Below are 59,306 nucleotides of genomic sequence, written 5' to 3' on the forward strand. Positions count from 1 at the left end.
AAGTTTAATTTCACATTCTAATGTTCTTAATTTTTCATGTTATTCTGTTTTTAGGGTATTTTTGTAGCAAGCATTGATTGGGTTTTGTCCACCAAGAAGGCAGTGGAATTCAGTGCTAAGTCAAGGAAGACATGCTTAGGATAGTGTCCTTAAGTAATATAAAGAAGTCTGTCTTTGAAACAGAGATGTGTTTTACAGTGAGAAGCTATGCAAATTGAAATAGAGTGATAATAGCATTTCATAGCCTTGTGCCTGGTTACATTGAAGTTGCATTTATCTTTCTCTAGGGAGCTGGTTTTACAGCTCAGTACACTTGAGCAAACTGATGTAATTTTCCTAAGTGGCTTTTTCTGCTACAGACATTGGCAGTTCATGTGCTTTGGGTACAAGATGGACTTTCATCTAATGCCCAAAACCAAGTCATTGGATATTTTTGTGTATCAAGGTATCGTGTCCATCCTTCACTCCTCTGTTTGAAGGGGTTAAGTTATGTGAATCAGTAACTGTAGAGTATTGAGCGTTTCTGGATGGGTCGTACTACAGAATACAAAAGCTCTAAAGGACAAGGCACCTGGCCTTTGTACCTCATGAAAATAAAGGTTTTATTAGAAGGTGAATTCTTTCATTGGTAAGCCGTGCCAGACAGTGGCATTTTGATACCCAGTCATCATGGCAATCGCAGCCAGAAGCCTCATCAGAGCCAACTTTATTAAGACGTGTATGTTAAACATTTCACTTTGGGAAGGCAGAGTGGGGTTGGCCATGCACACAGGCTGAGAAATATCTCTGTGTCTGCAATTTCTCGGGTTTTTTCAGTGCCCATAGATTCTCAGCTGGTTACGCATGGTTGGCATTCTTTGTTTCGGGCTTCCACTGAGGCTACATTCCAGCTCAGTTAAAGTATACAGTATATATATAAAGTATATAGTTTGTACCAAAATTCATGCACTGTGCAAAGCTTTTTCCTTGTGCAAGGGTGGCAGTCGTGTGTTGTCCCAGGGGACTGGGTAGACTCTAGTCGTTCCTTAATCATTTGTTAACTGATCATCCCACAGCTTAGCGTCATTATTTAGAGTTACAGGACACAATACACAGCATTTGATTCTGGTTTTTAATGTTCCCTTGGACTTTAATTTGGCAAGAGGCCCAGAAAGCAATCTTTAGAAATAATGGTGAAGGCTGATTGCCTTTATGGCTTTCTTGATGCCTTTTTGGCACCGAGCCTGGAGACCACAGGGCACAGTGCTTTCTGCTCCAGGCTGTGTGCAAAGCATGGAAAGCCAACTGCTCTATACATGGCTTCCAGGATGGACCATTGGGTAAACGGAGAGGTTGAAGCTCGGCTATAGAATCATAGAATGGTTTGGGTTGAAAAGGACCTTAAGATCATCCAGTTCCAACCCCCTGCCATGGGCAGGGACACCTCACACTAGACCATGCCACCCAAGGCTCTGTCCAACCCGGCCTTGAACGCTGCCAGAGGTGGAGCATTCACTATTCGTTGGGCAACCTGTGCCGGTGCCTCACCACCCTCCCAGTGAAGAACTTCTTTATCTCTAACCTGAACTTCCCCTGTTTCAGTTTAAACCCATAAAGTTAAGACATCACGATACTTTCCCCAATATATTCTCTTCAACCTCAACTTCATTTGAAGAGCATGGTTTAATTGAACTGTAGTTATGTGGCTTCCTTTATTTTTGTTTTAAACTGTGGCTTATTTTTAAGAGCAGGGCATGCCAAAAAGTGGTATTCCAGCTTAGTTGGAATTAGTGTCACCTTCCTAGGATGAAAAAGAGATAGGTAGTCAGAATTTGCCAGCACAAAAGAAGCTTTGGTGGTGTACAGCATGGGTAGACTTGCTCCTTGAAAGCATACTGTATTAGAGAAGTGTTTCAAGCTATGTAAGTTAAATTGGCCTCTCTAATGAACTGAGGTGTGTTGAGAAAGAACAGGAGTGGGGATGTAGCTTTATCTTTGTAAGGGTTTTGCTAGCACAGCTGTGCTCCTCTGAAGGGTGTGTTTAATTCTCAACTGACATGATGTTAAGTACTACTTTTAAGTGCTTTTTAGAGTGTCCCCTCCATTCAAATGTGCCTGCACATACGATTATTCAGGAATAGCTTCAAGTCTGGGCCAATATTAGTATGAATTAAAGTGTATAGAGGCCATGAGTTAACTGGTAAAAGGGCAAAGAAAATCAAACAAGCTATTGGAGCAATTTTTCCCGTATAATTGAATCGGTTAAATTGCTGTAGGGCACATGGGTATAACCTCCCTAAGCATCTGAGAGCTCTTGGGCTTTCTCATGCAGTGAGCTACTGCCAGGCTTTCTATAAATCTCTTCTTTAAGGAATATTCCCATATTTAACTGACTGTGTGATCCAGTCCACTTAAAATTGTTCTTTTAAAACTGTTAGTCAAGTATTTCTGATATTGTGGCCTATTTGAAGCAGATTGACAACTCAGTGAAAAGTCTCTGTGTTTTTAAAGCCCAGGTACTCTTACAGCAGTACTCCATACGTCCATGAGAGCAATACTTTGGTAAGCAGGAAGGTTCCAGTGGCTTTACAGCATTTATTTGAAGCCACCATGAGGCACAGTGTGATTCAGTGGGTGAACATTGGTTCCTTCATCCACTGCTACATGTGAATGTCGAAGGGGTTGATGTTTCATATGAGCAATATATCTTGTCCTAAAAATTGGCTGATTTTTGTCTTTTGCTGTTTCCATTTAGAGGACATTTTAGATGAAGCAACAAGGAGAGACCTTTTCACCGACACTTACTGTAAGGTTTGCAGGGCAGGGCTGCAGTTTGAGTCTGAAAGGATATCACACTACAAGGTAGGCTGGGTAGGATTTCTCCTAGCACTGGGGCTTTGGTTTGTTTGGGGTTTCTGTGTAGTGTTACAGAAGTCTTTTTATAGTGTGTTTTCCAAGGCTTATGCTTGGCTTTAGACATTAACCAGACTTGAATGTTGTGCAGATTGTGGGTTCAGTGATAGTGAAGGGCAATCAGCTGCATATTGTAGCATGACTTCAGAAGGAAGTGAGCAAATTTAGGCCATGCTGTATATGGAATTGAAGCAGTTCTGTACCACATGACGCAGGACGCATGTACAGTACAGGGCAGTGCTATGGAGGACCAAGGTCATGCTCCTGTCTTTTCACCCAACAGTACATGTGCTGCTCTGTACACCATTAAGCAGCAATTGTGCTGTTAGGACTTGGCAGGGTTCAGACCCTCAGTTTGATGCTCTGTTTCTTGGATCTAAATCCAGCTGAGGATGATGGATGCAATTGTAAACTTACCTGATTCACCATTATAGATCAAAGTGATGCAAATAAGTAACTTTTTCTTTTCCTCGCTTGTATTAACTAGCCAGGCATGATAGGACCCCTTCCTGTTTGATAATATTGTTATAATGTCTTGCACTACTCCTCAGAATCCTTAAAAGACATCTGAAAAGCATCACATCAGAGAAGGCAATTCTTTTGCTTTGTAGGTTCCCACTGTATAGGTTATCATGAGGGTGTGTTACAAGTGAGAGAGCATCTAAGAATTAAAAAGTAATTGCCTCTGAGGGAAGTATACATTAACACCCAATGTTAGTTACCTGGACTGTTGTATCCTCAGTAGAATGGTGCAGGAATCTCTGCAGGCTGACTCCAAGCTGGAGATAACTTTAACTCAGCTTTCCAGGGAAACTTGTTTCTCTCCACTGACTCTCTGGGGAGGCTAGACTTCTCAGGTAAGTCATTGCCTGTCATTCTTCTGTGTCAGGACAGGGGACAGCCTTGATATCAAGCCCCCAGGCTCAGTGGTAAAGCAGCACAGTAGACTGGCTTTGTGGCATGGCGGCGTTCCTTTCCTATTTTAGCATCCCTATTTGTAAGGGGACATGTCAGCATTTTTGATTCCCCAAAGAGTTGAATGTAAATGACTCCAAAGGCTGCTGAGGCAAAATGCTCTGAGTAAACCTAAGTACTACATTATTGATTAAAGTATAGTATTGTGCCATGAACTGGGATTTGTCCACTTGTGGCTCTGCTTTATACAAACGCAGTTTGGCAAATGTTGAAAGTAGGTTTTGATGACTAGAGTCCCCGTCACTGGATATATCACTTGTGTGGATCCTTATTACTGAAACAGGAGTAATTCTTCTCTTCCCAGGGCAAAAAACATGCTCAGAAAGTTCATATTTACATCCAAATGCATGGAGATAAGAGACAGAAGAAAACAGATGGTGTTGATTTTCAGGTGACTGTTCCTCTTCATTGCTAAATAAAGCTTTTCCTTGTATACTTCAGTGAATGCTTCTAACTGAGCTTGCCCTTGTCTGCTTTCAGATGGATGAGGGTGAGGCAGTGAGCAAATACAAGTACTGCAGTCTCTGCAACGTGTTGTTTACTTCCCCAGTCGATGCTTTGTCTCACTACTTGGGAAAGACCCATGCTAAAAACGTGAAGCAGTTCTCCAAGGAAGCCCACATGCCAGCACAGGACATGCAGATTGGTCCTGGTAAGGAATAAAGAGTTTGCTTTGCATGTGTTTTCCTGTCACTCTCTGAAACAAATACAGAGAAGTATCTTCCTACACTTGCCATGTCTCTATGCTTTTCAATGCTGCCAAAGTTGTGGAGCTGTCTTGCAGTAACTACATAGGTGAATAAACAGTGATGTTCCCCTGCACAGCTCTGAAGCCATGGAACCTTGCTTTCAAATTCCCTTTCATTGACTGAAACGAAAGGCAAATATTACTCATTTTTTATTAATGAAAGGTGATCATTGTTCTGAGAATTCACTGCAGTGCCAACAAGTTGTTCCACTCATAATGAATATGATAAAAAATTAAAACAACAGTCCATGAGCAACACTGAACCGGTGTTAGTCTTGTAAAAGTTGCTGAACTGTAAGGGTGAAGCATAGTTTATATGCTCTGAATCACCCTCTGCAAGGGTTCATCTCTTGGACTGTATAAGGACCTTAGAGTGACCAGTCATCAAACACAGCTGATTTTCAAGTATCTAATGGTGGGGATTCTGAATATTCCAGGGTTATATTCCTTATCTGTCTGTACATTCATATCAAGAACTGAGATACTTTATAGTCTATTAAAAGTAGTTCAGCACCCAGCAGATTGCTCTGTAGTCTATTTTGTTCCTTGGAATTGTTTTAGCCTTCCCTGTGCTGTCTCTGCTTCCATGTCTCCAGCTTTACAACAGCCACTGGGTGAGAAGCCCTTGCAGCCTTCAGGAGCTGAAGAGTCTTCATCATCCTCCAACACAGGATTGATGTCCAGTGATCCAAACAGGTTTTGCAGGCTCTGCTGTGCTTCCTTTAATAAACCAGTTATAGCCCAGCAGCATTACAGTGGTAAGAAACACAGAAGAAATGAAGCACGTAAAAAGCTAATGGAGGAGCTGGGAGACAAAGCTGTCCCTGCAGAATCCAGCACAAGTGGTAAGCAGAATGTGAACAAGTGTTGCAGTCTCTGAGTGTAGCTTGGGTTCTCACTTCTGATTTGTGCAAGGAACTACTCTGATGTGTGCAAGGAAATTATAGGCTTCTCCTATGCTAGAGAAAAAGTTCATTTTTTCCTTTCTGTTTGGTCTGTGAGCTGTTAAAGTTCTCTGTAATCAAATTCAGAGGGTTACAGACAATACCCCAGTCCCCTAAATCCAAGGTCAGGATCAGTTTTGCCTGTGTCATTCTTAAGATGTTCATCCACCTTGTTCTTAAAAACCATTTATGCTGAAAACTACACAGCCTCCATAAGGAACGTGTCCCAGGTCTTCTTCTCGATGTTAAAACTTCCTACTGACATTGAACTCAGCTTTCTCTGACCACAGTGTATTTCTTCACTATGCACAGAACAAGAAGCAGGCACAAGAATTGAATCATTTGTTTCTTTTTTTGTCTCATTCTTTAAATAATTGAAAACTGGTGTCATGTCTTCCCTTAATCTTTTATTCATGGAACTGCTTGTCAGATGTATTTCTGTCTTCACACATAAGGAAATCTATTTCCTAAACATTTATTGTTCCCCAGCCTCCCATTAGGACTGCCTGCAGCTCAAGAACTGTGTCCAAAGCCAGGGCCCTGTTGCTGTCCATTACTTCTGAGAGGGCATCATCTGGTCCTGTGCAACAGAACTGTCAATGCTTTCTTTAGTAAGGAATTAAAATGCCTACCTGATAGTCAAAAGTCATTGTTAACAGTTCTCATTAAGTCATGCTATAATTTGAATAATATACTTTGATGTAAAGCAATATCCTGATGGAATTAATGCTGCTAATGGATGAAGCTCTTGGGTTTGCATGGGGAAAAGGGTTGCTCTCTGATTTCAGAATACATAGGTCTATGGATGGCAAAGCCTGTAGGAGAAAATGATAACCTAGAAAGCACAAGGTGTTTCCTCGTCTGATCTTATATTTGCCTGAGGCTCCATGTACCATATTCATACTGTACTGTACGGACAATTCCCTCTTCTCAGGTTTGAACCAAAGCTGCATGAACATTTGAACAGGTAGTGTTTAAACTGATCTCATTTTAGTTAATTCTGGACTGACTGGGCTGGTATCTGTTGGTACTTGCTTTGGGTCAGGTATATACAATAGTATTGAATTTTTCAGTACAGTTCGTTCTCATCAGCATTTGACAACAGTTAATGGCATTATGTTGGATCACTTCAGTCATCAAAAATATAATCTTTGGTAGTGTTTAAACCATGGTTACATTGCAGCTGGACACCTTACCAGCTCCCTTCAGAAGTATTATTCTAGTGTAAAACTGCAGCAGAGACTCTTATCTGTCCATAAACACTGTTTATGTCATCATGTTAGGACTCTTGCATGGGATGGGATTGTGATGTGCTTTGGATTTTGCTTTTCAGTTGCAGTCTCTCAAACTTACATTTTCCTTCTTTGCAGCAATTGGAGTTGGTTATTACATTTGCCCTGTATGTGATGTCACACTTACATCTATAGAAACATGGCAGTCCCACCTGCAAGGAAAGAAGCACAGGATTAAGTAAGTCAGTCAAACTATACTAGAAGTTTTTAGTTTCAAACTTTTTCCACTAGTCCTGTTGTTTGCTGTTAAGTGACTTTGATTAGCCTGGGGGGGTTTTGTTGCTTTTGGGATTGGTCAGTTTACTGGTTTTAAGGTGCACTGTCCATTTAAGCATCATACTTGTGACTGAAATTCAGTGTTAAGAGTTCTCACAGTTACATCTTCAGTGACAACCCACAGGAAAAGTCCTGAAACCTGTACAGTTTCCCCACTTGTTTTGCTGTCTGGGGATAGCAGCACCTATTTTGGTACAGCATCTTCAGTGCTCAGTCTAAAACGAAATGATCTGATCTTAAAGATTCCTATTGGCAGGGCAAAGAAGACCATAATCCTGAAAAGCACCAAGTCTCCATCAGTTGTGTTGTTTTCAGAATTCATCAACACGTGTCTTACATTTGGCATAAGATAATTTATGGGATAGATTATAGCTCTTGTGTTTTCCCTTTTACCCAGAAGAGGGCTTGTAGACTGTTAATTGCAGAATGGATGTTGTGGTGAATTAAGAGCTGTGTTTGTAGGCTAAATATCAAAACTACTTATAAGATAAATGTTTTGGTAAGACATGTTTTAAGTGAAGGCACAATAATAATATAATCACAAGACACTGATATAGAAGTGATATTACTTCAAACATTTGCTTAGTGAACAGGATTAGAGTCTCCAAAGACAGGAGTATAGGAAACTGCTACAGGGCTACAGTTTAACAAAATGAATGTATAAAGCTGGTGAATTAAGGCAGAACAAGATACATTTAAGGTATGGGTCTTTGGAGCTGCCCTTCAGGGAGTATCTTTGTCATCTAACACTTTATCTTCCAGCCTGAGGAAAGAGAGGATAGAATATAAACTGACAAGTAGTTTTGCCTTTGGGACCACATTTACCTTGTTAGGGTTTTAGCCATCTGGGTTGGTTGTTTCTGTGGAGTCACACAGCTTGCCTGTGTCCTGCAATAGTTCAATAGAATGGATCTCATAAAGAAATGAGTAACTTCATTACTTGACGGTATTTAATGTAATTGCTTCTTATCTGCAGCTAACTGGAGATTAGTTCATAAGAGAGAATATTAAATTTGGGCGTTTAGGGGTACTTTTAAAATGTATGCAGTCGTTTGAAAAGCAGCTTATTCCTGCAGCATCTCAGCTCACAAGAAACTCATTTGATGTGCAGGAAGTTATTCTGGATCTTTAGTTTTCACAAAGAGTAGAATTTGTACCCTGGAACTTCAGCTTTACAGATACAATTGAGTGTAACAGGGTCCACACTTGGAGTATGTTCTTTTTCTATCTCTGGAAATGTGACCTGTTTATTTTAACTCAACAGATGCCAGTGAAATCAGTCAGTATTAATAACTAAGACTTTCTGTCCAGTTTACGCAGAGAAACAAAGCTGGCTAATGTCATGAAGAAACCAAACAAAACCCCTGACTCCTTGCAAGATGAATTAATGGATTGCATTGAAGTTCAGGAGGCTAAAGGGCAAGAGCCAAGGGAGTGTTTAGTGAAAGTAGAAGAGGAATGGATTCAAGATACAAACATTGAAGATGAAGGTGACCTTGGTGAGGTTGTATCTTCAAACTCTGTGTGTCAACAAGGACATTCCAGCCTTATCTCAAACACCGAGTCACCTGCAAATACTGGGGAAAAGAGATCACTAAGTTGGCCATCAGCATGTGAGCACACACTAGAAATGACACCTAATTGTTGCTATAACAAGGGATACTGTAAAGAAGAGCAATCTGAGGTAGCCATCATCAGTGATAAGAGCTTCAGCCTGTTGGCTGCAGAGCGTATAGACTGCTACAGTCTTACAGTTCCTGAAACTTCTACCAATTCCTACAGGAAAGAACAGAAATCTCAGATAAAATGTTTCAAGGAGGAGGAAGAATCCATCAATGAAGAGGTGAAGTATGAGAAAGAAGCCCCAAAGTGGAAAAGAAAGAAAAGTAGTGAAGGTGCAGATGTTGGAAAAGAAAAGGAGAAGTTGAATGAGAAACAAAAGAAAATAAAAGTTGAGATGGGCTTGGTGAGTAAGAAGAAATCAAGACCTGATAAAGACAAGATACTTAAAGAGAGCCCTGCTGAAGAAAACAGTAAAAATCCCAAGGAGGATAAAGAGAAGACCCAAAGAGGGGGCAAAAGAGAAGAGGAGCTACTTTGGGTTGAATCTTTGGGATATTGATAAAGGTTTTAAGAAGTTGATTCTGTTTGTATGCTCACTTACCCATTTGATACCATAATATCACTTTTGGGGGTTTTAAAACAAAAGGTTTTGTTCCGATCTGGGGGTGAGAACAATCCTGTCTTCTGAAATGTTGTGGCAGTAGTTAGGAGTCAGTTTTAATCTTACACATACGGTAGCCATTGCAGTTATGTGAGTTTAAAAGCTTGTAATCTCTCCTGGAATATACCACAAATACGGGGCAGTAGTTTAAAGAATACTGTTGGAATTTCACCAGATACAGGTTATTTGTGCTGTTAATGGTACCTACTGTTGAGGTGTCTGTTATTGTTCACTACAGTGTTTCCAGCCATGTCTGTCACCATTTCTGTGCCAGGAGAATGTGAAAGGCTTTTGGTTCCAGATCTTACTTGCTGTTGGGTCTTTGGGGTGTTGGTATTGTTTTGGCTTGTTTGTCACCCAGTTGTGAATGGAAAATGAGCCCATTAAACATGCAAATGGTTCTCAGATGTACATCGTCTAGTAGGTTTTTTTCGTTGTATTGTTCATTTTTAGTTTAATTTAGGAAACACAGAAAAGGTGCAAACATGAGGCCAGTGAAGACAGGCTAAGAAAGTTGGGGCTGTTCAGCCTGGAGAAGAGAAGCTGCATGGAGGCCTCATAGCAGCTTCCAGTGTGTGAAGGGGGCCTACAAGGATGCTGGACAGGGACTCTTCCTTAGGGACTGTAGCAATAAGACAAGGGGTGATGGGTTCAAACTTAAACAGGAGAAGTTTAGGTTAGATATGAAGAAGTTCTTCACTGTGAGGGTGGTGAGGCACTGGAATGGGGTTGCCCAACAAATAGTGAATGCTCCATCCCCGGCAGTGTTCAAGGCCAGGCTGGACAAAGCCTTGGGTGACATGGTCTACTGGGAGGTGTCCCTGCCCATGAAAGGGGATTGGAACTGGATGATCTTAAGGTCATTTCCAACCCAATCCATTCTATGATTTTATGTTTCTATGATTCTACGAGGCTGTGTTCTGCTTCATGCACTCAAAGTGATGTACAGAAGGAATGGAACATTTGTGACCCAAGGTTTGTGATCCAAACCATATCCTGAAAAATCTGTAACGGCTTTGTATTCCCATTTTAAATGTCATGACACTACACTTCCATTCATGGATATATGCCATTGTGGCATAAGCACTGATGTCCTACATATATGTATGTAGGACATATGATGGTGTTTAAGCTCTTGTGTTGCTCCCAGGACTCTCAGATGAGACCTTCAGTAAGCCATGGACACTGGAAATGCAGCAGTGTCTACAGAGCCAGGGACAGGCAGGATGCCCAAGAGAAAGAGGGGGGTTGCATGATCTCTTTGCACTGTTGAGCTGGGATTGCATAGACGATTTGAAGCCTGTGTGATGTCTTACTGAAAGCTGCTGGACTGAGTAAATACAGTTAAGTTCTGACAAGTGATCATTTAAAAGCAGTTTCATAAGACACCATTTAACATCTCTCTTACTGCCTGCAGGTTCCAAGGAAGGTTTTCTAAGCCTTGATGTGGGATCTCAAAGCCATCATGCTCTTAGTTTGCACTGCTCAGGCTGCACTTTCCCCTGGGTTAGTCTGTTTGTAGAGGCACCTGTGCTGAGCTGCTGCTCACAGTAACGCTGCCCAACTGAAACTTTCTGTTGTGGGTTGTGGTGTGGGATGGAGCAGAGACCAGGGCCCTCAAGCCTGTCTGATTTGTCTTAGTTTTGGTTTTGTAAGTATAAGAAGTCGGCTGAAAAGCATTGAAAACAATGTAGTCTGCTTCATTTTTTTCAGGATTTGTGTTTTTGTGGTTGATTGCAATCTTGGATTTAGATTTTCCTGCTGCTGATAAGGTTATAAATCTCAGTAGTTGACATCTGAGCCACCAAGTAACTCAGTCCATCCTCTAACAGACAAGTTGAACTAGATACATGTACAGCTAAACACCACTTAGCAGGAACATGTAGGTGGCAATAACAGTTCATTTGTCAGGAGTCTCAGGAACCTGAACTCAGAGCTCCATGTGGATTCATCATTAAGTTTTAAGTGTGCATAGGGTCCTTTTTCTGGTCCCCTTTCCTAATCTCTCCTTGTCTTTGTTTGAGGGTGGTGATGCCTCTGCTTTCTTCAGTGCTCTTTTTCCTCACTCAGGAGTTACATGCCTTTCTGTATGTTTCCAAGGATACTTCCCATGGCTTTCCTTAGCCTTTGCTTATCTGATGAGGGAGTTTCAGGTCACACGGTAACTGCTTTTCTCATTATTTACTTGGGCAAACATCATGTATTTATGCTACTGATGACGTTTGTGAGCTGTTGTAAACTGCCAACTGCAGGCTGCCTGTATTGTCCTATGGTGTAACTGGGGAGGTTTTCAAGTGCTTTCCTGTATCTACTCTTTGCAGTGAGAATACCGTGAGCAGCACTGCAGCTTGCTCCCATGTAAGACAAATAATGACTTTCTCTGCTCTCGAAGCATCTAGTTAAAGACATTGTAAGATCTCTTTGCTATTTCTGCCACTCTGTCAAATAGGCTTGTACAAATATGGCCAGTGTCTTCATTGGTAGGGGAACCCTGCTCCATAGGGTCACATACACCTCCTTGCCTTAGGAAGTCAGTTTAAGAAAACACACCTCCAGCAGATGGAAAGGCCACAACGTGGTACCCCACTTATACACAAGGAAGGGAAGTAAGTACCAATTTACTTCCTTCTGAAGTTGCATTTTTGGAAGTCAGGAAATTAATGCCTCTGAAAACATAGTAAATTGTGAGTTGACAGAGCAAAGAGATGGTTTTGGTTTTCTCAGTGATCATTCCCAAATCTGTGCTTGAACTCCATACCTTCCTCACCCACCCACTGGAAAGTGGTTGTACAAACTAAGTTGAATAGCTCTAAACAAAGTTTCCTGGTATCAAACATGAAAGATAAGAACTCCGAAGAAGCGTTCCTGCCACATTTTGAGTAAAAAATGATTAATCTCTGATGTAAATGCTGTAAATGAGCCATACCAGGTTCTCATCTAGCAGAAGTGAGTTACAGCTCTCATTTAGATAAATGATAGCCAATTTTCTAAGGCCATAAATAGCAATTATTGTTCCTGTGTTTCCTGATTACCTTGTTCCAAACCTTTCACATCTGTACCAATAGTCATCTACATGCTACGCATTTTACAATGCTAGGCACAGACATTAATGATGTTACTTACCCTTTAGCGTAAATGTATCTTTTTCCATTCCTCACTAGCAAAGGGATCCACACTGACTGTAATAAAGCTAATTCTGCTCATCTGTTCCTCCCAGTAAAACTGCCAAAGCATTACAATTCTGACTGGGGAAACAAATTCAGCCACAGATCTTTCTGAGCAGAAAGACTTGCAGATCTGCCTGGAGTCAATGGGGTTCTATGCAGGTATAAAGATTCCTCTGTGAAACGCTAAATGTGATGTGTCTCCTCTTCCAGTAAACCTGTGTGCTGCTTGGCTTTATGAAAGAACAGCTGTATATGACAAAGGCAAGTTAAAGCTGTGTACATGCAGCAGGGCACAAAACCAAGGTTAAAACTGCTGTTAAAGGTTTGATTGCGGCTAAACTGCTGTTACAACTGCTGAGCTTAAATGAAGGCTTCTGCATTTCAAGTTTGTCTGTCCCTGCTTCACCAGGTCACCTGGATCAGGTACTTCATTCTTCTAATGCCTCTTTTTTATCTGTAAATGGTGCAAAAGGTGACTCTGGAGATTTGCCCTGCCCATGCTGTGCCCCTGAATCACGGAATCATAGAACTGAAGCTGACTTCTGCTACCAGTTTCCCCCTTGTCCTGTCACTACCATCCCTGATGAAGAGTCGTTTCCCCCCCCCCCTCCAGCATCCTTGTAGCCCCCTTCAGATACTGGAAGGCTGCTATGAGGTCTCCACACAGCCTTCTCTTCTCCAGGCTGAACAGCCCCAACTTCCTCAGCCTGTCTTCATACGGGAGGTGCTCCAGTCCCCTGATCATCCTCGTGGCCTCCTCTGGACTTGTTCCAACAGTTCCATGTCCTTTTTATGCTGAGGACACCGGAACTGTACACAGTGCTCCAAGTGAGGTCTCACGAGAGCAGAGTAGAGGGGCAGGATCACCTCCTTTGACCTGCTGGTCATGCTCCTTCTGATGCATCTCCTTCTCGTGTCTACCCTGGTAACTTGTCCAAGCCTATTTCTGTAGAGACCAAGAGGCTGAAATCAGTGAAAATCACCTGAGTGCAATGCCTTGAGCTGCATCTCAAATTTGCCACATACCTGTGGAATCAGAGCTCAGTGTAAAGCAGTTGTTTGAAGTAGTTGTTATTACAGTTTAATTAAATCAAGGTATTTCAGCTCTTGGCCAGCACTGCCATCCAACACGGAAGCTGACAGGGTGCTTAATGGTTGTATTTAATAACCAGAACACCAAGATGAAAGCACCAGGGTGAGGACTGGGAGGTTTGGATTCTCTTTCCAGCCTTTCCACCAGCTTCTCTGGTGATTCACATCTTGCCAGGAACATGGTGGTGCAGCTGAGCTCTTCCATCTCATCTGCAGCTTTTTAACCTTCACATGTTATAGCTGCTGGCCCTTCACATATGCTGGTGGAAATGAGCTGAGGGAGGAGGTTACAGCCTTGTCAGATGTGCTGGTGGCTTTCCATCTGTATCTGTTTCCTATCCTGGTCACAAAAAACTAATAAATAGGAAACCATAAATAAGTACAGAGCCATAAATCTGTGGGAAAGCTTTGGGAAAAGACCAGCAGTGATCCTCATCCCCAGATAAGTTCATGTCCTTTATTTCAAAAAGCTTAATTTACAGTTGAGAGCAATGAAGTGCTATTTCAGCCAGTTATTTCTGGCAAAGGGTTAGGCATTGATCCCTATTAACTTTAAGGAACCTCTGATTTGATTTCAGAGTGCTGCAGCACACTGCCTGCTTGGCTCTGCTCCTGGCAATCGCTCCTGCTTGGAATGGAAGAATTTGGCATAAATCCCGATTTCCACAAGTGACTGACACCTCCAGGAGTCCTGAGTGCCTGCAGAAGCCTGCATTGCATAACATGGTGAGGACCACTTGTCTCACAGTCGAGCTTCATCATAGGATTGATGCTCAACAAACACCAGGCAAAATCACAGACCCTCAGCTCCCAGAGCTTTTCCTCTTGCACTGACAGCTCAGGTCCTTGCTGTTTCTGTACTTGAGGTATGAGAATCTTAAATAAACCCAGATTCTCAGCAGGGGGAATGTGGAATAAATGGGACATTGTATTTTGGGGGGTTTTCTCCAAAGGCTATGGGGAAAAGTGGAAATCTGTGTGGGATGGAGGGGAGATTTGAAAGAAACCTTTAAAATGAAATAGGATTTCCTACAACTCACAATGAAACTTTTCACAGCAGTGTCCTGAGCACTCACCTAACAAACAGCTGAAATAAAGCTGTTTTCCCCAAAGCTAAGTGCTTCCAAACCATCTGCTTTATAAATTCAGCTCCACAGGCTGAATCACAGTTACTGATACCACTGTGCTGTGTGAGAAGCATACTGGCTGTGATACCTCTTGCTCATAGCTAAACTTCTTCCCTCTAAATGTTTCTTTTGGAATTGCATTATATCAGTCTCTACTGATGCTATTTCTGAGCCACAGTAGCAAAACCTTCCCTGTTGTAGTCAGCAGAAATGATGATTTCTATTTCTCTTCACTCCCTCGCATCAGTGATACGTCAGCAGTACATAACACATCAATGTACCATGGTGTATATGTACAGATCCTTCTCAGAGTGTTAATCAGAAATCTGAAGTCTGTATTTCTATATTTATTTCAGTTCATGTGTAACTGAAGTCTGTGCCTCAAGAGCACTATGGGAGAAGCTGTGTGAGTTCTTTGCACCAGCTCAGTTCTTCCCTACCTGCCTTCAGCCTTTCTGAATCCATCTCTCGTGCTTAAAAATAGATCACTCTGCTTTGCTCAGCTTCACCCCACTAATGCTTCCTGGCTTGCTTTGCACTCCCATGTTGCTGCAACATGAAGCAGCTGGTTGTGACTCTGGCTGTGAGTCACCCAGGGGAGGTGGTGTGTGACCACTGAGATGTGAGACCTCCCAGCAGCATGCAAGGGTTGGCTCTTTTGACCATTTCACAGAGGAAAGGAGATGCTTTGATACTGTAGCTTTAAGCAAGTGCAGATTAAGGCACCGTTCAGGATGCACTCAGCTCAGGTGGGTTTCCCTTCAGCAGCAACATCTGTGCATGCACTGAGGTTCCTTAGAAGTACCCTCAAAATGAGAGGATTGTATGGAAGGAGCTTTGTGGCATCTCTCCTATGGAGCCAGGCTGAGAGAGCTGGGCTGGTTCAGCCTCGAGAAGAGAAGGCTCCTGAAGGGGAGACCTCAGAGCAGCTCCAGTGCCTAAAGGGGCTACAGGAAGCCTGGAGAGGGGCTTTGGACAAAGGCCTGTAGGGACAGGACAAGGAGAATGGCTTTAACCTGCCAGAAGGGAGACTGAGATGAGCTCTTAGGCAGAAGCTCTTCCCTGTGAGGGTGCTGAGGCGCTGGCACAGGGTGCCCAGAGAAGCTGTGGCTGCCCCATCCCTGGCAGTGTTCAAGGGCAGGTTGGACACAGGGGCTTGGAGCAAGCTGCTCTAGTGGAAGGTGTCCCTGCCCGTGGCAGGGGATTGTAACTGGATGAGTTTTGACGTCCCTTCCAACCCAAACCATTCCATGATGATTCTATGATTAAAGGAAACCCCTCTCAAATCTGACAGAGAAGCTGATGCCGCTCAGCTCCTGCCTTCTGGTGTGTTTACGTCTCATGTTTTATTCTTCTTTTTTCTAGCTCAGCAAACGAAGCAATGAGCCCGCACACAGCACCCATGCTCACTTAGCAGTGCTGCTGTGCTGAACCTGGTGCTGCGCCTGCGGTCAGGGTGTTTTGTCACCCAGCCCGAGCAGAGCCGGTGCTGCCTGTGGTGCAGCTGTGAACAGGGGTCTCACTGTGCACCGGTGCACAGCCTGCCTTTCATCTTTCCACACCATGCTCAAAGCAGCAAGAAGCACCAGTTGGTGGGGAAAAAGAGGTTGAGACAACGCCCCTAAGCTGGTGTTATAAAATCATAGAATCCCAAGCTGGTTTGGGTTGGAAGGGACCTTAAAGCTCATCCAGTTCCAACCCCTGCCATGGGCAGGGACAACTTTCACTAGAGCAGCTTTCTCCAAGCCCCTGTTTCCAACCTGGCCTTGAACACTGCCAGGGATGGGGCAGCCACAGCTTCTCTGGGCACCCTGTGCCAGCGCCTCAGCACCCTCATATTGAGGTTTTTCTCCTTATCTTCTAACCTGCACTATTCCAAGTAACTTTATGTCCCTTTCCAGGTACCTGTGACTCTCACCCACTGGTAAAACTGCTGAGAGCAGCTGAAGGAATAAGGGTATTTGCCCTATGCTATGGAAGGCCTAATACTTAATCACAGTCTTGTGTTAGCTTTGCCAAACCTCAGGCTAACGATGAATCTCTCTCGAAACTGGAAATTGTTTCTAATGTGTTTCATTTTTCAAGAAGTAAGTGAACACATGAGAATTCCCTGCATTTCCCTCTGTGGGATGTAACATCAGGCATTCCATCACTCCTAGGAGTAAATGAGCTCCCTACTGAGTTATTCATGAGCAATTCTCAGCCAGGCTGATGTATATCTGATCCCTTCCTGAGGAATAAATCAAGCATCTCCCTTCATGCTGAGTGCTGGCACATCACTGAATTCTCTGGGACTCTACATAGCAGAAAAGAATCAACCCAAGCCTGAATCTGTCCCACATCTCCAGTGAGGTTGGTTTAGCTCTCAAACCAGCTTTCTCATTCTGCCTCTGAGCTCTGATGCTCTTCTATATTCTGCCTCCTAAAACTCATTTTTCTATCCTGCCCATACATAATAAATCATGATCAGGCAGGATATAGCACACTGCACTACATCTCTGTCTGATTGTATCACTCCATCCCCAGGGCTTTCGTGCTCTTCCCTTCTCATTGCTCTGCTATATGGGTTGTGTCTACAGCAGCTTTACAGATTGTAAATATTGGGGCTAATATCCAGCTTCTCTGTGAATCACTTTGTGTGCTCTGGGGTGAGTAAAACACCTGGGGAGCAGAAAGAACAGCTTCTACTAATGGGACTGGTAGGAGTAAGATACATGTTCTCAACCTAAAAGCACCTTACCTTTAGGCTGAGGGATCACAACTGGAGCTCTGCAGCAGTGGTGCATCGAGATTGATCCCTCCAGGGTATCAGTCCTCCTGCTATTACTTTCGCTTTTATAGGGTGCCTTTGGTGAACTTACAAGATGCACGAGTTTAAAGGACATCAGCATGGAGAGTTTCTAAACCAGGTTAATCCCCTCTCTGTGAATGTGCAGGTACCTTGTAGGTGCTGGGTGAAGGAAGAGCTTTGAAACATGCTGCTCAAAGCTGGGAGGCCTGGAAGGATGATCTGGAGTGACAGTCATGCTCAATTAGCAAGAAAACTGGTGTTAAGGAAGATGGGAAGCACTTCCCTAACAATGGAGGAAAGGGATAGAGGTAGGAAAGAGGGAAGAGAAGGCAAAAGAGGACAAAAAAGAGCCATGTCCAAACATTGAGTCTGAAAGGGCCTGTTCATGCTGGAGTGTGACATGGGTCAAAATAATGATGATGCATTGGGAGAGTCAGGAATCAGCCAGCCTGGCCTGTATGAAATGAGCCTTGACAGGCTTCAGGGCTTTAAAGGCAGAACCCCCCAAAATTCCAAGCTCTTTTGAATGTTTCCATGAAAACACAAGGCTGTTAACCTGTCTGGGCTGGGAAATCAAAGTCTGAGCTTTTTCTGAGCAACACTATCTAGTACAAGCCTAGCCCATGTCAGAGGGCTGGAACCGGATGATCTTAAGGTCCTTTTCAACCCAAACCATTCTATGATTCTATAAAACCAGGCTCACATTCCTTCTGCATTTGATTGGAGACAATGTAGGTTGTATAGGTGGCTGTAGCATCATCCTGAGGACAATCCCTGCTGTGTCACACTGTCCCGCTGCAAGTTTGCGATGGAAGAGTGGGTAATGCGAATTAGCTGTGATTCCTTTTTCCCCACAGGCTTCCAAAACAGGTTAGAGGGGTAAAGGCTTTGTATAAATGGGTGATTATTCACAAGGAAAGGGATTCTCATGAAACATGTAAGGTGTTAGTGAGTAAGAAAGGTGCTTTAACCAGAAGGTGTTTTCTGTGAGGCTTTGTGATGGGTGAAATGAAGGGAGCAGCAGAGCGTAAAGACCAGGTCCCAGCCCTTTCCAGGGGGGTGGGAGGGTTGGGGGGAGAGTTCAGCCTCCATCCCAGGGGTGAAGGGGGTGTTTTCGTGGTGCTTGGAGAGGGGAAAAAGATTTCTGTGGGTTTAGACAGTGATTTATTTATTCACATGCTCCTAAGCTCAGTAATAAAGTGTTTGTTAAAGAGAAGTGTCTTTATCAAACCCATATATTGAAGTTTTCTTTAAAATCAAGTATGCCTTAGCAGTATGCTGTTTCTTTGTGCTTCCCAGCCCAGCGATTGTGAAAAGTGAGGTTTTAAACCCATTTCTCAAGCTAGCCCAGAAGTTCCTGCTGGGTTTAAGCCCAGTTCTTTAATGTTCTTATTTCAGCCTGGATTGCAAAGGACTTTTTGCCTGTGTAAAGCCCCCATTCTCAGAGAGAGCAGCACCTTGAGATCAGTCCCATGAGGTGCTTAATCGAGTTTTTGCAATTCTTAATGTTTTTAAGTTGTTTGAGAACCCCTTTGTATATTTTATGGCTCCTTCTGGATTTAGTGGCAGGGAGTGATCCAGGTCGGAAAAGGCAGAATGAAGGAGGGGAGTGGGTTTGTGCACACTCTTCAGCCCAAGGCAGGAATCTTTTTGTTTCAGTGAATATTCTGCAGGCAATAAGCAAGTGAGGGCCTAAAAAGGGGGGAAAAAATACCCAAAACCACATCTTTTCACTAGAATTTCTCTACCAGTGTAGCCAAGGGTATGAGCCAGGGTAGACGGCGATTGAACAGGCAGCAAGATAGACACTAACAGATAGACTTTATTGAGTGCGTGCACAACTAAGCAAAGCAAAACAAAGCAGTGATGTCCAGGCTCCAAAAACAAGATCTCACCAATGCACTGGCCAGGTGCACTGGGAGTCTTGGGAACCTGGAGATAGATGCTGCAAAGGTCCATGTGGATTCAGCTCCTTTAAGTCCAAGGTGATTACATTCTGCTCATCTTTTATCATCTTTCCAAGTCTTTGAGGCTGGTAACACCACTGCCATCTTCAGTGAGTGGTTTCCAGGCTCTAGCATGATGTTCCCTTCTCTTCACTTCCAAAGACACAGTCCTTGGCTTTCCTTTTCTCCTTTTCTGCTTAAGGAGTCTTATATCACACAAGAGCAGCATCTTGACATTAGCATGTGAGGATGGGAGGTTCAAACACAATAGTTACTTATTACTATTATTACTTATAATAGTTACTTATGCTAACTTTTGCTTTTTTACTGTGAGGTTGATGAAACACTGGTGCAGGTTGCCCAGAGAGGTTGTGGAGTCTCTATATGTGGAGACAGTCAAAACCCAGCTGGATACAGCCTGGGCAGTCTGGTTTAGGTGGCCCTGCTTGAGCAGAGGGATTGGACTTGATCATCTCAAGAGGTCCCCTCCAACCTCTACCATTCTGTGATTCACGCCAACCACAAGCTGCTTGGCCTGCCCTTCCCTCCTGGATGGCCCTCTTATACCAGAGGAGGCCATCCCTCACATCAAGGTCTGGCATGGCATGTGTCCCCACCGCTCAACGCCTACTGGGTTGCAGCCAACAGCGGAGCTAAAGGTTCTTCTTGGTGGCAAACACAGAGGCCAACCCAGTCTTGCCCTTGACTATGGCAGGAGGCGTTTGGCCAACCTCAGTCCTTGCACCTCTTTGTCAATGCAGAGTTTCACCTGCCTCATCCAGTAACAAGTCACTACCATGGCAAAGCACACACAGATTTGCATTAGCAGGATAACTACTACAGGGTGCAGCAGCGCATTGAAGATGCTGGTGGCAGTGGGGGACCAGCCAAAGAAAATTTCCCACCAATGATGTTCTCCCACCCTCTTTATTCGTTCCATTACCTGCTTTATAACATTACCATCGTGATGTACAGTTATTAGGATCTTTCTAGCTTCTGCCTTAGCATCTTCTAGCAGCTGCTGTAAATTTGCATGCTCTAACATCTCTTTTACAAGTGACAAATCCATACCGATAGGGGTTGGGGTTATACTACGATACAAGGTGTAGTTTCTTATTAGCAACTGGCTAGTGAATACAGGTGGCTTATACACAAAATCACAGCCTCTAATAACAGCTACATTGCAAGCACACATATTTGAGTTGTTAAACACGCTCTGGTTATAGACTTCATTGATCTGCACGTATTTACACATTGTTCTGAAGCACACGCACCCTTTCCCTACGTACACCAACACGGTCTTATTGCTGCTCTGGGGATTGATCTCAAAGTGGCACACCCCCTCTCTGGTGTCAAAGCAAACGTCACTTGCTTTAAGGGCATCATCTTCACATATGAATCCCAGCCCCCTTTCGAAAATGCAGGCTTCCAAATCTACCGACTGCCATTTCCCATCAGACACCCTCGCCCACATGCGGTGGTCCAGGGGGTAGACCACAGACCCATTTGTGTTAACCCCCAGGGCCACAACAGGGTAGACCTTTTCGATGCGAGCCTCTGTCACAGTGAGGACGTAGGTGATGACTGCATTGAGGACCTGGTCATGGGTGAAGTTGACAAGCCTCCACCAGGCTTGGAGCTTCCGCTCCTTTTCTGTGGCTGCATCCCACACGATCTTTCGGATCTCGGTGGGGAGGATACCGTTGTCCCCATCTCTCAGGATACCTGCAACGACACTCTGCACCCACATCTGGGCCTGGATGCAGCTAAGAGCAAGAGAGATGTTATTTTGTTCGATGCCCAACGCTCGCAACAGCATCTGGTGGTCTTTCTCGTTTATTTGTTCCCAGGTAGGCAGCACCTCTGACACGAGCCACTGCCCCATCCCAAGGCTGGCCAGGGATGAATTCAAGGGGTTGAGGAGCCCCTGCACGCCCGAGGTGACAGCCTCCAGCTTGTTGGTCAAAACCTCAACGTTCATAGTGTTGAGGACCCCCATCCCAGCAGCTCCTCCTCCCAGTGCTGTGGCCAGCAGGTCTCTCCTGGCCCGGGTGCCCTGGATGGAGCGGCTGTGGAGCCATGCCAGCCAGCCTGTGTGGAGCGTGGAGAGGAAGGGGGCACAGTGAGGTCTGACAGATGAAATGTTAACGGTGGACAGGGACAACACCACCTTCTTCAGTGATCGGACAGGCCCCGTCAACAGCTCTTGGATGTGATTTTGCTTGACTACGTAAGGGCCTATTTTGGAAATGAAGGGGCGTAAGACAGCAATGATGGTAAACTCCTTCTTAAATCCATCAGGACCTCCTATCCACCACTTCCCTCCAAGCTCAGAGGACATGTCTATGCTTAGGCTTCCTCGACACCATACCTGGAGGTTTATGACCAGGTGTGGACAGTTTCCATAATCCTGATTATACCATGAAGCTTCTGCACCTAATTCAGATCTATTAAGCGTTTTGGTCTCACGGAGGCATTTTACTGGCATGACCCACTCGCGGCCATGAGGGGCAGTGATGGTCATGATGGTGCCATCAGTTTGCATTGGGTCAGTTACACTTTCTTGGGAATATTCAATTTCCAATTTTACCTGGTTGCCAACTTCAGCGTATGGGGCTGCGTGCCAGGCCAAGAAATGGCACTTGGAGATCTTGACGGCAGCAAAGGAGTGTGTCGTGGTGCTAATCTGGAATTTAAAGGACAGCCCCACGCTGTTTTGTGCCCAGAGGCAGACCACAAAGACTGGCTGGACCAAAGTAAAATTGCACCAGCAGTCCCATTTTTCTGCAGCACAGCTCTTTTTCTGATTCTTCTTAGTTTTTACTTCGGTTACGGAGATCTGACTTACTCGCTGGTGAGTGGATCCATTGATAACCCTGCAGCCTACCTTTATGTGTTGTCCCACCGTCCCCAGCAGCTGTGGAAGTCTGTTTGTGCTATCCCAGCTCCATTCATTTTCCAAGTACACCTCCGACCCGTGCATCACCACCGTTGACAGATTTAAGCCTTTGTTAGAATTTAACCCCATGCTTCCTGTGTATTTTATGTGAGCTTGAGACCAGGGCCAATCAGTCTCAGTTTTTGTGTACCTCCTAACCCTGTGCTGGACCCATGTGTCGAGATGCCTTTCTAAGTGGGAACGACTGACTTTTTGCCTGGGGTGCTGATGGGTTGGTTGGGCACATTGAGTGCTCAGGGCTATGCACATACCAGAGAGCAAAGCAAATCCTGCAACCACAAATCTGAAAGCATTTTCCCCATAGCGCAAACAGGGTTGGTGACGCCACGAAGCTCGCCCTTCCCGCTGGTCACAATCGCCTTCCATTTTCCTTTATCTGCAAAACATAAACAAGACGGGCTCTCCAGCCCCGTTAGTTTCCCTTCCATGCTTTTAATTGTGAAGAATGGAACCACTTTTCCTGCCTTTTTGCCCCCTTTCTGATTTCTACCTGGTACATGGAGGGGCTGGCCTTGTTCACCACCCTAATGGGCCCCATCCACTGGGGTTCCAGCACCTGGTTCTTCTCTCTAACCTCCCGATACATTACCAGGTCCCCTGTGTTCCACTCCATGGGGCGCAGCAGCGCTCCCAGCTGCTTATCCATCTTGGGGATGTTGGTGTCCTGGCCTGGGGCAAGCTGGTGGTACATAGCCAACAGGGTCCTCAGTATGTCCTGCACCCACTTGTCCATCAGCACACGGGGCTGCACTTCATCCGGTGGCTCCCCTCTTTGCCACCAGTGTCCCAACAGCTTCGGGTCTCCTGCAGGAGGTAGCTTCTGGGGAGAAGGTGCTTGAGATGCCATTGTCCCCCGTAAGGCCAGCAGGACCAGTGGGAGCTTCTGATCCCAGTCTTTCCTTTGGCTCACCAGCTTCCTCAGCGCTGTCTTCAGGGGCTGGTTGGGTGCTTCTGCCAAGCCAGGCTTCTGGAAATGGCCAGTGATGTGAAGCTTCTGCTTGATGCCCAGGGCCTGGCACACTCCTTTTGTGACTTCTGTGATGAAGCGCTGGCCGTGGTCCGAGTCAATCTCCTTTGGAACTCCCCAGCGTGATAAGATGTGCTCCACCAGAATATTAGCGGTTGCGCTGGGTGTGTTGTTTCGAGCTGGAAATGCTTCCACCCAGTTGGTGAAGGTATCACTGATCACTAAGCAATACCTATTGCCTTGGGCTGTTTGGGGCAAAGGACCAATAAACTCCATCTGCAACTTGCTCCACGGCCCAGAAACCCTCTGATGACCCAGGAGGGCCTTGGTCTTTTTGATGTCAGGATTGTTGGCCGCGCAAGTCAAGCAGTTGCTGACGTACCTCTCCACATCCTCTCTCATCTCAGGCCACCACCCAGCGCTCTGCAGCCTCACCATGGTCTTGTCTGTCCCCAAATGCCCTTGCTCATGAGCCAGAGCCACCAGCTCTGTCCGGACCAGCTCAGGCACCACCCAGACTGGGAAGTCTGCCCCTTCCCTTCTTGCCAGGACCAGACCAGAGACATCCTTCCACACCTTGCATCCTTTATACACCCTGCCCTGCGCTAACTCCCGGACGCTGGGGTCTTGTGCCTGCAAGCCCGGCAGGTCCACCCTCTCCCAGTGTCTGCTGGGAGCCACCAAGATGGAGGTATTCTCCATGGGCTTGCTGGTCTTCCACATCAGCCCTTCCTTTGCACCTTGCTTGGCTTTAGCATCCGCCTCCTTGTTCCACTTGGCCTCCTCTGTTCCCTTCTTGTGCCCCTTCACTTTAATGATCTGGGTTGGGTGCGCTCTCTGCTCCGCCAGCCTCGCGAGGTACAGCAGCTTTTTGGCGTAGGTGACAGGCTTGCCGTCAGCAGACTGCATGTCCCTCTCCCTCCAGAGCGGCAACCACTTGAGTGCTGCTCTCACCATCCATCCCGAGTCTGAGAACACGGCCAGGAGCTGGTCTGCTGCTGTGTTCTCAAGGGCGGCCGTCACGGCCACCAGCTCAGCAGCCTGGATGGAGTGAGGCAGGCACTTCCCCTTCACCACCTCCCCGGTACCCTGGTTGACCGCAGCGTAGCCTGTGTAGGGCACCCCTTGCTCGTAGTAGTTGGACCCATCTACGAACCACACAACATAGCCTCTGTCCTTGGCCTCCTGCAGGCTGAGGCTGCTCTCAAACAGGGGTGCCCGGTGCAGCTTGGGCTCAGGCAGGAAACCCCCTGGTTCCTCCACATCCCTCTCTCCACTGATCACCACCCTATAGGCACCGGGCGAAGGGTACCCAGGCACCCTCTTGTCGGTCAATGCCAGCGCCCAGTTGGCCATTCTGGGGCGGCACAGGGGACCCTCGTCCCCCTTCTCTGACAAGAGATACCTCACTGGGGCATGGGAGGTCCTCAGCAGCACTGGGGCCGAGCCCACCAGGTACTCCCAGTGCTGCAGAGCCCAGGTCAAGGTTAAAACCTCCCTCTCGTATTCACTGAACTGCTGTTCAGCCGGCGTCAGCAGGCGCGATGCATGGGCAACAGGGAGGAGATGGGCACCTTGCTGCTGGCCCAAGGTAGCCTGCAGCCCTCTCCCCGTGCTGGCCAGCTGTAGGACATAGGGTCTGTCCCCGTGGGGACGCACCAGCACAGGGGCTTGTGCCACGCTCTCCTTTAAGGACTTCACCGCCTCATCCTGCTCTGGCCCCCATTCCCAGGGGGTGTCCTTCTTCAGGAGGTGGCAAAGGGGGGCAGCTTTCTCTGCATAACCCTCAACAAACTCCCTGCAGAACCTTAGGAGAGCCAGGAAGGACCTCAGGGTGGTGGCATCGGCTGGCGCCGGCACCTTCTGTATTAGCTGGACCCTCTGCTTCTCCAGCGAGCGGCCTTCCTCCCCTAGGGTCACCCCCAGGTAGGAAACCTCCTTCCAGCATAGCTGGGCTTTCATGGGGCTGATCTTGAAGCCTGTCTTCTGCACAGCCTCCAGCACCTCCGCCAGCACCTCCAGGTTCTCCTCCTTTGTCCGGGTATGGATGAGGATGTCACCAGCACAGGACATCACGCTGTCCCGATGGCTGAGCTTCTCCCACATCCTCACCACGTGTGTGTGGCAGATGGCAGAGGTGTTCTGGAAGCCCGGGGGCACCCTGGTGAAGGCAAATTGCCGTCCTCGGATGGTGAAGGCAAACTTATGCCAGCATTCAGGATGCAGGGGGATGGCAAAGGATGGGCTGGTGAGGCTGAGCACTGAGAACCACTCGGATCCCCGGGAGATGGCTGACATGATGCCAGGGTACTTGGCCCCTGTGGAGGTGTGCAGTGGGGTGACACAGTGCAGGGCACTGAAGTTGACTGTCAGCTTCCATGTTTTCCCATCAGCTTTCCTCAAGGGCCACACTGGGGCATTGCTGGTGCTCTGCAGCTCCACCAACACCCCCTGCTCCAGCAAGGTTTTGACTGTGCCCCACAGGCTGGCCTCAGCCTCAGCCGGGTACCAGGGCTGCGGCTGAGGAGGGGGATCCGGCCCTTTCACTGCTACAACAGCATCAATGTGCCCACAATCCAGCTTGCTCCTTGCCCAGACCCGGGGAAACTGCTCCGTGACCCGTTTCACCCTGGGTTCCCACTCAGGGTGCACCAGGAGCTCAGGGGCTTTCACTGACATCACCCTATGGCTCGCCGGGATGACGGGCACATCGCTCTGGGGGCAATGCAACAGCGCTTGGTTTGCCAAGTCCACCATCACCCCCATCTTTGTCAGGGTGGAGATGGCCAAAACACCCGTTTTTTCCCCTTTCATTTCCATTTTCCCAAATCTCTCAGACCCTTTGGCAGTGCCAATTTCAAAGGGCACGGGCCCCGTGAAGGCCACTGAGGATTTTTGGCCATTGGGCCCTATCAGTTCAATAATTTCACAAGTTTGGAAGGTCCTGGCTTCGCCAGGGGCCAGATTCAAAATGGAATAAGTGGCACCAGTATCAATTCTCATCACTTGTCCAAGCACCCCTCCTCCAATAGTTATATCAACTATCAGGCGCCCCCACGCGTCGGTCTTAATCGGTGCCACAAAGAGGGGCGATGCGGGTGCCTGGCAGCCCTATTGCTGAGCCTTAGACCCCGGGTCGATGGGGTGGGAGCTGCTGTGCTTTTTGGCCTCGTGCAGGGCCAGTTTACGGAAGAGCTCCGCATCCGGCAAGCCATCGATGTCCTCCTGCTTCTCATACTTTATCAAGCGCTTCCGCAGCTCGGCGCGCCAAGGGTTGGACTTCTGGAACCTCAGCCCTTGCTGGTTCTCCTTCCCTGGACCGCCTTTGCCATCGGGATCTTTCCGGTTGTCCCCTTGCATTTTTCTCATCCCTGCGTTTTGGTAGGGCATGGCTGAGGTTTTCCCTTTCTTCCCCCCCGGCATGTACCCTGGGAACGCCTGCTTCTGCAGCTCAAAGTTCTGGGTCAGGATCTGCTCCAGCTCCAACAATGGCTTTCTAGCTGCATCCCCCCCAGCAATCACCCGCAGTGGGGGGGTCAAACCCACCACCAACGGCTCCTTGAACTCAGGCCTGTCAAAATCAATGGGGGACTCCTTCGACCCGGGCAGCCCAGCCATCTGATAGAGCATCTTTTTACGGTTAACATAAGCATCGGGCCGCTCCTCGGGGCTTTGCTTCTCCTGGTGGAACAGCACTAAGGGGTTAATCTCTGGGAAGAACACCTTGAGCACGGCCAACTGGACATCCCCGATGTCCTGGACGTTCCCCATCTGCACATCCCCCGGCAGCGCAGCAAAATCATCCGGTTTCATGCACTTCCTCACCACGTCTATCAGGTCACTCACTAAGTTGCCACTCTGGCACCGGGGCAGCCGCTGGGCCCTGGACAGCCAGTTGACCGCTGTCTCCTTTGTCAATGGCCCCAGCATCTTCCCCACTGTCTTGAGCTGCTCAGGGGTGAACCACAGCACAGCCCTGTTGGTGTCTATGGCCTGCAGAGGCCCATGGCTGGCAGGCTCATCGGGGGGGCTCTTTTTAGGTTTGGAAGCCTCCACCTCCCCTCCTTGCATCTGACACATCTCCTCCCGCAAAGGAGCATAAGGGGACGGCCTGGTGGGGCCGTTGGCACCCCACACATCATCCTCATAGTCATAGTGGGGAGGGTGCGGGTCCAGGGAGTCCTCTCCCTGGCTATTCCCGAACCGGCCCCTCTTGCCTTGGATGGCAGCCACGATACCCCTCGACACCCCCAGCTCCGCCTGCAGCTCCTGGATCTTGGCATGGCACACTTTGTGATCGGGACCGGTGCCGCGGTCCCGCTGGACATCCTGCAGGACCGCCCGCACCGCGCTCTGCGCATCGTGGGTCTCCCCTATCCATTTGCCAACCTCCTTCTCCAGCTCCTCCGTTTTCAGCTTCTCATAGCCCAGCTTGCTCTCCAGCCGGGTGATCTCCACCGCGCTCCGCAGGGAGTCCCCGCACAGACCCTGCACCTCCGCACGCAGGTTGTCCACCTGCACTTTGAGCTCGCCCTTAGCCTGCTCCAAAGTCTGCACGTTCTCGAGAGCCTCCTTCAGCAACTTCGACAACTCCCTGCCCACCATCAACAGCCCCTGCAGAGCCGCTCGCTTCTTGCATTTGTTTGTGGGTTTGGGCTTTTTGGACTCCTCCGACCAGCTCTCCCATTGCTGGCAGAGCTGCTGGTACGCCTCCGGGCCCTGGAAGGACCCTGGGGACCAAACCGGAGGGAGACACTTCTGGAGCACAAACTGCTCCAGCTTCCAATTGCTAACGATATCGGTCATCATAGTGATGGGGACAAGATGTGAGACGGCTCCTTCTCAGGGCGAAACTACCCTAACAAACACCACCAACCCACCCGCAGAGGAAAGCTGCAGCTCCACAACCCAAAAGCCACCCAAAAAGCCACCCAAAAGCCACGCAAAAGCCACCCAAAAGCCACCCAAAAGAAAGGAGGGGATGCAGAACCTGGTAGCAAGGGAAAGGGAAGGTAGGGACGAATGGCGGTGGCCACCGTGACCCACCGCGGTCCCCGGGAGGGGAAGGGGAGGGGATGTGGGAAGGGGTGAAAGGGAGCAGAGGTGTATAGGACCCCAATAATAAGATCTCACCAATCCTTGGATGGATCCTGGCAGTCCTGGGGATCTGGAGAGAGACGAGGCAGAGTTCCGGTCGGTTGAAGCACCTTTAAGGTTAAGGTGGTTGCAGGGTCTCAGCCTGCTGGTTTTTATAGCCATGGCAGGTCGGTTTTGGGGGCTGATAATGCCCCTGTTTACTTCTATGGCGGGTCTCCCTCCTGCACATGTTTCATCTCTCCCCCTGTCTTCCCAAGGACACTATCCTTGTTTTTCTTTACCCTTTTTCGGCACTGATTAGGAAAGCAGGTGCGCTGCCCCTTATCTGTTTTGGGGGGGCCAGGATTAGTCACGCTCGCTTATGCTCACTTCTGCTTGCACCAAATGCCCTCAAGAGGGAGAGCTGGAGCTTGTCCGCTTAGCATCCATCCTCCCCATTCCCCCCAGTGCCCCCCCACTTGCTGTGCACCCCATTAGCACCTGGGGTTTGGGGGGAGATCACACTTGGGGCTCACATCTGACATCTGTAACACACACTGTTCCCCCTAAACCTCCCACCCCAAGCACAGGGGGGGAGAGGAAATGGCAGGAAATTCACACAATTCCTCATTTAGATCCATGCAGGCGCATGGAGTTCAAAAGCAGCATTTTCCACGCCGCAGACGGGCTCTCCACACGCTGGTGTGTGCCTTGGGGGTACCCCACGATGTGTCCGGGGCCTCAATTGTGCTGTTGCATCAGCTGAATCACAGCTGTAAATCTGCACCTGCAGAAGGCAGCCGGAGCCCCCAGCCTCACCCTACAAACCACATCTTAGAGCAGTTTAGAACAGAGAACTTGACCCACTTGATTGTTCTACCTGCCATTGCACTAACCCACTGAAATGCTTTGTTTTCGTCACTGCTTTTCCCCCTAATGAAATGCTGCAGAAGCTGCATCTTTTGCTGGAATAAATCATGTTGAAAATGTGGCTTGTTGAGTCCTGAGGCGTTTCCACCCAGCATCCTGTTATCCCCAAAGGGCCCTTATAGCCAGTTACTGCAGTACTGGCTGTGTTGGACCAGGCTTGAGGCTGAGCAGCCTTTCCCAATCCCCAATAGCAGAGGGGGACTGGATTTTCCTTTATTTGTTGGGAGCTGTTTCTCCAGCCTGGCATTTACAGCTGCAATTACCCCTGCTGCAACAGAGATGAAGCTCCAGCCAGGTCCTGCTTCTTGTCTGTAGACCTCTTTGTTCTACCCCAGTGCTTTGCTCCAGCCCCCCAAAACCAAACACTTTGCTGTAAGAAACCCATCATAGGGGAGACAAGAAAGAGCCAAAACTGTAATGAAGCACAGGGAATTAGGATTAGTGCACTGGATGCAGGCTGAGATAAAGGAGAGGGGCTGTTTTCCCCTGGGATGGGCCATAGGGCAAGTACCGAGATGGGGCAGGGAGGTGGCTGGGCTGGGGTCTGCGGTCATTGTCTTTCATTTCATGAAAAGAATAAATCCCCCATAGAAATTGTGCATCCAAATAACTCAAATACACCAAAATTCATCGATTCCCCACCACCACCCCCCCCCTTGGACCAGCCATGGGCCAAACACTCCTGATTTGGAGCCGCTGCACCTTAGCAAGGTCACCAACAAGCCTTGTTTGTGCTAACAAATCAGTTCAACCGACAGCAGGTTTTACTCCCCTGTCTTCTTCCCAGGACAGCAGCCCCAGACAATGTGGGGATGTCATAAACAGCAGCTGCTCTCCTGCACGTTCCCTCCATGCTTTATATTTGTTGGTGATAAAGCTGCCAGACAATGGGATCCCACCTCTGGAATGTTTTCTCTTAGGAGCAACACCGAGCCCTGAGAACAGTCTGGACACTGGGAAACGGCTCAACTGCACAGAAACAACATCTTTAAAGCCAAACTAAGAATTAAGCCCTGTTTCAGCACACACACCATGCTTTACATTGCAAATATTCCCTTTTCTTTCCATAGAGAAACGCTAAAGGTAAAAGCACTGCAGGGAAACATCTCTAAAGCTGCTGTAATGTGCTGGGGAATCCTCCAAAGCCAAAATACCTGCTTAGAAAACCCAGTGTCACCAGCCCTGCAGCAGCCTGGTGTCATGTGCCCCATGGCCGAGCTTTTAATGGTGACAAAAGCCACCTCTATGTGCACTTTGGTTCTGGCCAAGGGGCCAGAAGATGCTCGAGGTGACAGCAGCAGTGAGAAAAGGAGGATGCAGCCGTTGCTGCAGCCAGGGACATCGGGCTCAGCTCACAACTACACTGTGGGGATGAAGGGAAAATACACTCACAGTGGCAATTCTCATGTTAAGCACATGCACCCCCCCAAAAAGAGGTCTTTATACCCCGTTCTGGAGAGCTCCCAGTTCGGGAGTGATGTGAAACTAAAGGGAAAAGGCGAGCAGGAGGTAAGGAGGGGAGAGGCAGGGGTTGCTGCACCCCATTCCAGGGCCTCAGCTCTGAAAAGATGAGCTTTTAAGCACTGAAATGTGTTTGAAGGCACTAAAAGTACTTTCTCCTGCCAGGAAAGGGTTAAGGAGGGATTCAGCTGAGCCCTTTGTGGCAAGGCTTTCCGGCTAGCAGCCCGCTACGGGCAGGAAACTACTGAAACTGAAATGGGGAGGGGATGCGTTAGAGCAGCACGGGGACATCTGGTACAACACAGACCGAAACCTCACACTGTACAAGGTGCAACATCACCTTTTCCTATTCACCTGCTTGCTCAAACCCTGGGGGACGTTTCATGGTGCCCCCACGTGAGAGTCCTCAGGGATACCCCCCCTTTTGCTCAGGATCCAGCTATGGGGAGATGCTGAGGCTTTGGCAGGACCATGAGAGCAAGCTGCTCTAGTGGAAGGTGTCCCTGCCTGTGGCAGGGGTTGGAACTGGATGAGCTTTAAGGTCCCTTCCAACCCAAACCAGTCTGGGATTCTGTGTGATTCTGTATCTGCACAAACCTCTCCCTGCTGAAGGCATTTCAAAGCCAGATTTTCAGCCACTAAATTTGTTTGAGGTTTCTTGGTTTTGGCTTTAAAGCCTCGTGCCTCTGCCTTTATGGCAACCTACTTTGGTGTTCATCACTTTCCAGGCCTGGAGAATAACACCTTGTGCTAAAGATTCTGTGGAAGAGAACAACTGCACAGCTCAAATTGCATCTTTTCCTTATTTTGAGTGCTTTTTGGTTTCAAAAGGGGAGAAAAAGGCAAAAATTTATCCCTTCCTGCTTTCATTTTTAGCACTAAGCTCCTACATTTGTCATTTTTCAATTGCACGGAGCTAGATATAAAGGAGGGGGAAAGAGGTGACGAAATACGAAGTAATCATAATTAAAAATCAGTGAGTTCTCCTTGGTTTTATTCCTAAAGGGGGTCTGGGGGGATCCCAAGCTGGAGCAGTGCATGGGGCTGCTGCCCTGATGCACACCTGGATGTGGGGCTCAGTGCAGAAGCAGGGACCACGTTGAAGCTCTGGGCGCTGCCACAGATGCTCTTTGGTAGCTGCTGATGAGACGTCTACATCAAGAAGAGGAAGAACCTCTTGAGGTAAAGCCAGCCCTACCACTAAGAGGGGACCCTGCGTGGAGAGGGGAGATGGCACAAAACCCCTCCATCACTGGCTCCACCACCATGGCCCAGCTGTGGCTCCATCTCTGCATCTGCCTCCAGATCCCAGGTAAGAGGGATGCGTTTCTTAAGGGTTAAGGGCATCTAAAATCATGATGGAGCCTCTCTTCCACCCTGCTTTAGCACGTGGGATTTTACACAGCATCTGCATGATGGAGGTTTAAATGTAGGATAGATTACAGGATATTATTACCTATATTACTGCCTATCGTTGCATAATTTTGTACAATGCCCTTAATAACATGCTTTAGCTTCTGGTCAGTGCAGAAGCTGGGGCCTGAAGTGGTCAGGCAGTTGAACTCGATCACTGGAGATCCCTTCCAACTGAAATAGTCTACTCTCTACTCTACCCTACTCTACTCTACTCTACTCTATCCCAAGTGCAATATATAATGGTATAGATACCACCGAATTCATTTTTCCTGCACCCTCTTAGTGCAGATGTGCTGTGGGATGCTCCTGATGGAGAAGTCAAAGCAGCACCTATCTATGCTACCACTGTAACATGAAGACAATAACCATCCCATCAAATTTTCCTCTAAATCTATCCAAGGATTGAATGTTTCCCAAGGGCCAAGCTGGAATGGGTGTTATAAAACCATACTGCCTTCTGCTTATTGCAGACAGGTTGGAGGAGGTTTGAACTGAATTTATAGTCGATGTCACGGCACAGTGATAGAATTGTGCTCTAAGGGACAATTTTTGCCATCAGTTCTCAGGTAGAAAGTATTGGAAGCTTGAAACACAGCTTTAATGTATATATTTGAGTAACAGCTCAAGTTGGTCCCCCAAAATGCTGCCCAACATGGGTCCAAAGCTGCCCAGCTCCCTTGTTGGAGGCTGTCAGGACCGCAGGGTGTTTCTTCACATTGTGTGATGGTCATCCAGCTACAGCATAGCGCAGCTGAGCAGGCAGCAAACAGCCTGAGGCACTTGCATACAGGTAGTAATATCCTATAGATCTATGCAGTGGGGTCCCTGCTGAGAAAGCCCCAATAAATCGGTTTGCTCTGCACATGCAAAGGGAAAAGGGATCATTTTCGAGCTGCTGCAGGCTGGTGTAGCTAAACACATAGAAACAAGCCCATCCCACCCCAACTCCCTGGGGTCTCCTGATGGAATATACATTGGGAAAGGGGACGGGTAGGGTTTAGGGAATGAAGTTGTGGCAGAGGATGAGCTTTTCTGCTCTGGCTCTGCCCCAGCTCACCCCACTAGAGCTTGACCACTGACACAGAGCTGAGCTGAGCCTTTGCCAGGATCCCTTCTCATCCATGTGTTTGCCAGAGCAAAGTTCACCAGGATTCCACTCCAAAACCTGAAGATTATGTATTTTATTAATAAGGAGACATTTATATTGTCACAGCACCAAAGGGTGCGGTGAAATGCTGCAACTGCATCAATGCTGCCTTGAATTTGGCATTGGAATATTAGGGCTGAAGCCTGCTCGTCTGTGAGGTGCACCAACAGCGATGGGGTCATTGGTGTGGGGACAGAGGAAGGCTCTGGACCTGTGTCAGTCACCAGAGCCCTCTTCTTTGCCTGTCCCCATGGGGGACATCAGGCCCATGGGCTTCAAACACAGGTCATACAAACCTGGATTTGAAGGCTGCATGAGGCTGTTTGCAACAACTACTGGAAGCAGTTTGGGGATTTTGAAGGAATAGGGACATTTTAAGGTAAAACAAGGCCCCAAAATGTATTTTATTGAGCTTTTTGCACAGCTTCAAAACACGTCTGGGAAACAGGCGGGGGAAGCGGGAGCACCCTTATCTTCAGAGGGCTGTTTTTCACCTGGTCTCTGAGTTATCTGCAGCTTTGTAGGCCTGTTTGCTTAACAGAAAGGATCACAAGCCGCTGTTATCCTTGGCACAAGGACGCATCCTGGCTCTCACACAGGCGCAGCTCCCATCTGCCTGTGCCAAACACGGCTCAGATAATAGCAAAGGAGCTTCAAAACTCAAACAGGGCGATGCGGTGCCAAAGCCAAGCTTTCAACCCCACCGCCACCCCTCATTCCCCCTCCCTTCCTCTCCAGCTCCTGAAATTCATATGAAACTAATGTAATTTGAAAATTAATAACAAATCGGCTCATTTTGAGGTGTTTTGCATGATTTGGGGTCTTTTTCTGCACCTGCGGTGAAGTTTACCGGGGTTGCATCTGTTAGAACCAAAATGTGGCAAATAAGTTAACAGGCTCAAACAAAATCTGTTGAAAGAGAGGTGAATCCTCTCTGAAAAATGGAAAAGGAGGGGAGAGGGGCATCCATAGGAGTAGGTGGGGATGCTCTGCCCTGTACATACAGTCCTGAGGACACCCTAAAATCACCCCTCCATCCCCATGCACGGCATTAGCCTCCCCCCTAGATGAGTGTTTAGAGGGTATAGTCTGTTTAAATACATGTATACTACCTAACTACAGATACACTACCTATTTAGGTATAGATATACTTACCTGTCTAACTACAGATATACTATTTAGATAGATATTTAAGTACATGTATGCTACCTGTCTAACTACAGATATATTATGTGTTTAAGTACATTATATATTAACTACAGATATACTACCTATTTAAGTATAGGTATACTACCTATTTAAGTAAAGGTATACTACATGTTTAACTAGGCTTGACCAAAAAAACAGCTGGAGAACCCAAAAAGTCCTCTGAAAGAATATGGGAGCATCCTGATAAAGGTGCTTCTGTTTCTCAGTCGTGTGATCCCCTGGTCTGTAACTACCTGGTCCGTTTAATCCCACAAAGAACATCTGTCCTTAGCATGGAAGAAAAATAATGAGAAGCAAATAAGAACTCCTCATTCCTGTCCCTTTTTCTTTTAGGTTTCTGTGCAAACCTCCTTTTAACCCAGACTCCAAAGCACATTACAGCCCAAGCTGGCAATGAAACACAACTGCTGTGTGAGCTGCGGAGGGAGCACGCCGGGGTGTACTGGTACCGCTGGAGCCAGGAGAGGCAAAACTTTGAGTTCTTGATGTTTTCCAGCCCCATGGGCAAAGTCACCTATGGCAGAGACATGAGCCAGGAGAAGTTCAGTGCCCATGGAACAAGTTCCCTCACCTCCTACAGCCTGCGCATCAGCCGCCTCCATGCCTCGGACAATGGGATCTATTACTGCTCCATCTCCCAGTCCTCCCAGCTCATCCTGGGCACTGGGACACGGCTCAGTGTGGGTAAGCATCACCCCTGGGGGTCCGAAATGTACCAATGTGATGAGCAAGGGCAAGGGGTGATGCGTGGCAGTGGACCCTTCCCGATCTTGAAGTGCAAGAGTGGGGCTCTGGGGTTTGAGGAGACCTGTGAGACTGGATAAGGCAGAAAACACATATAATAATAGCTACATTTTAGGTCAGCTGCATGTAATAGTCCTTTTGCCTCCAGCAGTTGCTCTGCTGTGGTCATGCCTTGAGCACTGTGTTCGTCCTAGTGTTTTAGGATTCCCATGGGAAGACCCTCATCCCCTGATACCCTGTGCTTTCCTCATCTCCTGTGGTACTTCGGGTGAGAGGTTTGATGTGTGCCCTGTTTCTTCCCCACCCATCCATGTGAAAGAGCAGCATTAAGGCCTGAGGACATCATCCCTCACATCTCCGGGTGGCTCAGGCTGCAGGTTTCGAACCTGTTCTTCACAAAGAACATTGAAATGGGATTTATTCCTCAAAGCCACTGTTACTGGGGAGCTCTGACCGTAAATCAGAGCTCTCTATGGGTGGCATGGGGGGGTAATGATGCTTTACAGACCCTGGGTCAGGATGCAGCTCTTTTCAGCCCATTTTCCCCTTGACCACAGAGCAGGAGGATAAAATGTATCAAAACTAACGTGTTTGAAGCAGGATTCAGCCCTTTCTTTGTAGGCTTTTAGGTAGGAAAATCACTTATTTAACCCAGATGCAGCCCGAGAGTCCCAGACTTTCTGGGTTGTTTTTGTTGCAAACGCACCCTGCACCTCGAGCTGGCTGAGAAACCCCTTCTGGACCCTTGCTGGATCAAAGAAAAGCCGTTTGCAGATAAAGGAGAACTGGTTTTCATCAGCCGAGCCCATATCTGTGCAAAGCAGGGCACGAAAAACAGGGTTGAAACTCAGCACCATCAAGGACGCTCTAATTAGAACCCAAACAGCAGCAGGTGCTCTGGGAGGATCAGGCTTTGCTTTTCCTCCTTTGAGTCCTCTTGATAAAACGGGTTGTTTGTAAGTTCCTTTTGTTGAAGTCTGTTATAACGTAAGGGAAAAGTTGTCCAGATAAATCCCAGGCACCCAATGCCTCATCTTTCTATGTAAAAGAGCAGTGATTTCCATAGGAATGTCAGCCCTAAACCAGAAAATCCGGTTTGAATCACTGCAGATTGTGCAGTTTGAGCAGTCAGGTTTAATGCCATTTTAATTTCATTTTATTGGGGTATTTTAATGTAGTATTCCTGGGTGCTTTCCTGCCCACCTTTACAAAGAGGTGAATGTGCCCCATTGCAGTTCAGATGCACCGTAAGAAATCCTGCCCTCGTTTTACCAGGAAAGAAACAAACAATCCAATTTGGAGCCAAGATTAGAGGGATCTGGATAAGAAAAGACCCAGGGATCCCTCAAACCCCCCCCCAGTGCTGCTGAAATCTGCTGCCCAGGGGTTTGTGCAGCGCTGAAGAGGTGATGCCTGGCAGTAAAGGGAGCTCGGTGTAAGCTTCTCCTCTCCCTCAGCCTCCTGCCCCTCATTGCCCTGTACATCATTTCATTGATGCTTTTACAGGTTCTTGGTAACTTCTGTGGCCACTGAGAGGTTCAGGTCGAGCTCCTGGCCCCTCCAGCCCTTTGCAGGGGTCGATGGATGGGGCTAGGTTGAAAAGCCCAGACCTGCAGCCCCTCTGACCTGCTCCCCACCGCACTCAGTGCCGCACTGACCGTCCTCTTCTCCTCCTTACCCACCAGTTGATGCCTTTCCTCTGCCTTCAAAGACCACTCAGGCCCCACTCTCCACAAAGCCCCTGCAGTGCGTGACCAAAAGCAAAGCTCCCATCAGGAAAGGTATGAATGACGCTGGGTCTGCTCAGTGCAAAAGGGGTGTGCTGAGCTCCTGAGGTCCCCAGGGTTCAGAGGCAGTTTGTCCTGGGGGGGGGAGCAATCACAATGTTACCCTGTAGGGATGGGCACCTGGATCTGTGTAAACCCATCACTCCGGATGGAGCTGACCTCTGCCTTTAGGAGTGCTCCCCTGGGATGTACACGGGTTTCGGGGCCTGAATGTGTTTCAGTTTAGGCACCGTGACTCAACTCATTGAGTTCCCTGCAATGCCCTCGGGTGTAATGCATCCTCCAAGGGATACCCCAAGGTGATGGTCACGTTCCCAACCCTTCCTCTGAGGACCTGCCTTGTTTTCCTCCCTTTCCCACCTCATGCTCCATCCCTCAGAGCTGATGGTGCTGAGTCCTCTCCTTCCCTCCAGGTGCCTGCAGCCCCCTGGTCTGGGTCCCGCTGGCCTCCACTGTCCTGGTCCTCCTGCTGAGCCTGGTCCCCATTGCCCATCGCTTCCACTGTAAGCATCCTGCCGGGGGACCACAAGGGGTGTCAGGGCCTGGGGCAGCCCAGGAGCAGGATGGGGAGCTGGGAGCGGGTCCTGGAGCTGACTGACACCATCTCTCCCCAGGTATGAAGCGGAGGCTGTGGCTTCGCATCCACAGGCAGTAAATCCCACTGGCTCCTCGGGCAGACAGGGAGAAGCTACGGACCCCCCTGCCTGGACATGACCCAGGAAGGATGTTACAGGAGACAGACATAAGCTTGTGCTGCCAGACAGACATTTATTCCCTGTGACAGACCATGACTTTAACAGGTTTCCTTACCACAACAGCTGGCAAAGGGACCAGGCTGAGCACTTCTCCAAGGTTGCTGAGCAGGGCAAACACCATGGCTGGCTCTGCACTGGGAGTACCGGGGCTGGTGTACCAAAGAGGTTCAGGTGGGCTGGAAAGGTGCTGTGAGCTCCTTGTCTCTCCTCTATGTTCATCTATAGGACAGCATGAAGGTGCTTTTGCTTTGCTCCTGCTAATGCTGGTTGATAGAACTTTGGTAATGAACGCTTTGAGAGCAACAGGTAGATGGAGGGGCAGTTCTCTGCACAGCTTGTAAAGGCCCTGTACAGACATGTTTGTTAGCAACAGGGAATACATCTCTTAGCCATTTTGCTTTATAAGCCGGTGTCTTGTGCCCTTGCTCAGTGGGAACATGGATGCAGAGCAGGCAAGAAACCATGGCCTCTGCCCAAGCAAGAGTTAAAGCAGAGCGAAAGCTCCGGGGGAAGCAGGTCTGGGAGGGAGTCTTGTCCCATGGGAGACTGCAAACAGGCAGGAGTGGGAGATGAGAGCCAGACAAAGCCATGTGTGCAAGGACAAGCACCTGGCACAGCCTGAAGGCCAACAGAACCTCTGGGAACAAACAGAGGGAGCTGGGGCTGGCCCTGAGCCCAGCAACTTGGCACAGAAGCGTGGATTGCTCCGAATGATGCCTGTGTGTGCGGAGCCCTGAGCAATACCCATGTGTGCTGAATCCTGATTGTGCTGAGCTCCAAGCAGTACCCATGTGTGCTGAGCCCCAAGTGATACCCATGTGTGCTGAGCCCTGAGTGATACCCATGTGTGCTGATCCCTGAGTGATACCCATGTGTGCTGAGCCCCAAGTGATACCCATGTGTGCTGAGCCCTGAGTGATACCCATGTGTGCTGATCCCTGAGTGATACCCATGTGTGCTGAGCCCCAAGTGATACCCATGTGTGCTGAGCCCCAAGTGATACCCGCGTGTGCTGAGCCCTGAGTGATACCCATGTGTGCTGAGCCCCGAGTGATACCCATGTGTGCTGATCCCTGAGTGATACCCATGTGTGCTGAGCCCCGAGTGATACCCATGTGTGCTGATCCCTGAGTGATACCCATGTGTGCTGAGCCCTGAGTGATACCCATGTGTGCTGAGCCCCGAGTGATACCCATGTGTGCTGATCCCTGAGTGATACCCATGTGTGCTGAGCCCCAAGTGATACCCCTGTGTGCTGATCCCTGAGTGATACCTGTGTGTGCTGAGCCCTGAGTGATACCCGTGTGTGCTGAGCCCTGAGTGATACCCCTGTGTGCTGAGCCCTGAGTGATACCCATGTGTGCTGAGCCCTGAGTGATACCCATGTGTGCTGATCCCCGAGTGATACCCATGTGTGCTGAGCCCTGAGTGATACCCGTGTGTGCTGAGCCCTGAGTGATACCCATGTGTGCTGAGCCCCGAGTGATACCCGTGCGTGCTGAGCCCTGAGTGATACCCATATGTGCTGAGCCCCGAGTGATACCCATGTGTGCTGAGCCCCGAGTGATACCCATGTGTGCTGAGCCCCGAGTGATACCCATGTGTGCTGATCCCCAAGTGATACCCATGTGTGCTGAGCCCTGAGTGATACCCATGTGTGCTGATCCCCAAGTGATACCCATGTGTGCTGAGCCCTGAGTGATACCCGTGTGTGCTGAGCCCCGAGTGATACCCATGTGTGCTGACCCCGAGTGATACCCATGTGTGCTGAGCCCTGAGTGATACCCATGTGTGCTGAGCCCCGAGTGATACCCATGTGTGCTGAGCCCCGAGTGATGCCTGTGTGTGCTGATCCCCGAGTGATACCCATGTGTGCTGAGCCCTGAGTGATACCCGTGTGTGCTGACCCCGAGTGATACCCATGTGTGCTGAGCCCTGAGTGATACCCATGTGTGCTGAGCCCCGAGTGATACCCATGTGTGCTGAGCCCCGAGTGATGCCTGTGTGTGCTGAGCCCTGAGTGATACCCATGTGTGCTGAGCCCCAAGTGATACCCATGTGTGCTGAGCCCTGAGTGATACCCGTGTGTGCTGAGCCCCGAGTGATACCCATGTGTGCTGAGCCCTGAGTGATACCCATGTGTGCTGAGCCCTGAGTGATACCCATGTGTGCTGAGCCCCAAGTGATACCCGTGTGTGCTGAGCCCTGAGTGATACCCGTGTGTGCTGAGCCCCGAGTGATACCCATGTGTGCTGAGCCCTGAGTGATACCCATGTGTGCTGACCCTGAGTGATACCCATGTGTGCTGAGCCCCGAGTGATACCCATGTGTGCTGAGCCCCAAGTGATACCCATGTGTGCTGAGCCCTGAGTGATACCCATGTGTGCTGAGCCCTGAGTGATACCCATGTGTGCTGAGCCCCGAGTGATACCCATGTGTGCTGAGCCCCGAGTGATACCCATGTGTGCTGATCCCTGAGTGATGCCTGTGTGTGCTGAGCCCCGAGTGATACCCATGTGTGCTGAGCCCTGAGTGATACCCATGTGTGCTGAGCCCTGAGTGATACCCATGTGTGCTGAGCCCCGAGTGATACCCATGTGTGCTGAGCCCCGAGTGATACCCATGTGTGCTGATCCCTGAGTGATGCCTGTGTGTGCTGAGCCCCGAGTGATACCCATGTGTGCTGATCCCTGAGTGATACCCGTGTGTGCTGAGCCCTGAGTGATACCCATGTGTGCTGAGCCCCGAGTGATACCTCTGTGTGCTGAGCCCTGAGTGATGCCCATGGATGCTCAGCCCTGAGTGCTGCCAGAAGCAGGGTAGGTCCCCCCAGGGATGTTAGCAAGGCTCAGCCACTGCTCAGGTCTGCAAGACTTACATGTGGCTGGAAGTCCAGCATGGTGCTGAGCGCAGGGAGGGAACACTTGCTCCCAGATGCAAACACACCTCTGCTCGGCCACAGGCACCAGCACAAGGCTGCGTCGGCTACAGCGAGTGCAAGGGGAAGGTGGCGCAGTGTGGGTGGGAAAGCCAGCAGCTTCCCTTTACTGCTGGGCCCTCCTGTCCTGCACACTGCACGTGTCCTTAGAGCTGCCCACAGGACAAGGGCTGATGTGGCTCCACAGACCCCAGGGCCAGGGCAAACACTGGCATGGGAAGAGCTTGTGTGGGTGTAAAGCATGACAGTGGCACTGCAGCATCCCTCCGGCCTCCCTCCCTCCCCTCCCAGCTGCTGGGAAAGGCTGCTCTCCATGTTAATACAGGTTTCTCTGGAGGGCTTGGTCTCAAGCCCAGCTCCTCGGATGGATGTTTCCCCCAGGTGATGCAGTGATAAAGCTATCAATGGACCACACCGAGCCAGCTTCCCCAGCCTGGAATGCTCACCAGGCTCTCGGGCCACTCCAGACCCCATCCCACCAGAGATGCTGCAGTGGGGGTCCTGTAGAATCTCCTCTCTGACACACCATACCAGCAGCACATTTTAGCCTCTGTGAAAGCTCAAATGAACCAAACCCACCATTGTTCTACCCTGCAAGTGCTCAGGGCACAAAGCTTCACCCCAGGAGCAGAGGATTGTTATGATGTTTGTTTTGTACAGGACAGATACGAGGAAACCCCTTTCGAACTCCCCATGGGCACAGGTTTGTTCTTTCAAACCCAGGGTTTTCCCTCTGCCTGCAGCTGCTTTTGAGATCCCAGCTCTATTTGCCATGCTTGAGGCATCCTGACCTTAATGTCCATACCTGCTTCACCTCTCGGCCAGCACAGGAGATGCTCTCCTATGGCCAAGCAGCCAGGGCAGCAAAAGGCAGGCTGTACCAGTCCAGTCCCCCTCTCCCACGGGAAGATGAGCAGCCTTAGGGATAACCCTGCCTGGTTCGCTCCTTCTCCCTCCATCCCCATGCTCAGCCCATCCTCACAGTGTCCAGCCCTCACCAAACCCCCCCAGGACAGCACCACCTTGCCTTGATAGCCTTCAGCCACCCAACTCCAGTAACACCCATTCAAAGGATGGGGATTTACCCCTCAGCTCTCTGGATAACTCTAACAGGCAGGAAGAGTTTGTTCAGCGTCCAAATTCTCCAATTTGACTTTGTTGTTCCTTTGAAATTTGAAAGGAAAAACCCTAAAAACCCCAAATTCCACATCATCTGTGTGCAGTCAAAACAGGAGAGGTCAGGAACGTCCCCAGTCCTGTTGATACGCAGGTTTGGCACTTTACCAATGGAAATGATGAAATAAATTGCTCTAATTCCTATACCCCTCAGTAGGGTGTTTTAACATTAAACCTTGGAGAGATTTTAGCAGCAATTTCACAGCCATGGGAGCCAGGGGAAAAAAATCACCTCCATTTCATAGACTTTTCCCAGAGCACACATAAGAAACAGAAATGCTAATAAAAATATGCTTTTATGTCTGAGAAAATGACCTGGTCCCTTGATACCTGCAGCTTCTTTGGTTTTCTTTCCTACCTTGTCATTGTGCTGAGAGCACGGTGGTGACACCAGCCAAAAGTCAGGGATGCTGAGTTATGGCGCATGGGGGAAAAGGGGTGATTCCATCATGGAAGCTAATGGGAATATATTTCTGTGCATCTCTGCTAATGGCTTGGTGCCTGCATCCATGGATGGAGAGATGCAGGTAACAGAACTGCCCATCCCAATGCTACCCAGCCACAGTGCCCTGACAAATGAGAGGCCCTGATTTATTCCTCCTTTCCTTCTGAGGATGGAGCAGCCATCTGCTGTCCCCCACTGTCCTCCTGCTCCCCGCAGCAGGGAACATCCATACCTAGAAAGGAAAACACTGGGATTTTATCCATGGCCCCAAACCCTCACACCAGCATAAATGATTGCTGTCATCTTACATGACAGAAGGAGACAGCCCAAAGACCAGACAAAGACAAAAGGGCTTTGAATAGAACAAGGAGTTTTTCCCAGATCCTAAGCACAAAACGTTACCTGTGTTGTACCCATCCCTGTGAACCACTGGGCAAGGAGTTGTAAAAGAGGGCAAAATTACACACTGCAATGATCTGTTGTTATTATTGCTTTATTATCTTAATGGTTTATAGTCTATATAGATATATATTCTATGTATATTCTATACTCTATCTAGAACATATTTGACATATATACGTCTATATATTACATAGACATATATACAATATATATAATATATATGTCTATATATTATATAGACTTATAATCTGTACATCTTCATATATATACACATATTCTATAGTTTCTATATTCTATGTATTCTGTATTTAAAAAATACTGCCATTACTCTTTCAGCAACAGTGCATGCATACCATGAAAGCATTAAGCTATTCAAAAGACAGAGAGCAGAGCAGGAATAGAGGTATTTCAGGCACTGCAGTAAGTAGTCTTAATGTAGAACTTGTGCACACAGATCTTGAAACCCTGTCATCCTTACCAGAATGTGTCAGTTGCTGATCTAATATTGGCTGTGCTCCATTTCTCTTTATTCTTTTAAGCTGCCCAGTCATTTTTATGTGGCTATTCCTTGTATTATTATATACCTACTTCTTTGCATTTATAAGATACGGAAGTAAATCAAATCAGGTTCAGCTGAAAGCATTCAATTGAAAACAAGATAGTGACACACAAAAGGAGAAGTTGGATCTGATTTTAAAGCTCCTAAATATATAAAGAGTCATTTTGCAGGGTCATAAACACAGCCGAGTTGGGTTGCACTGATGGAGAAAGGGTGAATAACATCTCTATTAAGTGATGGAACTTGAAAGCTGTGCAAAGGGAAAGGAGATACACATCATAGAATCATAGAATCGTGGAATCCCAGGTTGGAAGGGACCTCAAGGATCATCTGGTCCAACCTTTCCAGGCAAAGCATGGCCAAGGTCAGGTGTCCCAGCACCCTGTGCAGCCAAATCTTAAGTGCTGGGGAGTCACTTCCCTGGGGACATTATCCCAATGGCTGATCATTCTCACTGTGAATAATTTTCCTCTTGTGTCCAGTCAGAATCTCCCTGGGAATAACTTGTGCTCATCACCTCTCATCTTTTCCATGTGACTCCTTATAAAAAGGGAGTCTCCATCTTCTTTGCAGCCACCCTTTAAATCCCGGAACATGGTGACAAGGTCTCCCCTGAGCAGCCTTTTCTCCAGGCTGGAAGTCCCATCTCTCTCAGCCTTTCACACAGCTTCCCAGTCCTTGGATCGTCTTTGTGGCCCTTCTCTGGACCCTCTCCAGCCTGTCCACATCCTTTTTGTACAGTGGGGACCAAAACTGAGCACAGTATTCCAGCTGTGGCCTGATGAGCACTGAGTACAGCAGGATAATCACATCTTTATCCCTGCTGGTGATGCCCTTGTTGATGTTCCCCAGCATCCCATTGGATTTCTCTGCCACAGCCACAGTGTTCATTCTTGCTGAGCTGGTGCCCACCAGGATCCCCAGGTCCCTTTCCACAGAGCTGCTCCCAGGGCAGATCCCAGCCTTTGCTGCGCTCTGGGATTGGGTTTACTCAGGTGCAAGATGTGCACTTGTCCTTGTTGAACTCCATTGGCTCTTGGTACCCCACTCTTCCTGCCTATGTCCATGAGTGCCGTTTAAATTCCTTCTGATTAATCCTGGGTCAGAACAGCTCCGTGCACAACAGCTGCTTATTGAATACATCCTCCTGGTAGGAAAAATGGATTCCCAGCAGGACATCCAGCCCAGACCTGTTAGATGGGAGCTCTAAATGTGGTTCTGCCACCAGATACGTCCGACAAGCTGCAAAAAAAGCCCAATTCTCACTTGCTTCTCCTGAATCCCTTTAGCACATGAGACAGCCCTACACACGAGCAGGGGCACGGGCAAGGCTCTTCCCCATCTATCAGAAGCATCCGACACGCAAAAGCCCTCCTATACTCTCAGCACACAGCAGCTCATGGTGGTACTCTGCTGTTTGGGCTACCAAGCAGTTAACAGGAGCCTTGAATATAGAAACGTTGCATCATATAGATTGAGAGCTGGTTAGAGCAACTGGTTTTCTAACTATGTATTATTATTATTATCACTTATAAATTATATGTGATGTTATGCATTATACGTTATATATTACAGTTGAATATAGTATATATATTAAAATAGTTATATATTATGTTACATGTAAGCATATATATGTTTACAATAAATATATAAATGTTTATGTATAGTAATATATAATATATAAAAATATAAAATATATTGTGATATAATTGCATATTATGTAGTTATCATTATAATTATATTATTAGACTATTCAATTATATTATACAATTATATAAGTAAATATGTTAATTTATTGTCATTAATACTACATTGATTTTATTATTATTGCATTAATTTTATATTACTCTGTTTTACAACTATGATTACAATATTGCAATGTTAATATATAAAAATTTATATTATAGGTATATGTATTCTAAATAAATGTGTTAGATTTAAATATATATATTTAAATGTATTATAAATGACCATATCATTTATTATTTCATATATTGTGTTATGTATTATACAATATATATAACTATATATATATGTGTTACTCTCTATGTACTATACATATATGTTGACAGTTACATGGATTGACATGGATTGACAGTTACCTATAGAAAAACCCCATTGGCAGCGCAAGTACTTCTTGCCCATGTATCCCTTATTGCATTTCATTCACTAGATCAGAAACAGCAACAGATTCAATTTGTGCTCTGCATAAACCAGACACTGTCTCTTCCAAATTATCATTCATTTTATTCAATATTATTTCTGGTTATTGAATTAAATGTTATTTGCTGGAGCAAAAGCTATTTGTGCCTATCAGTGTGTGTACACTGTGTGCGCTCAGCGCTGCAGCTCCTGTGGAAGTACATACAGACATTGGTTATTCCAGCATTCATTTACCTGGAGCATGCATCAGAGCAAGTTACACATCTGTTTGTGCAAAGCATTTTGCTTCTCTGCCACCTTGCTATGGGAAAGCTTACCTGGAGTTTATACACCAGGGCTCCTTTTCCATGAAACAAAGCTCTCCCCATGCCTTAAATGTTTGCAGTAGGAGGTTTAATATTCCTCCTGCTAAGACTCAGCTTCTCATCTAGGCTTTAAGATAAACAAGTGTATGAAGGGGACTGCATCACTTTCAGGCAGCTGAGCATCACTATTGCTATTTGCACTTTCTGATCTGGTTAATAAAGTAAAACCAGTTGTGAAACACCCCAAAAATATCCCAACGATGGCATCAGCACAGAGCTCTTTGCCAAGGACATCGTGTCCGTGTGCTGTTGCAATGGGGCTCTCACACAAACAACTTCAGCCCATTTAACATGAAAACCCCAAAAGCCCTAAGACAAGTCACTCACAGAAAGCAGCTGGAAGTCAATAGGAGAAGGAAACCTACTTCAAAGCCCTCTCCATTCTCTCCACAAAGCTCCTTGGAGGGGTTGGGAGCCTTTAGGCTGATGCAGGGACCCATAAGCTTGTCTCCTCCTACACTATTGGCTGGTTTTGCGTTGGGCAGTAACGAAAAGCTAAATTTCATCTTACCCAAACCAGACTGAGCCTCTGCATGATGCAGCAGAAAACCCAATCCTGCAGAAACCTCGGGTGTCTGCAGGCAAGGTTTTACAACATTGACTTCTTCCAGGGAATGCCAAAAAAATTGCCTGATGATGCACCCGAAACAATTGCCAAAGGATGCACCCAAAGCAAAGCACTGAGCCCACAAGCTGGTGCCAACCACCAGCACTCTGCCTGCTGCAGTCAGCCCCGTGTCCCATCCCACCCCACACCTTCCTCCACGCTACAAGCACAATGGAGCAAGCCTTACCCTGCCTAAGGTGCAAGCCACATTGGTTTTCCTGCTCTTCTTCTCTGCTAGTTGTTAAAACATCCAGTCAGAGGTTGGGTACCAAAACACCGGGTACATCACCCTCCCGTCATGAGGCTGTGCAGGGAGGAAGGCTGTGGCTTAAGAGACATCTCTGTCCCCAGAGCTACGTGTGTGATCGTGCCCACCACATATCCTGTTGTTCCCTTCCAGTGCAGAGAGCTGGAGCCATGCAGGCAGCACAAAATACAACACAAAGCCCAGGTATCGGGCAGATGTCTTTGGGGACAGGCAGGGCATCATGGGAGGTGATGGGTATGTGCTGCTCTTCCACACTGCAGCATGGCCCATGTCAGAAAGCCACCACATCTGACATCTCTTTGGGTACCACCATGGGAGGAGATGCTGATGGGGGCCCTGCATGGGCAGAACCTCTGTTGTTCCTCAGCAAAGCTTAAGGTGCAACCATTGTCCAGCATACGCACAAGGTAAACTTGTTGGTTACCAAGGAGCTGTGCTGGGCTGTGCTGACACCCAGCTCCAGCGTTTCACATTCTGCCTTCACATCAGCACCGAATGCAAAATCCAAGTTGGGATATTTCCTATCAGTCTCTTCAAAGAAATTGAGACAGAATATTCCTGGGGCTGGGATTGTGTATTCCTGCCCTGAGCAACAAGCTGCAAATGGCACCGGTGTTACTGAAATACATGCTCCAAGTCATCCTGATGCAGGAGGTAAAGAGTCAGAGCAGCAGTGGAACAGCCATTAGTTTATAGACTAAGGACTGCTTTTCCTTGCATGCATCATTTCACATTCACCTTCTCCAGAGAGATCCTTGTGCAGTTCACACCATCAGGTGTGGGAAGCCTGTGCAAGGAAAACTCGTTGCACATCCTTATCAAATTCAAAGCTGGGGTACCACCAAACACGGAGATCAGGGAGATCTCCAACCCAGTGACCAAGCTAAAGGTCTACACCATGGAGAGATGAAGGCTGAGGAGTGCTTGTGGTTTGCACACTGTGAATGAGGTGTGTGAGAGTACACAGAAGAAAGGGCAGTGTTGGCCACCGAGTTGGAAACAGCTACAGTGGAAAGATAGCATCTGGTGTGTGACAGTTGCACTTGACATTCCACAAACCCCTTTGGTGGTGCAGCTTTGCAAAGAGGGGGGCAGCAAGCTGCTCATAAACCACAGGCTCATTTCACACCGGAAAAGTTGTGTGCTTCAGTCTCAAGATTCTTTTTCCCCTCTGTTTGAAACAAGATTGTGTGATTTGGGGCTAGATTTTGAACTCTTCATTAGAACTTTCCATTCCTCCTCATGAAGGAGATCTTCTAAAGGGTAACGAGAGGAAGAATCAGCAGCACTGAAGCACGCACAGTCCAGCGTCAATCCCATCACTGATCACTTGCAGGGACCAAGCAGCGCTTGCTCATCATCAGCAGCGCCACATCAGTGCTTTGCAATGGGGAGCCCTCCTGAAGCACTATGAGGAGATACCATGGACAACAGAACAAGGGACCTCATAGAGGATGGTCATTTTGATGCTCCTTTTATGTCTACCAGCTGTCGATCGCAGTGTAATTCCCATGTCCTGAGATGTGCTCTTGCTGAGGCTTCCACGTGATGTCTGGTATTACCGATGCTCAGAAGCTGAAGAGTTTCTTACCACCATGAAGAAGTCACTGAGATCCTTACCCAAAATGACTGAGAAATCAACCATATGTGAAACTCAGCTTCTCCTTCAGCAATGATGCCCTGAGCTCCTTCTCATTTCCCTGTCTTCTCTGTTCAGTGGATGCAAGCAACCATAGAGAAAGTGAATCCTGAACTCACCTCCTGCCAAGCTCCATTCAAGAAAGGCTTCCAACACTCTTGTCAGTCTGTTCCCTGCATAATTTTGTCTCTTCTCTCCTTTCTCCTGTCTCCTTTCGCTTAATTATTTGACATTCATTAAATACAGCCCTAAGCTGGTCCTAACATATAAAGATAAACCTCTGTCAAAGGCAACTTAGGTTGGAGTTCACCAGCAATCAGAGCCCGACAACCTTATCTATGAGTAAAATAGCTAGGTTTGGGAAAAGAGAAAGGAATTACCCTCTACTGGCTAACCAACCTCTTTGGTGCCCTAACACCTTATATGATGCTCTGCAGAAGCAAGTGGTTGAGTTTCTCCTTCTTCCTTTGTCACAACTGTGGCACCACAATAGAATATGTTATATTAATATACATTAATATATGTTACATTAATATACACTAATAACGTGTTACTAATGCTGCTGTTTCACTGGTCTGACTCAGGCCCCCAGTCTAACAATGCCAAGTCTATTGCAAAATACCATCTAGAGGACAAAACACCAAACTAGACAGACATTCCTTAACTGATTTTATTGGCCACTTCCTGCTCCCAGTTTTGGACCAGGTGATCAATATAAAACTTACATCACTGACGTAAATCCTTTATACAAGTGTTGGTTTTAAATGGGAGCTTTTCCTGGAGGCCCTGCTTGTGCCTGGACATTTCCATAATCAAACAGTGCAACTGGTTTAGCTGTCCTTATTACTCTGTGAAACAGGAGCAGCTTCACGCTGAGCCATACCTAAACACAGAAACCAGAAGCTCTTGACTCTTCGTTAGGGACTGTAGTGATAGGACAAGGGGTAACGGGTTAAAACTTAAACAGGGGAAGTTTAGATTGGATATAAGGAGGAAATTCTTTCCTGTGAGGGTGGTGAGGCACTGCAATGGGTTGCCCAGGGAGGTTGTGAATGCTCCATCCCTGGCAGTGTTCAAGGCCAGGTTGGACAGAGCCTTGGGTGACACGGTTTAGTGTGAGGTGTCCCTGCCCATGGCAGGGGGTTGGAACTGGATGATCTTAAGGCAGTTTCCAACCCAAACTATTCCATGGTTCTATAAACAAATGATCCCTGCCCCAGCTCATTTATTATTTCAGAGACATGAGATGGGGGGACAGGAAAGGGGTGGTCTTGTCCGATCATATACAGATGTCTCTGTTGGAGCTACACTTGCCTGGATCCCTCTGGCCAACAAAGAGTGTCCATGCAGAAGAAAGATGTGTGACACCCCCCCTTGCAGCTGTATCTCTCTGCTGACAAGAAGCTTTTGTCTTGCCTTTAAAGGATATATTTATGAGCAGTCTATTGCAGGCAGCAGAAGGGAATAGCTCCCCCTGAAGCCATCTCCTGTGACTCCCCAGCACAATGGGCAGGAGTCACAAGACACAGGGGCTGGTGGCACCATTCGTGCAGTGATGAGTCACAAAGTGCTTCAGCAAGTACGTGTGTGAAGAGAAAAAGGAGAATGGTGACACAGTCTGAATGTAACAAAGGGAACAGTGGCCTTGCATGGAAACCAGCTCAGGCCATGAGGACCAAGATCTAGGACACCTCTACACCCAGGAGAGGAACCTCTGCGCTCCGGTTTGTTACCCTGCACTGATCCATAGAATCATAGAATCAACCAGGTTGGAAAAGACCTTTAAGACCATTGAGATTCATAATGAAGAGAGAGAAGGAAGATACCCTTGCTAAAAGGCAACATCCCCTCCTGGATGAACCTTTAGATGTATAGCACATCCATCACTATACCTCTGAGGACACACACTATGCACTGTAGTTAAGCATCCACACCCTACATCAGAGTGAGAACCTGGTCCTGACAAACACCTGAACCACCCTCTTTTGCCAGCAAACTCACTCCCATTTGAACCATACTGAAAAACGGGAATGAGGAATTTTCCTACTTTGGTCTCAGGTTGTACTTTGGAAATTGCTTCTGAAATTCCATTTGCTGTCACTGAGGTGTAATAGTGATGAAGTTAGGAGGCACCCACACAACAGTCCTGGTGGATGGCAGGGACCAGCTCACTTCTGCATCTCAGAAAACGTAAGACTCAACTGCAGTCATCTACAAGGCAGGCCATGGTTTCAGTTCCTTGTCTATATTCCTCCATCAGCTTATGGAGACAGACAATTCCCAAGAGCAGCTTATCCCATTATAAAGGGAAGGTGAATTCTACTTAGGATCAGGAGAAAGAGCCGCCCACTGAAACCAGGAGGAGCCTATGCAAGTATCACTACTTGATGTCCCATCTGGAGATGGACATCACATCATGGAGTGCTCAGAGGTGACACAGAGCTCAAGTCTGACATTTCCTTGACGGGACTGTGAGATCCAGATCCCTGTAATGGCATTTAACTGATGAAACCCATTTTATCTTCCTTTTGCCAAAACCTGCTCTATTTCAGGCAGACATCACAAGTCTCACAGCCTCAGTATGAATTTCACACATCCCAGCAGGGCCTAACAGCAGCTTTCCTCACTCACCAACATGCTTTGATGCCCAATGGAATAAAGCCAGCTCCTAACCCATTTTCCTTCACTCATCATTAAGCAGCAGCCGCAATAGCTACGGCATCAGCATCAGCAGCACCTGATTCCCGACACAACCAAGGAAAAAGGGGGATTTCTGTGCAATGGAGTCATAGAAAAACACCTCCCACAGAAAAGCAACCAACAGGAAAGCCAAGAAGTGCCAGTAAGAAGATCTATAACGCACCAGCCCACCAGCATCGCAGTTCAAGGAAGCATCACCCATACCCCTGTGCAAGTGGTCACTGGAGGCAGCAGCAAGGGCCCTCCCGGTTGGAGCACGCAGGGGTTTGCTGGCAGGGCGGAAGACCCTGTGGTTCCAGAAGCAAACCACAAGATGTCAAAGCACAACTCGAGGGCATGGGGCTCTCTCGATGGGTTTCACATCACAGACCACCTGCCTCGCGCTGAGCGGCTTCTGCAGAGAGGGGTTGCAAAGAGAACACCCCAGCAGCACCTGAAGAGTTCAGCTGCGGGGCAACCACACGTGTGCTCGGGGTAAACAACACTTGCCATGAAACACCCATGTGGTGGTGAGACAGGGTGTGCTCTGCCATCCATGTGAGACGCTGCGGGTGAGCACAAGTGAAGGCAGCAGAATCCCTGCAGCCTGGGGCCTGCAGCCAAAGCGTTGGGTTTGTCCATCACTTGTGTGGAGCTGGAGCTGCTCTGAACCCCCAGACGGCTGCAGGGGCTGATCCTATCTCAAACATGAGCACCATCAGTCTGGATCTCTAGGGGAGTCATTGAGGCAAAATCCTTGCGGCACCGTTAAGAGCTGGTAGTGATAAATGAGCCCGAATTCTGGATGAGAGCTGGTTTTCTTCAGGAGTCTCATTTTTCTCCTAATTTGCTGCAGATGTTGAACATCGCCCAAGAGGGCCCTGGTGACATCACATCCTCCCCAAAGAGCAGCACAGCCTACCCAAGTCAAGCAAGCAAGATCAGCTCTGCTCCGCTGCACCAAGGAGATGACCGAGGCTCCTGCGTTGCTCCTGCTGCTCGCACTGGGGCTCTGTGAGTATGGACACTATGGGGTTGTGCATCACCTTCACCGGGATGGGCAAGTAAATCCCTGCCCCTGAATCCAAGAAATTGGGCTAAATGGTTAAAGGGAATGTAAAAAGCAAAGCAAAAAGGGTGGCTTTGAGGTTTGCTCGGTGGAGGTGAAAGCAGCACGGATGGATGGGTGGCTGCAGCATCATTTGTGCTGGGAAGGGAGCCTGGCTGGAGAAGTGGTTCTAGAGGGGAGGGGGAATGGGAAACAGGGGGATTTAGCAGTCAGTGTTTTTAAGGAGTCACTTTGGGAAGGCTGGGAAGGGGTAACACGCCTGAGAAGGCAGCTGAAAGGCTTTAAGGGCAGCACTCACCCTTAAAGCCCAGGTGGCTGATTGCTGAGCAGCCTCCATGCACAGTCCCAGCAAGGACTCCAATGAAACCTTCAAGTCATGCAGGCAGCATGGTCCTCCCTTTGCATTTGACCTCACGGACAAGGAACTGGTTTGTCCGGAAGGAACATGACTCCTCCAGAGTGGTTCCCACAAGGATTCCTCTCCCACAGGCTGCCCTGGGATCCGTGGCCAGAGGGATACGATGAAGATCCACCCCATCAGGCAGCCCCAGGTGGGACAGCAGCTGGTGCTGCAGTGTGAGAGCAGCAACATGGACAGTGGCGTATTCTGGGTCCAGCAGGACAAGGCTGGGACCCTTCACTTCATTGTCTTCACCTCTTCCCTTTCCCGGACCACCTTTGGGGGGAATAGTATGAGGACAGCCGAACGCTTTGAGGCGTGGAAAGACATCAGGTTCTACTGGTTGGTAGTGAAGTCTTTCATGCCACAGGACGAGGGGAACTATTTCTGCCTCATGAACACCAACCAAGCCCTTTACTTCAGCCCTGGCCAGCCTGTCTTCCTCCCAGGTCAGCAACACCTCCACCCAACCTTGATTAGCTCTGCCAAAACACCCAGCACCTCTTGTCCCTGCCTGTTGTAACCGGTCACCTCTCTCACAGACCCCATTGTCCGTGCTTGCTTGACCAAGGTATTTCATAACCAGTGCAGCCAGAGGCTCCCTGATTGCATCTCGTGGCCAAAAGCAAAGGCGATGGGGCAGACACAGCATCAATTCTCCCCATCCCGCTTCTCCATCCCATTCATGGCTCTTAAGGGATAAGACTAAAGCAAAGTCCATCACCACCCCCTGAGCAGGGAGTGAGAAATAAGGAGCCTGCAGCTCCTTACTGGGTCTTGGGGGAGTCACAACCCAACGTGGGCTCTATGAGGTCCCTGTGGCCAGAGGCATGGCCTGGGGTGAGAGGGCACAAGGGCAGGAGGGAGCTATTCACTGTGTTCTACATCCATTTTCACTTACAGTCACCACCACAGTGGCACCCAAAACCACCCCAGCACCCACCACCCCAGCACCCAACATCACCGAAAGGGACCCCTGCCTGGAGACCCTGGATTCAGGTAGCTCTGCTGCATAAAGGTAGAGGGAAAGAGCTGGGCTCTGGTCCATTGATACCGAGGGGGATCCTGGAGGCGTTTTGGGGTGTGGGGTGTGTGAAAAACCATGGAGCTTTAGCAGAGTTGGAAGGATCAAACTCCAGCGTTTCATCCTATGTAGGAAATGGCATAAAAGCATGAGTGGGTCTCATGCCTGGGCACACTGGGAAGAGGTGGAGGGAGGTTTGGGGATGGGTTTGGACTCAGCAGGGGATACAAGAACACCGTTGGCTACACGTCCTCCCAGGAACTGCTGTGCCAATTCCCTCTGAAGTCACCAGGGTTCCCCAGTTAACCTACAAACACCACTCACGGGTTTACTTCTGCCTTTTGACACTGATGTGAATGATCAGCAGTAACTGATGCACCTGTGGAGGTCACTGGCGGGGCAGGGGGAACCCTCTGCTTCACCACCAGCCTCACCGAACACCAGGCAGGTGCCCTGCCTCCACGAGCACATGGTGGACCTTCCCCTTTCTCTCTTCCTGCAGAGACCAGCGAGGAGAAAGGGCTGGATTTGCTATGTGACATCTTCATCTGGGTTCCCTTGACAGCCGCCTGCTTCCTGCTCCTGCTCGCCCTGGCAGTCACCATCATCCTGTGCCAACGTAAGCATCACCCATAACCCTCTATAGACATTGCTTTAGCCTGAAACTGCAGCCCTGGCCTTCAGGGGAAGAGATCTTCCAGCTATCCCCTTTACATAGGCACCAGCTAACCAGGACAGCCAGCCCTAGAGAAGGACCGCTGCTAAAATCGCTGCATTGTACTCACCAGTAGGCTTAGGCTGAGAAATAGTTATCAGTTTAGAACCACAGAATCATAGGGACTGGAGCAATAGGACAAAAGGTGATGGGTTTAAAATGAAACAGGGGAAGCTCAGGTTAGGTATAAGGAAGAAGTGCTTTCCTGTGAGGGTGGTGAGGCACTGGAATGGGTTGCCCCGGGGAGTGGTGAATGCTCCATCCCTGGCAGTGTTCAAGGCCAGGGTGGACAGAGCCTTGGGTGACATGGGTTAGTGTGAGGTGTCCCTGCCCACGGCAGGGGGTTGGAACTCGATGATCTTATGGTGGTTTCCAACCCAAACCATTCCATGATTTCTATGATTTAGGTTAGAAAAGCTCTTTATGGAAGAAAAACACATTATAAGTATAGAAAACTTCACTCTACCAAACTGTATTGGCTCTACCATGCTTATATTGGTGAGTCAAAGGATGAAAGTACCAGAACCTAAACACTTTGACAAAATAAACCTGCCCTGGCACACAACTTGTGAATTCAAATGCCAGGACTCTTGTTAGCAGCTTGAGCTGCAACCGAATGAGCAACTTAACCCCACGGGTTCAGAGGCTCCTGCAGTTAAAGCACTAACACAGAATCTCTGGGTAGGCAAAAGTCCTGTGGTGAAAGCTCACCTTTCACTACCCTGAGCAAGCAGCAAGTGCAAATGTGTTGAAATCAATTTAGTGCTCACTGAAACCAGTTCAGCTTTGAGGTACCCCAGAGGTTGCACTGATTCCATTAAACCAGCTCAGCTCATTTGCCTGGAACACCACAGTGGTTTGCTGTTGAACGAACCCAACTGGATCCTCACTCTCCCCACAGCCTGGAGCTGGTGGGAGATGAATTTACCAGCCGAGCCAGCTGAAATATCATAGAATATCATAGAACCACAGCCTGGTTTGGGTTGGAAGGGACCTTAAAGCTCACCCAGCTCATCCACGGGCAGGGACACCTTCCACTAGAGCAGCTTGCTCCAAGCCCCTGTGTCCAACCTGCCCTTGAACACTGCCAGGGATGGGGCAGCCACAGCTTCTCTGGGCACCCTGTGCCAGCGCCTCAGCACCCTCACAGGGAAGAGCTTCTGCCTAAGAGCTCATCTCAGTCTCCCCTCTGGCAGGTTAAAGCCATTCCCCTTGGCCTGTCCCTGCAGACCCTTGTCCCAAGCCCCTCTCCAGGTTTCCTGTAGCCCCTTTAGGTATTGGAAGGCTGAAAATTAACTTTTCAGCATCCTTCAGCCCTGCAAACTGCTCAGCATCAGGGCCTGCAGCAATAGGAAGGAATGCAGGAAGAAAACATTGACGAGCCCAAGCAAAACATCATTCTCCTTGAGGGAAATGGCTGATGCTGCAGCAGAGTGCCCGGAGTTAGTGCCAATCCCCTCTGCACTCACCAGGGCTCCCCAGTTAACCTACAAACACCGCTCAGTGATTTCTTCCTGCCTTTTAATGCTGATGTGAATGCTCAGTGAAAACCCATGAGCTGCAGCCCATCGCTGCAGCCCCAGCCCTCAAGGGCAGATTCCCCCCCCTCTTATACTAAAATGAATGCCCAGGCATTGTATTTTGCTGAACACATCCCAGAGTAATCACCTAGATGCTAAAATGGGGAAGAGTTGCAGCATTCCCACTAGGAATTAATTGATGCCAATGGGTTTTCAGCAACATGCCAGAGCTGCTAGAGACAGCAAGGAAACCTGCTTCCCTGTCAGTGCTCCCAGGCTGATGCTGGTACTGTGACTCATGTGAAAACCTGAGGGGAATGTGAGCTGCAGCACTGCTTCCTTGCATGGCTTTCCTCCAAAACAAGCTGGGTTTATCCATCTTTATACGTCCTGAAGATAGCAAGCTGATGGGGAACGCCAGCCCTGCCTCACTGCAGCGTTTCTTTGCTGAGCTGTGAGTTGGTGTCTTTGAACTGACACATTTTCTTCTTCATTTTAGGGACCAAGAGACGAAGATGCAGATGTAAAAGGTTAGTGAGTGACGGGGTGGGTGTCTGAAACTTGGCAGTGTCTTACCCGCAAGGGATAAAGCAGGCAGGTGCCAAAATCCAACCTAAACCTTCTTCATCCGATACCCAGTGGCTGGGAGGGGGATGCGTAGTGAATTAAGGGCAAAAAAGAGAGGTAAGATTCTCTTCTCCCATGTCTGTTTCTTTAATCTTAAGTAATTCAAATCACTGAGCACTGACTCTGCAATAGAAAGACATGAGGTGTTTGTGGCAGCTTTTGTGCATCACTTGATGCTTGTAATGAACCACACTTGCGTGCTCTCAGGGCAGGCACAATGTGTTCCTATGTGCCTCCAACCTGAGCCTGGGGTGACCGTATTTCACTCCTTCCCCTCCCCAGACTGTTCATTCAGAATCATCATTGGAGCCATGGATTAGATTAGATACAAGCTATCGCATCCTAAATCCCCCTCTGCACTATTTTGGACCACCATCACCATGGCTTTGTGCCTCTATTTCCCCAACAGGCATTAAGGAACAGCAGCAGAGGGGCTGGTGCAGCCTTAGATGACTTTCTTAGATGACAGCAGTGCAGATGTGTATAGCTTTACAGTTAACCTATCTCCTCGGGCAGACAGGACCCCTTTCTTTATGCTCTCCCCTGCCTCCCCCATCACCCTGAGTCAGCAGGAAAACCCTATCAGAATAAGAACTGCAATTTGCCATTTTGGACAAAAATAAACCCTGTTATCCATGAGGAATTCACATTTTGCTCCTGCACATTGACCCCCTGCTCTGCACAAAACCAGGTCTGGTGCCAAGTGCACCCAACCCAGGCTGGTGGCAAGGGAGTGCTCCAGCACCAAAATCACTGCTCCTGCTCTGGCCGGGCTCACGCTTGGAAAAGCTGGGTTACCAGAAGGTTTGATTCACATCTCTGAAGCCTTATTCTTGTAAATCGAGAGTCTTTTAAATTGGATACAGACAATTGTTGTATATTTATGGGATTCATAGTAAAAAATAGGGGGGGTTAGCTGTCCAAATTAGTACGTTCAGAAAGAACCTTCCTCCCCCTGAATTAACAGGAATTGGATCCTTACAACTCTTCATTTCTGAAAGGCAGAACACATCAGAAATCACTGCTGGAATAACCTTGGAATGGTTTGGAATAATAATACAATAGCTTGGTATAGAACAAGAACAGTGTGCAAGGAGAGAGGCACTGAGCAGCAATGCCTTTGCCCCTTGGGTGTAATCTTATATCAGAATACAGCTGCAGCCATAGACCTGTGTTTGCTTTCACCTGGCTGAAGAAGGGACCAGCCTGTCCTGTTTATGATGGATATTCATCCTACCCAGCCCTCTTCAGATCCCTGCCTGGCTTTCCAAGGGCTAAATGCTAACAAAGAGCTGCTCTTTCACCCCTTTGAGGGCGAGGTTTGCATCCTTCACTTACATCAGTCCCTGTTACCAGCCCTGTGCAAAGATGCTCTGCTGCTAAGGGGGAAAACCGCTCTGCACAGCTCCGTGTTGCACCGGTGGGGCAGCTGGCTTACAAGTGCCTCAGGAAATCAGCTCCTCGAGGCCAGCTTTGCTTCAGCAGCGCTGAAGTGACACAGCTCTGGTTTAAGCAATTGTAGCCGATGTACGCTTTTATTTAGAGAGGGCATTCCTGCTGCTCCGAGCAGCTCCCAGTTATTGAAATGAAGCGCTTGGGAAGTTAACAGCGCAATTCACTCAATTAAAGAGCGCCTCAGGGGCTGGCCTGGGATTCTTGCTGGCAGCTGAAGGATTCATTTCCCCCCCCCAGATGAATGTGCAGTGCAAACCGGTGCCAAACCCTCAGCTCATTAAGGCAGCAGCAAACCATCAGTTGCTGGAGCCCAGTGACTCCAAGCAGTTTGGGAGCACACCCTAACCCCAACCCTAACCCTAACCCTCCCCTAAAACTCCTCTTCAGGGAACAGGCTTGCAACAAGCAAAAGTCCTTGTGGATTGAGAGCAACTTCCCTAACTCCAGGAAAAGCCCTGAGCTCTTCTTTATTCACCTCTGAGTGTGGGGAAAGGCTCACTGAGAGGACAGTGCACAAGTCAGAGGGGCACTTAAAAAGCCTTTCTTAATTAGTGTAACAATTCATTATCTTCATTAAATAGGATAAGGAGGACCTAAAGTCCTTCTACTGCCTGTATCTAGCTGAAATGTTTGCCATGGATTTAGGAGCACTTCACAGCCTGCTCTTGGAGGTCCCAGGCTGCAGACCAAGGCTAAAGGAGCTCAGCAGCAGCCATCCATCGAACACCTTCTTGTTCCTTTCACATGAAAGCAAATCAACCCCTTCTCCCCTCTCTAGACCTGCAAACGGGAAGCCCAATGTGAAACGTGGCACACCAGGACCACATGCATGAGCATCTGCACCATCTCCTGGAGCTGGCACCGCACAGGCCCATCACCTGCGTTGTCCACAATGCTACTCCTCATGCACTCTACCCTAAGTTAAAGAGAAGATGGAGCAGAGACACACGGGCAGCAGGCGGGCACTGCTGTGAACTGCACACTAAAGCACAGCTCCTTCCACAACATGAGGCTGTCAAATTAGCTCCCAAAGCTAAACACCCTCTCTATTCCCAGCGATGGAGCTCTGTGGCTCAGGCAAAAGGAACAGGTCAGTCCTGATGCTGCTGTGCATCAGTGAGAACCTGATGAGAAAGAGGGATATTTGCTGGCCCTTTGTTTGAAGGGGGTGTGAGATTACTTTCCAAATTGAATTTGCTACAAAATGAGGTAGAAATGCCCTCACTTTAATCACCCTCTTTGATTATACATGTAATGTATATTTGATTTTTTGTGTAATGTATATTTGCTTATACATGTAATGTATAATCAAAGTGCCATGTATGTCCTG

The 59,306-nt window shown here is 48.1% G+C and overlaps 4 protein-coding genes across 7 annotated transcripts in view; 3 read left to right on the plus strand and 1 right to left on the minus strand.

The window, feature by feature from the left end:
- KRCC1 (lysine rich coiled-coil 1) overlaps nucleotides 1-9,762 on the plus strand; it is a 17,880-nt gene extending 8,118 nt beyond the window's left edge. Inside the window, exons 2-7 of one of the 4 annotated variants that reach the window (XM_061466479.1) lie at nucleotides 2,735-2,850; nucleotides 4,172-4,258; nucleotides 4,348-4,519; nucleotides 5,212-5,460; nucleotides 6,930-7,029; nucleotides 8,448-9,762. In XM_061466479.1, the coding sequence (XP_061322463.1) occupies nucleotides 2,735-2,850; nucleotides 4,172-4,258; nucleotides 4,348-4,519; nucleotides 5,212-5,460; nucleotides 6,930-7,029; nucleotides 8,448-9,249 (1,526 nt within the window). In that variant the 3' untranslated portion in view covers nucleotides 9,250-9,762. Of the gene's footprint in view, nucleotides 1-2,734; nucleotides 2,851-3,548; nucleotides 3,750-4,171; nucleotides 4,259-4,347; nucleotides 4,520-5,211; nucleotides 5,461-6,929; nucleotides 7,030-8,447 lie in introns of those variants that run through there. The other 3 variants (XM_061466488.1, XM_061466506.1, XM_061466496.1) reach the window with 3 other exon arrangements.
- Nucleotides 9,763-19,336: 9,574 nt separating this feature from the next.
- LOC133275973 (uncharacterized) lies at nucleotides 19,337-28,687 on the minus strand. The gene is made up of 2 exons (XM_061466332.1): nucleotides 28,534-28,687; nucleotides 19,337-22,809 (listed from the first exon to the last, which is right to left on the minus strand). The coding sequence occupies exon 2, from the start codon at nucleotides 22,797-22,799 to the stop codon at nucleotides 20,181-20,183; it is 2,619 nt and encodes an 872-aa protein (XP_061322316.1). The 5' UTR covers nucleotides 22,800-22,809; nucleotides 28,534-28,687; the 3' UTR covers nucleotides 19,337-20,180.
- Nucleotides 28,688-30,237: 1,550 nt separating this feature from the next.
- CD8B (CD8 subunit beta) lies at nucleotides 30,238-38,002 on the plus strand. The gene is made up of 6 exons (XM_061464703.1): nucleotides 30,238-30,915; nucleotides 31,873-32,179; nucleotides 34,973-35,323; nucleotides 37,069-37,164; nucleotides 37,584-37,673; nucleotides 37,785-38,002. The coding sequence occupies exons 2-6, from the start codon at nucleotides 32,011-32,013 to the stop codon at nucleotides 37,823-37,825; spliced, it is 747 nt and encodes a 248-aa protein (XP_061320687.1). The 5' UTR covers nucleotides 30,238-30,915; nucleotides 31,873-32,010; the 3' UTR covers nucleotides 37,826-38,002.
- A 13,685-nt stretch (nucleotides 38,003-51,687) lies between these two features.
- Nucleotides 51,688-58,892, plus strand: CD8A (CD8 subunit alpha). The gene is made up of 6 exons (XM_061466347.1): nucleotides 51,688-52,180; nucleotides 52,725-53,084; nucleotides 53,539-53,634; nucleotides 54,162-54,278; nucleotides 56,394-56,424; nucleotides 58,755-58,892. The coding sequence occupies exons 1-6, from the start codon at nucleotides 52,135-52,137 to the stop codon at nucleotides 58,807-58,809; spliced, it is 705 nt and encodes a 234-aa protein (XP_061322331.1). The 5' UTR covers nucleotides 51,688-52,134; the 3' UTR covers nucleotides 58,810-58,892.
- The last annotated feature ends 414 nt before the right edge of the window (nucleotides 58,893-59,306 follow it).

The sequence above is a fragment of the Pezoporus flaviventris genome, unplaced genomic scaffold (assembly GCF_033815535.1).
Source record: "Pezoporus flaviventris isolate CSIRO_AGI_PZ_B2104156 unplaced genomic scaffold, CSIRO_AGI_Pfla_v1 ptg000002l, whole genome shotgun sequence".
NCBI lineage: Eukaryota > Metazoa > Chordata > Aves > Psittaciformes > Psittacidae > Pezoporus > Pezoporus flaviventris.

Bases quoted from the DNA above. Each gene is read 5' to 3' on its own strand.
- CD8A (XM_061466347.1), top strand. From the start codon at position 52,135: ATGACCGAGGCTCCTGCGTTGCTCCTGCTGCTCGCACTGGGGCTCT. The intron at 53,085-53,538 runs GTCAGCAACACC...TTTCACTTACAG, and splicing joins CCAGCCTGTCTTCCTCCCAG to TCACCACCACAGTGGCACCC. The intron at 56,425-58,754 runs GTTAGTGAGTGA...TCCCCTCTCTAG, and splicing joins CGAAGATGCAGATGTAAAAG to ACCTGCAAACGGGAAGCCCA.
- LOC133275973 (XM_061466332.1), bottom strand. From the start codon at position 22,799: ATGGAAGGCGATTGTGACCAGCGGGAAGGGCGAGCTTCGTGGCGTCAC.
- CD8B (XM_061464703.1), top strand. From the start codon at position 32,011: ATGAGACGTCTACATCAAGAAGAGGAAGAACCTCTTGAGGTAAAGCCA. The intron at 35,324-37,068 runs GTAAGCATCACC...CTTACCCACCAG, and splicing joins TGGGACACGGCTCAGTGTGG to TTGATGCCTTTCCTCTGCCT. The intron at 37,165-37,583 runs GTATGAATGACG...CCTTCCCTCCAG, and splicing joins CAAAGCTCCCATCAGGAAAG to GTGCCTGCAGCCCCCTGGTC.